The following is a 72,089-nucleotide window of genomic DNA, read 5'->3' as shown; positions in this document are numbered from 1 at the left end:
ATTGATGGGGGCCAGACTTCCCTTGCCCTGACTGGATGGCTGGGACAAGGCAGTGAGCATGGTGTTTGCCAGATGTTTAGCTATTTTTCTCCCAAAACATGGGAATGCATTTTGAGTCTTCTCTCCCATGTCCTGACCAACATATGTGTTCTTATGGGTCTCCTGGCTATGGGTTTGCAGTCAAGTGTGGGGTTTCCATCAATTTGGCCAGGGGTCCACCCACTCGAAACCTGAGACATTTTTGAAAGGGCTAGCTTGTATCGGTGATGATTGCAGTGTTACAGCACCCAGGGAGAGCTACCAACTTCAGATATTTCTGACAATCTGATGCATACTGGAATCTAGGGTGATATAGCTTGTGCGAATATCATCTCATTTTATTACAGAGAATGACCTGCAAGTGTCAAAGCCAGGGTGAAAAAACACAATTTCATCATTTTTCTGTAACAGATGACTCCAGAACTACAAGCAAATAACATCTATCATTCCAATACTGTTTGTGATAAAAGATTATCCCACGTTGGCCAACGCCAGTTGCATGGGCAAGGAATAGGCCAAAACGTTTACAATGTGAAGATCACATTGACTTCACACAGCTACAGTTTGGATCTTTTTTATCTATGTTACAATAGACCCACCTGCATATGCGAGGAACAGTTTTTATTGAAATCCATGTGCGAACATTGGGTGGTTATATCTTCTCAAATTCTAGAACTTTCCATCACAGACATATGGGGAGATTCTGTTTTTTTTAATGAAGGTTTGATATTTGCAGGTAAGGCAGGGCATCAGGTGTTTCCCTGGGAGGCTGAAGTGTAGTGTGCCAGTTTTGTTACTGGTGGGGGAGCTGGTTCTGTAGCAAGGCAGCAGTTTCAAAAGCACCAGCTGTAGAGTTCCTTGTATATCCAGCAGTTTTCAGGCAATAGTAAAACTCTCAAGACAACTCTGGTGATTAATGTAGCTGCTGGAGAAAGATTTGTCTAGTGGCAGTTTTGAGTCATCTAAGGTAGTGCAGAGGGTTAATATGCCTGGTGCAAATAACATGTACCATGAAGATCACAGAACAGTATTCTATGTGATTAGCTCAGTAGGTTGTGGCTTTTGTTACAGAGATCCTTTTGTTAGTTGCATTGTATAAGTTACAATTATAATCTAGCAAAGTGAACTATGAACTGCCATCAAAGAGTTGGATGCAAACAGCCTGGTGCAGTTAAGAAGGTTTTGCTTTTTGCCAATCTTTCATTATCCTAATGTTGCTAAAAAGGATTTGTTTGGGTAGAAATGCATACTTATTAGTGAAGTCAACCCTAGTCACTGTATTATGCTCTAAATCCTGAGTTGTGCATCTGTAGACTAAGCACTCTTAAAAAATGTTTACCAGTATGGATGACATGAGCATTCTACACCTTGTAGCCCCATTTGTCTCATGTAACCTTTTCTGTACACTGGTTTACAGACGTTTGATTCATTATCTCTGTATCTGTGTGTGACGTAAAGTACTCTGGCTCCCCACATTGGTATGAGAGGTGCTATAACACAAACGTAATACATGTGAGGGAGGGCTATGGAGAGATAAGAGGCACTGTTGGAGGGTGAAGGTGAGGGATCATCAAAGAGCCCCAACAAAGATTGTTGTATCCTGGTGCTCTGTAAGGTCATCCTTTACTATGCTTTGAAAGCTAACAGAATTGAACATATAATGCAAAATGTTTGTAGAATGTAGGATGCACCATTTTTGCCATTGAAACTCCCATGCAGTGGTCAGGATCACTCGCTGTGCATTACACAGGGCCTGGTCTGACAAGATTTGCCAGGGCTGCATTGGGATCCCAGTCTGGTCCTGTTTACAGGTCATTTGGGGTGAGAAACACAGAGAGGTGGTTAAGTTTTTCAGGGTGCCAGATAACATTGGGTCCAAATACTGTAGCTACCAACATCCCAACATCATCCTAATTAAAAGCTTTTTTTTTATTCTGCTTTGCACAGCCATGTTCTTCGTCCTTTCCTGTCCCAAGCTGATGTTCAATTGGTAGGAGAGTGGGAATGAGTGATGGAAGGATGAATAGTATTGTCTGTCAAATTGCTTTGTGTTTTTCATCTTCCTCTTGCAAGTCAGTGTCCACAAAACCACTTTTTGTAAAACCTTTTTCAGAGTCACCTAGAGTTATGGTCAACCCATTTTGTGGAGTGAAAAAGCTACAAACTCTATACATCTCTTTGGCAGGATGAATCAGGCAGACAAAATAGGATATTAATTTTGTGAATCCGGCTTTTGTGCAAAAAAACTACAGGTGTAAACCTTGTTGCCCATATATCTTTTCCCCATTTGTAGTCAAAAGTTTTTTTCAGTTCAACATGTAGGTCCTTTGAGAAATCTTGAACAATATATACAAATGACCCCTTGCTGAATTCAGAATTGTATCTACTTTTCTTCAGCCCATTTATTTCAGGGATTTCCCATGGGCTTCACTAAAGTTTCCGCCACAAATGATAAGAAGGCATAAAGCATGAAAATCAGAAATGTCTCTGTTCTTATGTGCAAAAATCCAAACTGTGACACACAAGTCCTTCATCTCGCACAGTAAGAGAAAGAAAGGGGCTGTGAGTGTATGACCTTGTACGGAGCCAGACACCATTTGGATGTGTTCCTAGCAGTGTGTCAGTGCCACAGTAATGAGTGAGATGCTGTTTCAATTTGTTGTTCTGACTAAGAAAAAATCCACACAGCATCTGGGTCCTTTCTGGAGCACAGAGCTGTGTGTCTGTGCCATTAATAGGAGGCAGATGCTGTTTGGATTTTTTTTCTTTGAAGAAGAAAAAAATCCCAAAAGCATCGTTTTTTGCTGGGGCGCCAGAAAGGAGTTAGACAGTTTGGATGGTTAATTAGCCAAAGAAAATACCCAAACAGTATTTGGGTCCATGCTATGGCACAAGCACACTGCTATCGCTAATTCTTCTGATGTGAGAGACGTTTTGTGAGAGGAAGGAGCTATGTGAAATGAACCAGAAAGTGGGAATTATAAGGGAAGGGTACAACAACTATCCTTCTTCCTCTACTTACAATCCCTATTTCTTGGGTCATTATTTCAGTCAGTGGACTACGCAGTGATGACGGAAGAGGGGTTGGTAGGAGCTGGGCTGCTTCTTCTGCCCTCTCCTGTGGCAGAAGGGAGCTGGGGGCAGTGATAGTTGCCTGTAGCCCCTCTTGTAGCCACAACCACCAGCTTAATACTGAGGGAGCATCTGAAAGGTTAGGGCTGGGTCCTTGGGATGCTTCACTGGGGATCTTGTCACTGCCCAGAAGGGAGCAGAGAGCTGCAAACTCCCACATCTAATTGGAGATTGTTTCTCACTGGGAGAAGGGCGAACAAAAAAAAGACTGATATTGCGGAAGGGGGAAGTTAAATACTGAGATATTTATACCTCATAAGGGTACATCCTTTTTTTAGGTATACATCCATCAATAAGGCAACAAATGGGTTAAAGAACATACTTTTTGTTCCCAGTTTCTTCCGAAGTTCTATATTCAAGTAGATTTTGGAGCAGTGTCCCTATGAAAGATGGCTCGCTCAGTTAAGCACTTGCTGCTGGGACACGCAGAGATCCGCTGACCATGGATGTCAATCTGGGAATGCTGGCTCAGCTTTCCCTCCTTCCAAGGTCAATACATTTCTTAGCTCGAAATTGGGAAATAGTAACACCTGCTATTTACAGTGCTTCGAGAGCAGAGAAAAATGAAGTGCAATGTAACAATAAAAACAGGTTGTTTCTATTCATTGTTGAAGTAGCATCACTGGTTTCTCTAGCGTGAGGCTCCCTATCCACCATTGAAGCCTGACTGTCACACTGAAATTGCAGGATTCGAGGCCTGTACCACATCAACACTAATCAAGGTTTTGTGCATCTAGTTTCCAAAGGGATGTACATGCCTACTGAGTATTTAGCTTACAACTGTGCGTGCTGCTGCAGTGGGCCCATACATTTCTTTAATTGGGTGTGGCACAGTAGGTGAGTATAAATTCTCATTTATCACCACCACTTTCAGATATTTTTTCAGGCCATCCTAACCCCTCTCCGCTGTACGCTCTCAATCTACCATGCGTTCCCAGATAAATACAGTGTGCCCTCATGATGTCTTGTCCTCATCTCCCAGAGTGGAGATGTCTTTGTACCACTCTCAGCTCGTGCATCAGACTGCGCCACAACAGGACATCATCTTGATCACTGACGTTTATCTGCCTGCACAGACCTCATTCTGCATCCCTGTCCTCCAGCATACGGACACCCCTTCTAGCTCAGCCTCGTCTGCGCTTTATAAAACCTCTAATAAATAAATAAAGTGGCCCATGCTGTGATTGTAAGGAGGGATGTATACAAGGGACCGGAGCGTGTACCCACTTTGGCTCAATTTTCATTGATTATTGCCTTGTACCTTAACGAGATCTGTGTCTTCAAGATATGTAGATGTGGAGTTAAGAATAGTAAATCTATTCTCACCTATGTATGCTTACCTTCGCAATATTTAGGCTACGGTATTTTGGTAGTACATTATTTTTGTGCTCAATAATATGACATACGACCATATCCAGGCAAAACCTAGAGTATTAGCCAGAGTTCGAGCTGTCATTAGTGCAGCTGGTATAGAGGCAGCAGACCCGGGGATCCGAAAACCCTACTTCATACCACTTAATACTGTCCTTTTACTACTCAAATGGGGGTGGAAAAAGCTAATTTTCTTTGCTAGCATAAGGGACCGTAGCAGCCTTTCCATGTTCCTGGCACTGATGCCTTCATAGGGTATGGGCCATATATATGACCATTGGATTCAGTAAAAGTAGTTGCAATTTACACACAAACTTTTAACAAATCCTATGCTATTTTGAGAATAGACCTACGTACTAATAGGTCAGGTTGCAAAACACTGAATCTTAGTGGGTCTCAATTCTACCCATCTCATGCATATTAAAGAATTAGGCTGCAAAGTGCAACCCACTATGATTCGATGTCATCACAAGGAAGTTGGCCTGCTGTGTTCATCAGACCATCATATCTGTGATTGCTTTTAATTGAAGTGGAGGTGTCGGAAGGAGAACTGGGCAGTAGTAAGTTCCAGAGGTGACATGGCAACCTTGATGACTATGAGACTACAGGGGCATGTCCCCCTCCTTCCATGTTGCACACTACTCTCCCAAAGTAGGTAATAAGGACCAAAAGTTGCAATTAATGGGCAAGTACACTCTACATTTGCTTGTTTTTGTGTTACATGTTGTTTGTCCTGTCAAGACTAGATAGGTTGACAAACCACCTCACCAGACATGACAGTGATCTCGGGACACCTTTTGCAATCGGGATGAAAGCCCTGGACACAAGGGGCCTTGTAGAACACGGCTGAAACATATCGACTAAATGAGTGCAGCTCCATTATATCCCTGAATCAATCCCCCACAGTTGTTTTTATCTATACATGAGCAACCAATACTCAAGAGATACCTGGGTTGTTCAAGGAAATTTTATTTTTTTAAGACCCTGGCAGAGGTAATATCCAAAGTGCTTCCTGTGATATGGTCGAGCCCATCCTGGTTTCTAGGTACCAGAATGAGACCAGATGATGAAACATGCCACTAATAGAGTGGGTGAGGGTCTAAAAGACTGAAGCAGGGTTTACATCCCTTTCTAATCTTGGGCATGGGATACCCATTTGTGCCACAATTTTAAATAGAGCAATCATACGTTTTTTTCAATTAAGGAAAACAGGATCCAAATAAAAAAGTGAAAAGTTTTACAAACATGTCTTGAGACTAGGTAGCGGTCCTTGGGACTACAGCTTTCTCCTAAAAAATGTTGTGTGTGTACTCACACCCCCCAATGTTGAAGTTTAGTAGAGATTAGATTAAGCATTAGCAGAAGACATCTTGTATTTAGCAACTATTGTGAACATTTCACGGAATCCATTTTGTATTCATGGCAGCCATTTTCTCTGCCACATGCTGCCATGTTCATCGCCATATGCTCTGTCCTACCTTCCTGTTAACTACTCTTGAAAATCTGTCTAGTGACAAGTTATATTTAGCATCTCCCACTTTCGCACATGCCCAGTAAGGTCTGCAGCTGTTAGTCCTTGAAATCTGTTAGCCCCTCCTACCTGTCAACTGTGCATTTCCATATGACCTTATATGTATAGAAGTCTTGCTTCTATAATTGTACCACCTCCTTTTAGCCCCTGCGTGGGTATAAAAGGACCATGCTCTCTCAGTTCAGTGTGCTACTTCAAACATTACCTAAGGGTGCTGTTTGAACTGTAGTACCACCTCATGAGGTTTAATAAACTTTGTCTTTTATTTCAGTTTCTGTGCCAACTTCTTCCTATATGGTCTGAGGACTTTGTGCAGAGAAGGGTTAACCCCTTGCACAAGTAGGCCTTGCTGAGGCTTACTTCAACAAATTGGCACCCGAACAGGGACTCATCGGCGACTCGGACGCCCGACGGATTGGTCGCGACGAAGGATTGGGATCTCGCTGCGGACGATCAATGCCTGAGGAGACCCGAGTCTTGGCAACCACTGCGTTTTTCCCTTCCTTCTGACTTGACCATCCAGGTGGCGCCGGTCCTCCACTGAGATCCTTTTTGCTCATTCGTCATGCAGTGACCATTTGGTCGATTTTAGAACTTGGCAGTTGGAACCTGGATGCCCTGTGATTGGTAAGAGCCATTTTATGGCACTTGATGTGGGTTTTGATGCCTTTGTTTGGTAATGAGGTGTAGCACCACTTACTGTGGCTCTCGTGTTTTGGGTGACTAGTCAATTTGTGTCCTTTGAATTGATATATAAATTGCAATTTATATAGGAAGGTAATGAGGAGAATTTTCTCCAATTTAATTTTGATTTGAACGGCACCTTAAGTGCTACTTTGATTATAATACTGCATATTCTGCACTATTTTTGGCATGCCTGTTTTTAGTGCACTTCGTAGGATGTGTTGCTTTTGTAATGGTACCAATTTGAAACTGGAAGAATCGCAACCGGCACCCCCAGAGGGGACGCCCAATAGAGATATGTATGTTAAATATGGTCTTTCTTCTCTAATGTACAGCACATTATGGAATAAATACACTCATTTCATTTGCGAAAGATTGAGTATGTGGAACAATGTATGTGTAAGCGAAGGTCTAGGCAAGATATGTTTGACTGTGTACGAATGTGGGACAAAGAAGTGCGTGGACGAGTGAAGCGTGAGCAAGCCTTCCTTGAGAAAGAGCAGTGGAAGAATGTAAATGTGAAAGCATTGGAAATGAGAAAGAAAGAAATAAATGACTTAAAGGCGATAGAAGAGAAAGAACGTAAATTACAGGTAACTGGCCAATACACTGTTAGGCAACCTCTCTGTCCTATCCTTAATAAACCGCACAATGATTTTTTATTACCAGATCGCCCTCCACCTCCGTATGTCGTTCCTTCTGCCCCTCATGAGTTAGCTGAGGTCTCCGGTTCGGAGCAACAGAAGATACAAGACAGTCGCTCTATGTTGCCTGCTGACCATGCGTCTGAGCTTAGATCTATTGCTCATAAAACAATTCGTAGCGATGTCTCTGCTTCTGAACTTTTAGATAACATGAAAGGGTGGACGGAAAAGCAGCAGCTATATTTTACTGAGGCATTTGGCACAGAAGTTATTGAACTATTCCGGAAATATTCTGATGAGTTAGAGCCCGAAGATGTAGCAGCTGATCATAAGCAAATGCGTGATGGTCTTTTTGTTTTCTCCCAGGTGGCTGATGCAATCAGGTGTTTGGTGAAATTATGTGTTGTAGCAGACCGTTTGCGAGAGGAGACGTAGTTGCATGGACATCTCAGACCGGCAGGGTGCAAGCTTCCATCTTTGGAACAGATAAGATTATGATAGTTCACGCGAAACCAATGCGGGAGGCCGCGCCTTTGTATGTTCCTCCTAAAGGATCGGGTACAAGTGATGATAAAACTTCTGTTGATGCTAAGGGTTATTTTATTTATAATTGGGTGTATACTCCTTGGAATAGGGCAGATGTAATGGCACTTAAAATAACATTACCTGACCCGCGGAAAAATACAGCCGCCTTTTATGAGGAAGTTGAGGGAGCAATTAGTTCTTGTACTATGACTTTGGACAACTTGATTCTTTTGTTTTGCCTGAAGGTGTGGCTCTCATACAATATGTCGATGATATTTTGTTGGCAGCTGATACCCCTGAGCAATGTGAAAAGTGCACTTTGTCCTTACTTTCTTTTCTTGCTTCACACCATCATAAAGTGTCACAAAAGAAATTGCAATATTGTAGACCAAAGGTAACCTATTTAGGTCACCTTTTGTCTAAGGAGGGACGTGCACTTACATCAGATCGTATTCAAGCAATTTTAGACACATCAGTACCCTCTACTCAGAAAGATGTTCATGCATTCCTTGGTCTTACTTCTTTTTGTAGGCAATGGATATTAGGGTTTTCACACATTGTCAAACCTTTGCTAGCACTTTTGACTAAAGATACTCCAATGCCCCTCCCATGGACAGATGAATGTGAGACTGCTTTCCGGCAGCAACGACAAGCCCTTTGTTCAGCACCAGTGTTAGGTACTCCAGATTACACAAAGCCTTTTGCACTTTACGTACATGAGAAAGATGGATGTGCATTGTCAGTTTTAGTACAGACACATGGCGATAAACAGCATCCCTGTGCATATTTTTCAGCAGTACTTGATCCTGTCACTCGAGCATTGCCTGGGTGTTTTCATTCAGTTGCGGCAACAGCTGTGTCAATACGTGAGAGTGAAGGGATAGTTTTGTCACAGAAGCTGTTGGTGTTAGTACCCCATGCAGTTGATGCTCTTTTAAATCAAACAAAGACGCAACATTTAACTAGCGCTCGCCTGACAGGATATGAATTGACATTGCTGGCTCCTCACATTACACTGAAGAGATGTGCAACACTAAATCCAGCCACTTTGTTGCCATATCCGGTGACTCGGCCTCAGTCACAAGAAACACATGATTGTATATTCCTTACCGAAGAACAGACAAAGGGTCGTATTGATTTACAAGATACGCCCCTTCTAGATGTAGACGGGGAATTGTGGGTTGATGGGTCTTGTTTGAAGTTGCCAGACGGTATGACCTCAGCTGCATATGCAATCACCACGATACACATGGTAGTGGAGACAGCTCGTATACCACAGAAGTCAGCTCAAGCAGCTGAACTAATAGCTTTGACACGAGCATGTGAGCTTAATACTGACTTATGTGTGAACATTTATAGAGACAGCCGCTATGCTTTTGGAGTGGCTCATGATTTTAGTTTGCTTTGGAAGGAGAGAGGCTTTCTCACATCCCACGGGGTGGAGATAATGCACGGAGAATTAGTGCATAACCTCTTGACTGCATTGACATATCCAAAGAAAATAGCTATTGTGAAATGTAGTGCACACAAGAGAGTGACTGATAAGATAGGGCAAGGTAATGCCCTTGCGGACCACGTAGCACGTGAGACTGCGATGCAAGGAAGTACAACTTCTATGTATGTAGTGAAGTCACAAGCTGAACGTTGGCATAATGCTAGACAAGACGTATTAGATATACAGAAATCTGCTTCTGTGAAAGAACGTGAGCAATGGTCTGAAGAAGGAGAATTGGATGATGAGGGCTGTTGGCGGAATAAGCAGATGTATAAATGGAAATTGCCTATAGCTTTTGTACAACCTATGGTTCAGATGGCACATGGGCTGGCACACGTTGGAGCTTCAACAATAACGAAGTTGCTTACGCAAGTTTGGGAGCATCCAGAAATTTCCAGTACAGCTAAGAGAGTAGTACAGTCTTGTTTGATCTGTTTACAATACAATCCTGGAAAAGGGACACAAACTCTTGCGGGAGGGTTTGCTACACCAACTGCACCTTTTGAAGTTCTACAAATGGATTATATTCAGCTTGAACGCTGCAACAATTTAAAGTATGTCTTGGTGGAATGTGCCTTCAGTAAATGGATAGAGGCATACCCCACAAAGGATAATACTGCCATTACCACAGCGAAGGTGCTTTTGAAAGAATTTTTCCCTAGGTTTGGTGTTTGCAGACTTGTATGGAATGATAACGGACCTCATTTTGTTGGGGAAGTTATTAAGTATGTCCTGAAAGGATTAGGGATAAAACAGAAGTTCCATGCGGTTTTCCACCCACAATCAGCAGGGTTGGTGGAAAGGTATAATGCTACTTTGAAGCTGAAGTTAGCGAAGATACAGGCTTCCACATCTTTAACTTGGCCGGATGCATTACCGTTGGCATTATTGTCTATTAGGTCAGTGCCACACTCTCGAATAGGCTTTACCCCACACGAAATAGTGTTTGGAAGGCCAATGAACATTTGGGGAGTTCCTAAGCCAAATTCTGTATATGATGTACCTTGTGTCCTGATTAATGATTATTTGGCACAGTTAACCGACAATTTGGTTTTTAATTCATCAACAGGTTCGAGAAGCACTTCCTGACAGATCTACAGGTGAAGGCCTTGAACTCCGACCTGGTGACCAGGTGATGATTAAGTCCTTTGAAAGATCAAGCAGCTTGGAACCAAGGTGGCGAGGCCCAGAGCAGTTGCTCCTTGCGACAAGGACAGCATTGTGAGTGACGAACCGAAAGAATTGGGTCCATAGTACTCACTGCAAGAGAGTGCTACCTACCTTGGTGGAGCCTGCTGTGCTGACCGATCATCGAGAGATCTTGACTACGGAGAAAGGCCGTGCTATATCACCTGACGATTCTGCGGAGTTCTTCCCGGACCATACGATTTCTGGAGTGTCGCGATATAATTTGAGACCGAGGAAAAAATCTGAAAAAATTCTAGATAAAACTGGTTGAGCTACCGCCCTGGGTTAGTGAAACGGAGAGCCAATGTGGCAAGGGGGGGGGGATCAGCCATGCATTAGAGTAGTGACACCCGTCTTGGCCCGTGGTGAAGAAATCAGCGGCTGCCCAGGGATAAGAGCTCCAATGATTGTTTTTAATTAATTTCTGGAAGGGTTGATTATCACTGTTGCTAAAATTATTAACAAAGTGATCATTAGTACTATGGAGTTTGTTGTTGTTTTGGTGGTTATAGCAATAATCACCTGGTTTGTTGAAAAGAAGGCTCCTGCTCGTGAGTTTTTTGTTGCCACTACTCCAGTACCAGAGGATCACTATTACTTTACGCTTCCCTATCATGAGCAGAAGCACCGTCAATCATACTTCAATAATACTTTCATTCAGATGTTGCATCATACTCATAATGCTACAAATACTACTAACTTTTGGGTATGTGGAATGATACCTGCGCATCAAAAGAAAGGAGGAACATCTTTCATTCCTCTTCCTTTTTCACACAATGGTTCTTGTCAAGCTTGGTACACGCTTTTGTTTGCATCTGGAAAACGTACAGAGGGCTGACTTTTTTTTCGCCTTAATAAAGTATGCTACCAAGACAAAGATGGGTATACCCAAGCCTAAGGAACTAAATGGGAATGGGAAGAGTATCAACCGGACACATTTTCAATACCATATGTTTTCACAAATATAAGAGACTCTGACAAGAAAGAACAATTTGTGATTTCTGTTACAAAAAAACGAAAGCAGATTTATGTATATGTAGCACTGGGCGAATTTCAGTGGGGATAAGCGATTGTACCTTGATTTTAATTATTGAGGGTGTAAATAATAGTAGTTTTACAGCTTTCCATAATACATATTTTGTTTGTGGTAACTATGGATATTACCAACTACCTGTTGGGTGGTCAGGTGTGTGTAATGATTGCAAAATTTTTCACATGCTGTATCTGTATTCAGTGTGGTCCAATGTTCTGCTCCATGTGTATTGCTGCTTGTATGTCTACTTAAAGAAATATTACAGAAATGAAAGCACAGCACATGTTAGATAAGGAAATAGCTGAAATGATGAGCATGAATATACAAGATGAATATTTAGATTATCCCAGAAAGACAAATGTCTTCAGCTAATACTGAAAGGGTTGTCTGTTGAAGTTTAGTAGCGATTAGATTAAGCATTAGCAGAAGACATCTTGTATTTAGCAACTATTGTGAACATTTCGCGGAATCCATTTTGTATTCATGGCAGCCATTTTCTCTGCCACATGCTGCCATGTGCTCGCCATGTGCTCTGTCCTACCTTCCTGTTAACTACTCTTGAAAATCTGTCTAGTGACAAGTTATATTTAGCATCTCCCACTTCCGCACATGCCCAGTAAGGTCTGCAGCTGTTAGTCCTTGAAAACTGTTAGCACCTCCTACCTGTCGACTGTGCATTTCCATATGATCTTATATGTATAGAAGTCTTGCTTCTATAATTGTACCACCTCCTTTTAGCCCCTGCGTGGGTATAAAAGGACCATGCTCTCTCAGTTCAGTGTGCTACTTCAAACATTACCGAAGGGTGCTGTTTGAACTGTAGTACCACCTCATGAGGTTTAATAAACTTTGTCTTTAATTCAGTTTCTGTGCCAACTTCTTCCTATATGGTCTGAGGACTTTGTGCAGAGAAGGGTGAACCCCTTGCACTAGTAGGCCTTGCTGAGGCTTACTTCAACACCAATGGTGAATCAGTAGCATGTTACTGAATTGCAATTTGGATTTTGCACTTACCAAAAGGTAATTTTGCTGTAGCAAAGCCTCAGATTTTGCAAATTAGATCCTTTGCGACCGCAAAGTCGCTTAGTACATCTGACCCTAAGATACTTTTAATGTAACTTTATAAGAAATTTTTTTCCCAAATATGCTCAGCAACCAGGAATATATTTTTCCTATCTAGGGCTCATTGGTATGATGCAGCCGTCCTGCTTGTTGAATTCTGCAGCTGACAAAAGGCAATGAAAAAGCAAAAATCGTAGATACATGGCCACAGACTAGGACACTGTGCTGGGGTTTTTCTTTGCGTAATTCGAATGAAAGTGATGGTGTGTTTAAAAAGTGTGGTCATCCGTTGGCAAAGACTGTACGCTGCTGTCTCTTCACAACATCACAAGTAATACACTATCACAAAAAAGGAAAGGGATAGATTTTATATAAAAATATAAAGAAATATTTATTGTCAGCAAAAGTGGAGCAAATTTTGCACTTTCTACCTTAAGAGAGAAATAGAGGGGCGAGTGGGATTATACTTGTCAGAAGAAGAGCAGAAAACAGTCATGGGGAGGCAGACAAAGGGAAGAAAGAGAAAGGGTGGGTTAATGGGAAAAGAGAGTGAAAGTGAGAGAGGAGAGAGAGAGAGAGACTGTAAAAAGAGGGTGTGAAAAGACTGGAGAGATGTAGAGAAAAGAGACAAATACACAATGGAAGGGCAATAGAATCAGCAGAAACTGCCAAACCTTGTCATCAATGTAATATGTGCTCCAACGGAGGCTTTACGGGGCTATAACACATAAAACTGTACAAAGAATATTTACATCATTGTGTACAACAGCTTCAATATAAACCAGGATGTCGAAGAAAACAATAATGTACAAATATTGAAACCATCAGAGTGGAGGACAGTGGTGCACACGAGAAGGCTTGAATCACAGACATATGAGCTGAGAAGGTCCGTAGGCTCAGCACATGTCCATCAGACCAAGGCTGTTGAGCTAAGCTGGAATTCATGAGAGAAATCCACATTTTTGGTCAAATAAATGCAGTTTGAGTCTTGTAAAAATAAATATTCTCACCAGATACGATTAATTAGGGTTCACAGCAACGCACTGCAAATAAAGCTTTACCCCATTCTCCCATAAAAGAATGTCTGTGATTTGGTACCCCTACAGATGTGTCACACACCTAGGGAACTCAGGTCCCTTCATGTCAAAATGCCACTCCAAAGGATTCAACATCTCAAAACTATCATAGCAAGACAACATAAAAAGCCAGTATCTGCTCATTTCCCCAAACATTTCTTGTGGTGACTAGTCTGAAGAGAGGCAGCAGCTATCGCATGACTTCATGCCTGTGGTCCCAGGACAATCTGGCCATGTGAGAGAGTAAACTCTCTTTTGTACTCTGGACTAGTGAGTCCTGGTGTATTCCTTGGCAGTGGGATGAGGCCCTGCTAAACAAGACCAGGTTGTCGAACCATGGTGGTAATCAGACATCTCCCACCAAGGGGCTGCAAGCAATGGCTCTGGCCATTGGGGTGTTATGTTCCTTTTGGATTTGGAGCGCCTAGTAATTGTCTCTGATCCTGACCAGGACAATCTCTCAGGAGACCTGACTCACTCCTGCCTCCAAATTTTGGGATTCCCATTTGGACCTGGGTTTATGCTTTACTAACCACGCCACAAGTGTTGTAATGTTTTCCAAACTCCGATAAAAACTTTGACTTTGGGTGTCTTTACGAAATGGAGACAGGTGGAATGTGATAAGGGATAAGAGGAATCGAGGAATCTGGGAAATGGGACTGAGCAAAAGGGAAGATCGGACTAGCAAGACCAGGACGGATTTATGTCGTCACAAGCTGGTTACTTATGAAAGGTGTAAGGGGAGGAGAGAGAAGATGCTGCTTAGATGCAGCATAGTAAGGATGAAATAAAGCAATGGGGCGGACAGAAGGTTACACAGGATGTTATACAAAGTGGGTAGGTGTGCCTGGCACAGAGGGACCATTGTGCTTTGGAGAGATGGTGAAGCTGGCGAAGAAGAATGATGGAGACAAAATATCATGCTCTGTGGCAGCCAGGATGGAGAGGGTGTCGGGATAGACAGAATAGGGAGGTTCGGTGGATGGAGATGGGCAGGAAATAGTGCTAGGGCTTCTGTATTTTGATGAAGTCATTGCTCATCCTCCGTTGGTGAGTGGCCATGAAGATGTCATTCTCCCGTGGGCAGTCGTGATGGCAGGAGCACGTCTTTATAAACATCATCTTCCTTTTGAAGACCTCACCCTCAGGGCACTTGAACTCAACATCAATGGTGGAGGTGGCGTGGGGCGTGCAGCAGCGTCCATCAGCACAGCTTCCACAGAACTTGGGTCGGTATAGTCTCGTGCTGGTGCAGCCTGTGAACTCGAAGCGGAAGTCCTTGGTGGGACGCGGGGTGCGGATACACTTTTTACCTTTCTGTTAATAAATGGAAAAAAGAGAAAATGTAAATAATGTGATCCCTTTCAATCAAAGGCATACGCTTTTTCTGTGGCTATTACCCAGTTCAATGCAGCTTGAGAACCACAGATATTGTTTAAAATAGTGCAATTATCAATTCAATCTTAGAGACAATTAAGAAAATCTCAAGGGAGACAAGGGCCCCACTGGAAAATCTACTGGAACGTCTGTCACCCTTTGGAAATTTCAACGTAGGTCCGGGACAACAATGGAAAGTCTACAAGAGAGGGTGAATCCCCTAGGAGAAATTTATAAGGAAGTCTGTGACCTTACTGGACAAATTCAATGAAGTTTGCACTTGGAAATCTACAAGGAAGGCAGTGACGTCACTCCGAAATGTTCAATTAAGTCTTCTACCCCAGTGAAAAATCAACAAGGGAGGCTATGGCCTAATTTTGAAATATTCAAGGAAATCTAAAACATCACTGGGCAATCTAAAAAGAAGGTTGTGACCCCCCACTAGGACTTCTAAAAGGAAGTCTGTGAACTCACAGCACATTCTACAATGAATTCAGCAACACCACAGGGACATCTACAAGGAAGTATGGGACCCCATTCGATAATCTATAAGGGTGTTGGCGGTCCCACTCTGAAATCTATAAAGAAGTCTGGGAAGCTGTTGAGAGCATTACATAATTCAAGCTTTTAGGGTTGGATCAAGGTGATGTTTGAAGACCCATCTAGCAAAAGATTGCGTTCAAATTTTTTTTTTTACTCTGCACGATTCTAAATGTAGCAGGATTTGTAGAATAAGTCTCATGGCAATCATAAATGGAAATGCTAAACAATGTGCAGACAATATTGAGAACTTTAATAGTGATCATGTTTACTTGATTTCTAAAATGTCAGTAATGAAGATCCCACTTGGGCACTCTGGGTGTCCTTAACAGGGCCGGACTGGTTGTAGCGGGCATTGGGCATTTTCCCGGGAGGCTGGATGGGTGAGAGCTGTTTTTGCGACTGAGACCGGTTTTGCAGAGGTGCCCATTGGCCCTCAGTAACAAAGTTGAGGTGCTCATCAACCCCCAGTAATACAAGCAGAAGCAGCCTTGCACTTGGACCAACCCCCGTCCCAGGGGCTGGTCTGACAAAATTGCGAGGGCTGCTATGGGTTCCCAGTTCGGCCCTGGTTTTTAACCATGTGAAACTGTGTCCAACCCCAATCACTCATTGACTTTATGCTTTTCTTGGACCCTTTACAGTGCTCGGCTGCCTTTTGGCTGGGTCTCACAATAGAAATACCATATTCATACATGCATACCTATATACATACAGAAATGCTGTGCTATAAATGAGATTAAGTGTTAATAATAACTGACCAATAAATTAATGCTGAAATCCAACAATGGAAATGTATTTATTTCGTATATTGTCCTTAATCGTGTACCCATGTGAAATTTTATAGTGGTCTGTTTTCAAAATATCATGGTAACTGTTTAAGACTCTTATTTGAAAATATGGCTATTTATCACTCTCGTTTGCTATGGGGTTGGTGGTTGAAATGAAATTCCAAGCTGTGGCACTTGTTTTAATTAGTTTTATTGGTATCTATAAATATATTTTGTGTGCTTTCATGGTTGTGTTTTAAGAACTTTGTTCAACAAAAAAATGGATGGTCGGGGAAGAATGACATACACGGAGTACCAGCACTTTTTTATTTGGATAGAGAGAGTACCTGCACTTCTCAAGAAAAACGTAATACTTTTAATTGGAGAGTACAGGCACTTCTCATAAATAAGCAGGTACTCTGTTACAGAGTACCTGCACCTCTATTTAGGTCGAGCACTGCAGCGCGCAAGCGGTGCTTTTCGACGTGTTGGTACTATCTGGGCTTTTAACAACGCCCACCTCACGCCCATCACTACCACTCGTTCGTGGGCTTGCCCTTTAAAAAATCCTTTGATGACATTGGTAAATGGTTTACCTTTGTCCCTCCTTGGGGAGGTTTTGCGACCGCCTTGGCCATCGCCCCTGTTACATCGCTAATTGCACTTTTAACGATTAGTTTATCTGCGAGCGAACTTTTTTTCCCTTTTGTGTGTCTCTTCACGCTGATGCTCATGGCGGCCATGGCGCTGTGAATCGGCTCCCTTTTGTGAAACTGTTTAACTTTGAATTTTCAATTTATGTGGCAAGAAAAGTCCAGTTAGGAATTTACAACACTAATAGCTCTAACTCGAGCAGATGCGAGACCCGTTGCATTGCAAATGCTTGTTTTCCATTTCAAGCACTGCTTTGGTGAATAATTCAAGGGAAGGTGCAGCCCCAGAGTTTTATAGATGACATAAGAAAAATAAAAAACAACTGGGGGGTAGGGGCAAAGAAAAAATCGAGTGAAAAAAAAAAACAGAAAAGAAACAAAAAGAGGACAAAAACACCACGCAGGGACGGGTAAATAAATAAGGATATGGGAGAAGGAGTAGAAAAAATGCACAAGTAAAAAAACATCTCTTGCGGTAAATAAATGAAACAGTGAGGGACGACGGTGACTCCCCATACAACACAAAAAGTAGCACTGGATCAAAATTAGGTTAATAATTCTAGATTAAGACATGAACAATTAAATCATACGAATCCGAAAGTAATTATTGGTCCCAGCATTATCACATGGAAATATTCTAAAAACAACCGATGCTCATTAAGCAATGTCGACGATATATCCAGAAACTAATTCACTACTTGTTGGTGCTAACCTGTCTTGCCATCACAAGAGGGCGCTGCAAAGACTGACAGTCACTGCAGACACTGATGAAAGGGTTTAATTAAGCCTTTTCTTATGCTTTCCAAATGTCGCATTCCACTGACAACAATAATGTAACAACGGCGTTTTATATGAGCGTTTTAAAAAAGAGAGAAACCTCAAAACTGCAACATGGCCTGTCTGAAAGTCTGGCGTGACATAATATCGCTTTTCACAAAATGAAAAACGTGACCTGTTTGCCCCAATAAATTCTGTCCTAGATGTTGGTTGGACAATCTCCAGAGGTGGACTGTGTGTTGTCCGTAAAATAGGACACGTCTCCAGAGGAGAGAGACCATGATGTCTGCGTTAGAGGATCCGAACTCTGGAGCACAGACCATGATGTATGAGGGCGCTGTTGCAAACCAGACGGAGTTTTTAACACACCAACCGGTTGTGACGCCGCCTTCATTTTGCGTTGCACTCCGATGTAGTAATCCGTTGAGCTACAAAGAACCATTCACTGGGAGTTTCAAAACCTCACTCTTCATTGATATTCATGTGGAAGGGGTACTTTAGCGACCCTCTGTGAATGGGTCCTTCCCTAAGGGGATGGGGGCCTTCACATGAACGGAATATGAGCATTTTATTAAAGCATCCAATGTTCCATAAAAAAAACAAGGGCTACTTTAAAAAATAGTGCCGGCATTCAGTGAATGACATAGAGGGAGATTATGCAGCGGTTCCCGGAGCACACTGCCTGCCCCTCCAATGATAAACGTACACATTCACAAGGTGGCAGCTTCCTCTTAGCAGATGAAATAGGACCCCCTTCAGGGAGCTGATATATCAATGAGTTGCATCCATTATTACGATAGAAAACCGTGGATGCATCCCACTGTGGTTTGGTAGGAGGGAGGGGCGGTGCCAATTTCATGACTCCTCCTCCTACAGAAATACAATCATTCGAAAAGAGAATTATGCAAGTCGGAAAGTCAATTCTGACTCGAAATGTGTCCTTCAGATAACGAAAATTGCCCTTCTGTGAGTGCACAGACTGTAATTTAGACAGCTGCAGGCTTGCAACTGCAAAAGGGCTCAGTTCACAGGGCCACATGTCCCACTTTACTCCCATCATCTGATGACACGACGTATTCAGCAAGTCACGATCCCCTACGTACATCACATGGGCAACCAAGGGGCAGGCCAATACCTTGAGGCCATTAAGTTCACACAGGTCATTACATAGGTGGTCACACTCATTCACAAATGGGTACCATGTTTCTCTTCTTTTTATTGGGCGACCTCAATAATACACCCAGAGCCTGCCATCCTCCTGCTTTGAATCATTTATTATCGTGTGCACCAGCAATTTATTTATTGTACGTGCAGTGGCAGCCGGTAAAGTTAATGGGGGCGGTGGGGAAGGACACCTGTGGTGCTCACACACATACTCACTCACCCACCCACACGTACGCTGACTCACCCCCACCCACCCTTTCATTGACAAACGTGCACACGTACACTCACCCAAACACAAGCAGAGACCCGTTCAAAGCAAACAAAAATACACACATTCATACATACACATACACTCAACATTAAGCACGCATTGGCAAAGCCAATAGGATTCGTCTCTACAAAATCTGTTGTTTTTGTCACTGCTTTTTAGACATGTTACGTAACAGCTCTAGCTGCTGTGAAGCATGTCTTAAAGTTAAAAAAAGCAGTATGACGCAATCCATTTCACAGACATGTTGCACAGTGGCGCTAGCAGCTGTAAATCATGGCTTAAAGTTTTTTTAAATAAGAGCAATGCACGGACAGCGTTGACTGCATCATACTGTTTCTTTTAACTTTAAGAATGCTGCATATCAGCTAGTGCTGCTATGTAACATGTCTGAAAACACTGACAAAACCAATAGATTTTGCTGGGGCAAAACCTATTAGATTTGCCAATGCTTGTTGTTTTTTGCTGTTTTAGGTAGTGCAAATTCCATCCAAAGATTTTGGAGCACTTTACATGAGCACAGGTTACATTACACAAGGTCACATTCATTTATAGTTATAGGCACGAGGAGATTAAGGCCCCCATTATGAGTTTGGGGGGGGGGGGCAAAGGCTGCCTGCCAAACTCATTCTGCCATCAGGTTGCTTGTGCCGCTTGAACAACGCCGGCTCTATAAAGAGTTCACCGCTGGCCCTGCGGTGAACAAGGCTTTAACAGGAAGCCGGCTCCTAATGGAGCCAGCGCCAAAGCGGCAGTACTTGGTCCAAACTCCACACCAGGCAAGGTGGGTAAAGCAAGAGTGGAAGTGAAAGTGGATGATGTGGAGATGACGTGCTGGCCAATCAGAAGCACGAAAAATAGGGCAACGTTGGAATAAACCAATGGTAAGTTCAGGTAAGTAAGGGGGGGTTCTAAGACCCTTTTAAGATTTCTTCTTTTACTTACAAAATACTTTACAAGCACTGTGCAGGACAAACCTAAAAAGCAGACATCTAAAATACTAGACTGAGCATGTAAAGAGGAGCATGTGTAGCAATGCAACATATTGGCAACTAAGGTAGTGGAGGGTAATGGGTAGGTGGTCTATAAATAAGCACTGGGTTGAGAGATCAGCACCAGATCACATCCACCTGGGCTGGTCACGACAGACTTGATGGACATCCCTAGTAACACAGTCACCCGAGTGTAGGGGGCATGAGCAGTTGCATATCTAATGATCACTGATTTAAATTAGTAAAAGGCTTCCACTCCAGTCCACCCCACCTGGAGCACAGCCCCTCACTGTGAGGACAGAAGATAAGATGTGAAAAATGAGGGAATAGAAAGCTCGCCAGCAAGGAAAGTGGAGGAGGCACGTTTGGGCTAATGAAGTGTCAGATTAATGGAATAGGATGCAAAGAAATACACTGAAGGCAACATATCTCCAAAAAAATCAAACAATCGGAACCAGTGTGTTGCATATTTTCAACTGCATTCACAGTTATACATGGTACAATAAATAGCCCACCTTCCCTCTCAGAAGTCACCCCACTTATATTTAGTATGTCACTGTTTCACTGCCTTCAAACTATTCTGAGGTTCACACTCGTTTGGTATGGTTTGCACTACTTAAATACTATGTGCATGCATGTATTACACATTCCAACAAGAAGACTATTTTAAAGCTACCGTAGAATGTAGATTTATGTTTTTTATACTTTTAACAAAAATTACTTTGCCATTGTGGGCCGATTTGATTATGAGAGGCACATTGTATGTGATGGGTGAGTTTGTCCTAAGAATCTACAAGCTTTAGAAACTCGCTCACAAAGCAGATCATGTGAGCTAGTGCAATAACTGTTAGAGGAAAAAAGCTTGCAGCGCCATCTAGCAGAATTAAAGTTAGAGAAGCGACCAAACTGCAAAAGACTTGTATTATTGACGTAAAATCACCCAAGTAAAACACTGCTTATGCAAAAACCAACACATTACCTACACCTCTCCATTCCAATAATGTAATTATTTGATGGAGCTTTACCACAATACAGTAAAATTAATTTGCTGTGAATGGAGTTACACCTCAACAGCAGGTGCCTGTGTAAGTGGCTGAAAGCTTTCTAACCGTCCAGTTTTTTTAGTTAGTCCTTCCACTTGCTCACAAGACATATTGCACAGGGTAAATATAAATATCAATGAAAGCTGTGTATTAGTAACTTAGATTTCTCTAACAATCCACAATTTCCTTATGCTAATATCAAGCAGTGCAGCATTCAGACCTATAGAAGTGCCCAGGACATTGTTTCCTCGATAAAAGATATTACCTTAAATTGATTCTCTAAAGTGTTGCCGCAGGGTCGCACCAGGCAGAGGCGGGTCTCCTTCTCCAAACGGCAGTACCGGTTGGCGTTGGTAATACGGGTCGAGACACCCATGCCACAGCTCTTGGAGCATTTGCTCCACTCTGTGGTCTGCACAATGCAGTTTCCTTGCAGGCTGCTCATCTTAGGCCTATGCGCGGGCACCGGCCTGTAGACTAGAACATGACAAGAGCAGAAGGAAAAGGATTAAATGAAATGCCTCCTGCAACTTCCAGATCTGTTTACAAGATCTTAAAAAGGAACCCAGTCAACTAGGCATGCAACTAGAAGATGTTTTCACCTTAGGGTGCAAAAAGAGTCAGAAAGGACCAGCCCCCGGATAAATAGACAAAATCCTTGAAAAAACGCTAGGGGTGGAGAAAAAGCATTCCAGCCAGACGTGTATTTATCACCCACCCATCCTTATTGGTCTCTGCCCAGACTTAAAACTATCCTTGCTATTTTAAAAGCATTCTTGATAGTTTTCAGGCTAATTCACCTTAGTATCAAATCCCACACACATTATTCAGAGATCAATGGCCCAGCGTCAAGGAGCTGCATGCAAACTGCAAGCCACTGGTAAGTACTCAGGCACATCCCATTCCATCATCTTTTGGCCACCATGGCACCTCCGACAATAATCAACCATGTGAAAATCAGTTGAGATCCTGCTTCAATAGGAAAAGTGCAGCCTGAACTGCCAGGCCAGGTCCCCACTGAACCAAAACACAAGAAACCCCAGACCGGTTTCAGGCTATTTGTCCATCATCAGTAGGGCATAGATTGGCTTCAGTGGCAAAGTGAGCAAATGACCCATGGCTTTGTATACCCATCACACTTATGGCATCGCAATGAATAATGCAAAAGAGTGATGAATGTAATGCTTTAGTTAATCTCAGCCTCTAGTAATTACTTGGGCCACATCCCAATCCTACTGGAGCAGGATCAAGACTGATTTGCATATAGCCACGTTTAATCATAGTGGCTTACTGGTCATAAAATGATAGACTGGGGTGTGGCTGAGAAATTACCAGTGGCTGAGATCAATTCAAGCAACCCATATGTCACTTTTTTGTATTCTCCATGTTTTAAATCATGACTCCCCAAAGTGGACTCTTAGCATATAATGCCTGCCAGTATGGACAACATGTGACTCCTACACCTTGTAACCCACATTGTCTTATGTAATGTTCCACATACATTGATTTACACAGTTGTATGATTTATTGTCTCTGTATAATGTGTGTGTGTGATGTAAAGTGCTTTGACACTCTACATTGGGATGAGTAGCACTATTAAGAATTAAATATAAATTGATAAGTGCAATTTAAATTGTTATTTGTGTAATAACTCATATAGCTACATTCACATTCTTGCAGTGCATGCATATCTCTTAAATACAGGGGTTGACAAAAAAGTAAAAAAAGCCTCCAAATGATAGTTTGTCCATTGTACTTATGAATTGATAATCAGTTATGTGCCTTTCTTTCCCTCAATTGCATTGGCATCTAGGTGTTAGGCTCCAGATAGCTTCCAGCCAGTGTGATATTGAATCAAAAGAGGGGCTGATGGCAGTTTTTATTAGGCCTTTGTTTTAGGCCCAGCTGGAAGTAAAAAATAAGACAGCCAACTCACCGTCCGTAGATTGCTGTACCAAACGGAAAGCAGATAGATGTAGGTCTAGCTGAATGTGCCCCAGTGCTGGCAAGTTACACCAGCACAAGCTAAGCATATTTCTCTGGGGCCAGTCCCAGTCTGATTTAATAATAGCTGCTGGATCCGGAACTGCCAATACCAGATTGGAGATAGCTTTAAATTTGCTAGTCTAATTCTGAAATTATTCAGAAGCCTAGTTCCCCAACAGTATGCTGACAGTTTCAGGTTCTTTGCAAGCAAGCATGTAACACACCAGCTACAGGGTGTCCTCACCTGCTATCTTCTGTTCTTTTACCTTCTGTTAGGCCTATTAGACTACACATTAGATCTTTTTAAGGCCTCTCACCCACTCTAGTAGTGGCGTGCTCCATCATCAAGAATAAAAATACCTTAAGCAACCCAGGTATCCCCTTTATTGGTGGTTGCTCAGTTATGGTTAAAATACTACACAGTGGGTAATTATGGGGAATAATGACCCTACTATCCTATTTATATGTTGACATGTTTCAGCCCATAGGATTTGGCCCCTTCAGGACAGAAAATGTGCCCCCAATCTTCTGTACTTTTGATTATGTCTAAATTTAGGGGCGGAAGACAGACACACAATCAAAATTTAAGAGCATGCAAAAAAAAGAGACATACTATCATGCTGTTTCAAAGAGAACTACACCTCTCTTTTTACCTGTAGTGACAACAAGGCATATCATTAGAGGCACTTTTTTCTATTGTTGGATTTCAACTCCCAATATAATCATGCAGTACAACCGTGACCTCATGTTGTTATATCTTTTCTGTGACATTGCAAACTCAAGCAATTGATGTAAAGTCGGTGTGTCTAGCCATGGACGCTGAGACAAAACACATGCACGTTTGAAACACAGGCAGTGCCCGATATTCAATGGTAACAATCGTTAATGCATCGATTATTTCATGTAACTGTTGTTCTTACCCTAAGCTGACGATTTATTCAGTGGCATGGTAGAAGGAGGTGGCATTCCCCTGTATCACACACCAGGTTTGGGGGAAAATAATCACCATCATGCCAGTAAGAAAGTCGGCAAAACCATTTTGTACTGTTGTCCAACCCAAAAAGCTCCCTGCACTTATCACCTGTGTTTTCCACCACGCATGTATTTTGTTTGTCAAAGTGTCCATTGCTAGATGCATCAATTTTACATCAATTGCTTGAGTTTGTAATGTCACAGAAAAGATAAAATAATATAAGGCCAAGGCTGCTCTGCAGAATTATAGAGGAAGGTGAAATTCAATGATTAAAAAAGAGCACCTCTAATGATATGTCTTGTTCCTATAGGAAAAGAGAGAGCAGTAGTTCTCCTTGAAATAGCAAGATAGTATGCCTGGTCTTTTTGTATGCTCTTATATGTTGCTTTTGTGTCTGTTTTCTGCCCATAAATTTAGATTTAATCAAAAGGTGGGAAAATCCGGGCATGCTTTTTGTCCGGAAGAAAGCCCACGGACCACTTAAGGCCAATTTCTATGGGCTGAAAAATGTCGACAAATGAATAGGGTAGATGAGGTAATTACTTCCCAACAGTACCCACTGTATAACATTTTTAACAATAGCTGAGCAACCACCAATAAAGGGGATACCTGGATTGCAAGGTAATTTTACTCTTTGTAGATGCAAATCAATGTTCATAGTGCTCCCTGGAATACGATCAGGCCTATCCAGGTTTTTAGGGACCAGGATGAGACCTAATGATGAAGTATGCCAATACAAGAGTGGGTGGGGGTTCTTAAAAAGAAATACTTGTATTTCTAGAGCACACGGTTACTAGTCAAATAGGCCTAACAGAAGATAACTGGTGAGGATACCTTTTTGTGTAGTTATTGGATAGTGTTGGAAGAAAGAATTCTTTACCCTTAAAGCAGTTTCTCACCCTTCCTGTAGGAGACCGAATGCCCGGCCTTCCTGCATGCATTTTGGTAACACATTAGCTAAGAGGAGTAGGCTGAAGGATGAGGATGGGTATCAAGAACAAGCATTGCAAAATCCAACAGGTCTCACCTTTATGACCAATTGGCTTTGCAAATGGTTTTCAGCCAGGCAGTGTGGTAGAAGTTTTTTGTTTTAAAAAAAAAAAAGCCTTTGACAGAGTTATCCTCTTCATTTTGTAGACACACAAAACATGCAAATGTGCACCTACAAATTGACGAGGGAAGGAACAACGGAGAGAGAGAAGACGATTACAGGTGAGAGAAGCACATGAGGGAGACAGCTCAAAAACACATTAATTCTCATGGAGGACTTAAGACAAAAGGAAAAGTAGTGCTTAAAAAACAAGTATTGAAATCAGAGATGCCAGCCAATCAAAGAAATGCTAAAGAGGCAATGCTCCATGGGAGGGACAAACATAAAAGATTGCCAAGCTGGGATACAAATAAGACGCAGGCAAATCAGGGTGACAATGCTAACCAACAAGCAGACTCCAAGCCCCTCTAGGTTCGTGGTAAGCCACAGTATTTTTCGCAACAGACGTCAAGTGTACTGTCTAGCAGCAAGCTTCACCTAAAAAGCATCAACAAACATGGCCGGCAAAATGTCTGCTATGGGTGTCAATCATGAGGACGTTCCACTAGGTAATACTTGACTCATCCCGCCCTAGTCCCTCACCTGCCAGGCCCCTGTTGAACGGGTTGTGGATGTCTTCTGGCTCACAGGTCCATTCTTCACAGCACTTGTCAGCGATTTTCACTCGACGGGGGGAAGGGCAATCAGGAGAGGGCAGGCGCAGGTCGTCAGTGCAGAGCGGCACGCAGCCGACGGCGCCGTCCAGGCACGTGCACTGGTACTTGCAGCTGGGTTGGAAGGTCTCACCGCTGCGGTAGATCACACCACCCAGGTCGCAGGTGGCACCTTCGTGGGCTGCAGAGAGGGAGAACAGGGAGTCAGGTGGGCAGGTGGACACGCACAGTGACGCGACACAACTTTTCTACTTCTCACTCAGCCCTACACCCTATCAGATGGCCGCTGTGCAGCACGGAAGGGAGTGGACGCCACATGCATCAGTACAGACACATAGCATCGTGATAATGGACTGAAAACAAGGGTGCTGAATCTAGGGGTACAGAAGGAGCTGCAGCAATGGAGGGTGTTAAGAAAGATAATGGAAAGCGATGAGGCTTTTTAGTCAGTTTTCTTTTCACAGCAGCATTAGCTGTTTGTTTAAAACCAGTGCAAGGTCAATGGTAACTAACATAAGCCCAGAATTTTTTTTTGAACAAACCACTGTACATTTGTTTTTCGTGTATATCGAAGTTTACATTGAACTACTTTTCTGCAAAAAGGTTTAGACTATCTCATCCACTTCCCCCCCCCCCCCACAAATACACACTACCAACTTGATTTTTTCATTCATTTGCTACACTTACTCGTTCAGTAACACCAGCAGCTTTTAGAACCCTGTAATTTTAATGAGCTGGTGCCCATGAGCAGCATTCCCACTCACAAAATTGTTTCAACACCACTGACCGCAAATATCAGTTTTGAAAGTTCCGTACCGACAGGAGCCCGGCCCTGGCACACAAATATCAATTGGAAACATTCTGTACCCCTAGATGTGAAGCACTGGCCCAAATATATCAGCAGCTTTAAATATTCTTTAAGAATACCATGGGGGGAGGGAGGGAAGGGTGCTTCCCTAGCTATTGAGGCTCGGTATACCGCAGACGGAACTCACTCCATCACCCAACACCCTCAACTGAGCCTTCTTTGGTCTCTCGCCTGTGTGCCTAGCCTTCTCACCATTGAGTCTTCTCCATCATGCTAGTGGTTCTGTCACATATGCCTTATTTGCCCCACTTCAATGCCCTCTCACCTCTCATTTTATTCTCCTGTCATCTGCACCTTTCTCCCCCATTATCCAGCCTTGCCACTTACGCCCCAGGCCCTCCCGCCAATGTCTTCCTGGTAGCTCACCGAGGCTGCTCTTTAGTCTCAGCTCGCTGTGCGACATGCTACTGTTCGCTCTCCTATGTCCCTCGCAGTCACCGGCTCTCCACTGCCTGTTCACCTATGTCCTTCTCTGTGACAGGATCTTCACTGCCTGTATTCTCCCCACTCACCTACTCTCCACTGCCTGTTCAACTATGTCCTCTTGCAGCTTTTCTATGTTCGATTTCCAGCTTGAGTAAGCCAAAACCTGCTCACCGATGACCCCTTCATGCTTTTCAACACATAGGTGACCCCCCTAACCTTTCACCCATTGTCACAACCTACTATTATTAGGGCACACTTGATTATGACCCAGCCTTAAAGGTCTGCACTAACATACAGCACGTTCACCACCAAAAGGATTTGCTGACTAATGAGGCCTAGCTCGCTAACAGTGTCTCACATGTACGTGCGAGGCAGTAGCCAGAAAATTAAAATAGTTCCCACTTTGAACCGAAGCACTGATGCCATCAAGCAAGAGAAGCAAGTGAACAGAACCCTCCCTAGAACAGCGTCCTTGCCTTTTTCATTCATGCAGCTATCAATTCGTTCTTTCACCGTTCCATTCACCTGCTGATATCCACTATTTCACCTTTACATTCTATCCTACAATCATTCTTTCATCCATCATTCAATCTTTCCCTATTCCATCCATTCATTCACCCATCCATCCAACCTGCCATCAATACAATCTGCCATCCATCCACTCTGCCAACCTTCGATCCATCCGCTCTGCCACTCATCTATCCACCCACTCTGCCATCCTGTCATCCATCCAACCTGCCATTCTTCCATCCACCCTGATATTTATCCACTCTGCAATCCATCCATCTAGACATTCTGCCATCCATCCATCCACACTACCATACATCCATCCATCCACACTACCATCCATGCACCCACTCTGCTATCCATCAATTCATCCACTCTGCCACCCATCAATCCACTTAGCCATCCATCCAAACATTCTGTCATCAATCCATTGCTCTGTCATTCACCCATCCACTCTGCCATCCATCCATCCACTCTGCCACCCACTCGTCCACCCACTTTTCCATCCATGCACTCTACCATCCATCCATCATCCAGCCAGCCACTCCACCATCCATCCACTCTGCCACCCAGTCACTCATCTTTTTTCCCACTCATCCATCCATCCATCCCTTCACTCTCTCATCCTTTCACCTGTTTATCTACCTGTCCATACAGTCATCCATCCATTCCTTTACTCTGCCATCCTCTCACTTGTCCATCCACCTATCCATTCACTTGTCCTTACACCTCTACATTCACACAACCATTAACCCACCCCGTTACTTTGCCACCCTTTCCACCTGTCCATCCACCTATCATTCACTCATCCTTTCACTCATTCATTCACATTCTCGTTCATCCACCCATTATTCATTTTTTTCACCCTTCCATCCAATATTCCTTCTTTTTTCCCTGTTCTATGTACCCTGTGTTGGTTTCGCTGGCTCCTGCTTGCTCTTCTGCTGCATTTCAGGGTCAATGATGAGCTTTAGTCTGTGAGTTACAGAAAGAGGAGGTCTAAAAATGAACACCCCCGCTGTAGCTGCTAAAGCAAGGGGTTCACAACGCCACTGTGTACGTACCTCTGACCCTTCTCCCTCAATCCTCCACCGCCAGCCCACTCACTTGCGCCCACTTGTCCTCTTACCTACACAGATGCCACTGGTGCTCTCAGCGTCCGAGGAGTCGCAGTACAAGCCCTTGTGATGGTCACACGGGGCCTGGCGGGAGCAGCGGTCTCCGAGCTGCCCAGCACACACCTTGCAGCAGCCGCACGCATCTGGCACCAGGCTTGTGCCCGCCGGGCAACGGGGAGGCCGGGCCGGGCACTTGCATGGGTAGGAGCACCCTTGGGCTTCCACCTGGAGGGGGCAAAGAAAGGCAAGGCAAGATAAATGTGGGCACCGCCTGACCACGACCCCAGCACTGATAAACAGAGAGCATCATCATACTCAATGAAAGTCCAGTACAGAAGTGGAGCATGGCATCCCTCGTGAGGTGACCTTCTCTGGGCCGCTATACTTCCAGGCTATGTAGTTGGAGTATGTGTGTTACAAATCCATAAGAATAACAAACATTTGCAATGCAATAGGTCTCACATTTACTTGAGTTGGAGCTATTGGCATTGTAAATGCACACCTGGACTTTTTAGCCACATTAATTGGTCAGCCCTGCCGCATATTTTGGTCCTTTCTGCCACATAATTCCAGTAACCCTGAATATAACTTAGGAGCTAGTAGGCCTACTGGAATATTTTTTTAAACAAGGCCCTTAAAATGCAGACTACTCCTAGGTGCAAAACATGTTTACTTGGCAGTTGGTACAATCGACATTGCCCACGGGGCAATGAATAAATAATTGTACTCTAAGAATACATGCTTAATGCATCACTGTCCCTTTTCTGTAGCCTGGGAAGGCGAGTCGAATAAAATGGCCATGATTTTTCACACGTTTGAGGAGAGCCACCTCACATGATATTAATGATCCTCAGTCAGTCTTGAACTGAAATATTAGTTATGAAATATTGACTATTGTGCAGCATAATCAACTGTAAGCTGTCCTCGAGGTTAGTTTTATAAATACATGCACACACAGCTCAAGTTTCACAGACTCAAAAGTGTGTAGTTCATCTAGTCAGGTTTCTTCTTTGTATTCACAGCTTGTTTCATGTAATAAAAATAAAGCTACAACTCCCAGAATGAAAAGCTGAAACATAAACTAAATGAGCGAATCAGGCATCGAACTAGGGAGCTGGACAACTCTACAAACACTACTCAAAGGGCTAGTTTCCAGCTTGTATCACATTATAAAAATAAAACTACAAGTCCTAGAATGAATATGTGTGTTGCAAAGAATGTGTATTAAGCAGATCAGAGTGCATTTAATGAAAAATGTCAAAATAAATCTAGCAATTAATGTTCTTTCTGGAGAGAGAACATACTTTGTCTAGTGGAAGCTTGGAGTCATCATAAGGTAGCGCGCACGGTTAATATGCCTGCTGCAAAGAACGTGTACTAAGCAGATTAGGGTGCGTATAAAGTAAAAAAGATACCACTGATCGAGTTCGTGCTCTGAGTGCTGTGAGCGCCATGACAGCCAAGAGAACGTACTTTTGTCTAGTGGAAGCTTGGTCTCATCATAAGGTAGCGCACAGGGTTAATGTGCCTGCTGCAAAGAACATGTACTAGGCAAATCACAAAGTGCATGTAATGTAAAAATGTCAAAATAACTCTGGCAATTTATGTGCTTTCTAGAGAGAGAAGGTACTTTTGTCTAATGGAAGTCTGGAGTAATAAGATAGCGCACAGGGTTAATGTGCCTGCTGGAAAGAATGTGTACTAGGCAAATCACAAAGTGCATGTAATGTAAAAATGTCTTAATAACTCTGGTGATTTATGTTATTTCAGGAGAGAGAACATACTTTTTCTGGTGGAAGCTTGGAGTCATCATAAGGTAGCGCACAGGGTTAGTATGCCTGATGCAAAGAACGTGTACTAAGTAGATCAGAGTGCACATAATGTAAAAATGATACCAATCAAGTTTGTGCTAGGAGCACTGTGAGCACCATGGCAGCCAAGGGAACATACTTTTGTCAATGGAAGCTTGAAGTCATACTAAGGTAGCACACAGGGTTACTGTGCCTGCTGCAAAGAATGTGTACTAGGCAAATCACAAAGTGCATGCAATTTCAAAATGTCAAAATAACTCCGCCAATATTCTGTTCTTTTTTGGAGCAAGATTATACTTTTGTCTAGTGGAAGCTTGGAGTCATCATAAGGTAGCGCGCAGGGTTAATATGCTTTTTGCAAAGAACGTGTACTAAGCAGATCAGAGTGTATATAATGTAAAAATTACACAGCTGATTGAGTTCGCGCTCTGAGCGCCATGGAAGCCAAGAGAACGTACTTTTGCCTAGTGGAGGCTTGGAGTCATCCTAAGGTAGCGCACAGGGTTAATGTGCCTGCTGCAAAGAACGTGTGCTAGGCAAATCACAAAGTGCATGTAATGTAAAAATGGCAAAATAACTCTGACGATTTATGTTCTTTCTGGAGAGAGAACGTACTTTTGTCTAGTGGAAGCTTGCACTCATCATAATGTAGGGCACAGGGTTAATATGCCTGCCGCAAAGAAGGTGTGCTAATCAGATCAGAGTGCATTTAATGTAAAAACGATACCGCCGATCAAGTTCGCGCTCTGAGCTCTATGAGCGCCATGGCAGCCACAAAGCGCAGACAAAAGAAAAAAGTAGTTCACCCATGCTGAAGTATATAGCCTATCGTGCAATTATACCTGTAACAGGATCGGTGTTGAAGGCGGTAACCAAACTGCCCCAAGGTGGTTTTTGAAAGGCATTTCCACTAACGAATGAAAGTGATGGGGGTGAGGTGGGAGTGGTTAAAAGCACACAATACTTACAACAGGTCAAATCGCATGCACGCACGACCTAAGAAAACCACGTAGCAATACCCTACCTGTGTGTCTTCTCGCACTGGTTTTATACCTATACTGACATTTGGTTTGTTCATCAAAAACACTTTAATTTAGCATTTCACAACTCTTTTTTTCTGCCATCATTTTAAATCAAATAAACTTCATGTCTGTTCGTTTAATTTCTTAGTTTTCTGAGGTCATGGTTGCCCTGTTGCTTTTGATTAGAGCTCCTGGTTTCATGGTATATTTTTAAACATTTCTGTCTGCATTTATCCATATTTATTTTTTGGCCATCCTATTAGTATTTATCCATATTTATTTTGTGTTCAGAGAATAAATGAGTCGTAAAATCGTATCTTTCTACATTTAACTTTTAGACGTGCACTTATGCATGGATCCATGTTGCGTTTTAGCAAACTAAGCTGCCATATATAACAAAACACTACACTCAAAGATAAATACTAGTGTTGAACTATTTGACTGTATTTAAGGAAATATCATCCTGTTTTTAACTCCCCATGTTGTTTATCTGTTCAGGTTGTGCTTGGAATTCATGAAAGACATCATAGAAGCACAATTTACAATAGTTTTCCATTTCTAACAATAAATACAGACAGGAAACACATTGTTTTCTATCTATACCTTCAAAAATCAGTACAAATGGAAAACTGGGAGCCTCTCTTTTGATGCCTACTGAATGCCCTTTTAATTGCCTTTTCTGGGCCGTCTTTGTGTCAAAGCTGTTGCTTGATTGGTGCGTTTTCTTCCTCTGCAGAGCTAAAGTCCTCTGTTCTGGCTGTGGTTGCTTTTTTCGCACTGAATATCTCTGCATAGTCGTTAGCCAAGTTGGAAACCTCATTGTTCTAGTCTCTTCCGGGACATGTTTCCTTTTTTTTTATCCAAGTTTGCATATGTGTTTTCAGTTGTTCTGTTTCATTTCCCAAAACAAACTGTGCTCTAGAGCATTCCTCAATGATTGGTTGTATGATACCTGATAAACATTCATTGAGAATGTCATAGTCTAGCTCCTTGAACTGATGTAACCACTCCCCAGAGCACTGAGCATCTGCATACCAATCCACTGAGGTTTTCTGTGGCCAACCCTTAACTCTTAAATCTAAGAAAGGAAATGACTAGCCACAAATTGCGTAACAAATGTATTACATATGTAACAAAATGTAGAGCGCCAAATAAAATAACATACCATCACCATAGACATGAAGTCCTATCTAAGTCCCACTCACGAATCCCCAAATCATCAATAACTCATACACAGGTGCTTGTTGAACAGGTCCGGATTAGCAAAGTGACAGTAGTCCTTTACTTTGTTAATTGTGGCCTCACTTTTCTAAAACACTGAAGAACTAAAGGTGCTCTAAAGACATGTCTGCTCATCCATTCACAGATTGGCAGCACAGTTCCCAAGTGTGACGCGACCATCCGGTGCAGCTTTAGAACTCTCAGCGTTCAATATGGATGCTTCAAACAATTTAGGTAAAAGGTTTATCAGATTTTCTTTTCAGAAATCCAACCCTCAATCAAGATAGGTACTTGGGTTAGCAAGAAGGTATCTGCTGAGAAGGCTGGTTAACATAAATTGTAAAAAGGAGATAACATATGCAACAGAGCCCAAGGTGAAAACATTACCAGAGCTTTAAGGTTTCTCAGTTTCATGTTCAGGCTACCCAGGAAAGGGAGATAAGGAAATTTAAGGGAGGAGGTTTAATACATAGGCCTTGCTGCATACCTCAGAACTAAAAGACTGGATTGAATAACAGCTTGGTCAAAATGTGTGCTCCTGGGAAAATCAATGTATGTGTATGCACTGCACAAGAAGTATGGCACAAATGATAGAGTAGGAAGGTAAAATGGAGCAACAAAATGTAATGCTAAAATCAGAGTAGGGCCAAGAGAGGAAAATGAGGAGAATGATATAAAATAGAAGCAGATGTGTGGCAAAGAAGTCAGAGAGAGGTGGAGCAAGAAAGAGAGTGAGAATTTTAAAGCCTGGTAAGGGAAACAGGAGAAAGAGCAATGAGAGTAAGGATCAGCTTTAAGCAGAGCGCCAAGAGAGGGAAAAGGGTAGTTGTAGAGAGGGAGGGGTAAGGAATTTAAAGATATCAAGAGAACAGAGATGGAGGAGTAATAGACAAAGAGAAGGAACAGAATAATCTTCTATAGATTCAGAGCACACCCATTGGTAGCTTGGGAAATGGCATAGAGGTTCGGAGGTGTGCTGACATTCTCCTCTGGTAAGGGTGCATGGGCCACGATGTCAGGGAAGCCATGCATGGCAATGGGCCTTAACAGAGTAAAGAGGATCACGTTGGACCTTCCAACTTTATAAACATGGGTCCCTTGACCCTCACATAACACCTTACAGTAAAACTTACACAACAGGGGGAAAAGGAGTTTTTTCAATCAATTGTTTAATATATTTGTTTTATGAAGTAAAGAGAACAGGTTAAGATGGTATAACTTACGCATACAGTAGTGTAATAGAATAAACACAAATACTTCAAACAATACCTAGAATGTGTAATAATACTTAAATATGAAAAAAAGTTTACAGTTTCTTTGTAAATGTCTCTAGAGACTGTTGCTCTCACATGTGTAGAGAAAGAGAACCACACATGAGCACTGCTGATGCAGACAAGCATTGGCAAAGCTAATAGGACTTGCCTATGCAAGAGTTATTGGCTTTGCCAATATGTTATAGCCATGTTGTACACCAGCGTGGCTGCTGTTAAGCATGGCTAAAAGTTAGTGATGGAGAGGAGAGTGGCGTTGAGTGACGTAAAGTGGAGTAGAGTGGAGCGTTATGGTGTGGAATAAAGTGTGTAACATGCCTCAAAAGAAAGAGAGAAGGCCCACTCTGGTCAATACATGGCTTAAGAGGAAAACGTGCAGGAGCATAAACAATACAAAATAAATACAGGCCTAAACCAGGGTACCATGTTACAAAGGAATACAGGGGCAGAAAGTAGAGCGAAGGAACAGGCCAGGTGCAGGGCAAGGAAGTTGCAGTCGGTCCTCGCATACCACTGATAATTTAGAAGGCCGCACACACGAGAGCCTAAGCCACGTCCCGGTAGGAGTGTTAGGAGGAGGGGTACATCATGAGAAACGGGATCTTTGTAAGTGTCAAGGCTAGCCATAAAACTACAAAGTATGAGAACAGTGTAGGGAGGAAACACAGATGTAATTCCAGGGCGAGATCAGAGGATGCACACGTATGTCATATGTGCTACAGCTGCATTTTTAGCGACAAATAGTCAGATGTGTTTTGAAGAATTATTGCTTATACCAAGCATGATAGATAACATTATATTGAGCTACAGTGTTAAGTAGAAATGCAATGAGAGCATGTACGAATTAAGCCGATAAAAGACGTTGCTTGTAAAAGTTGAGTTGAGTGTGGTTTCAGTTACAGAACTGTGATATCCTCCCGGCCCTATTATTCTTTTATAAACTACTAAATTGATGGCAGAGTCGTGTCACTTCTTTATTCCTGAAAATTTGACTACAAGTGTCGTAAAGTAGAGGCACGTTGATTGTTGTGGAGTGGCATAGAGAAGAGGGAGGGATGTGGGGTGGCGTAGAGTGAAGTGTTGTGAAGTAGAATGGAATGTCATAGAGTAGAGTGTTGCAGAGTGGAGTGTCAACGAGTGGAGTGTCTAGGAGTACCTTTGAGTAGAGTGGAGTAGAGTAGAGTGTTGTGGAGTAAAGTGGTGTAGAGTGGAGTAGAGTGGAGGGGCATAGAGTGGAGGGGTATAGGATGGAGGGGCATAAAATGGAGTAGAGTGGAGTAGAGTGTCAGAATGGAGTAACATAGAGTGTTGTAAAGTGAGGTGGCATAGAGTGGAGTCGTGAAGATTGGAGTAGTGGAGTCGATTGGAGTGGAGTAGATTGCAGTGGCATAGAGTGGAGAAAAGTGGCATGGAGTGGCATAGAGGCAGTTGTGTAAAGTATCATAGAATGTCGTAGAGTAGAGTGGCATAGAGTGGAGTAGAATGTCATATAACAAAGTGGCGTAGAGTGGAGTAGAGTGGCACATAGCTTTGTAGAGTGGAGTGAAAAAGAGGGAAGTTTCGTAGTGTGGAGTAACAGTGTTAAGTCATAGAGTGGAGTGTCGTAGAGTAGAAGGTCATAGAATGGAGTATTGTAAAGTCCCATGGAGTAGAGTGGCATAGAGTGGTGTTGAGAGGAGTAGAGTGACGTAGAGTGGAGTAGAGTAGGATGGCATAGAGTGAAGTACAGAGGCATAGAGTGGAGTAAAGTAGGGTGGCACAGAGTTGAGTACTGTGGTGTAGAGGGGTGTGTCATAGGGTGGAGGGGCGTAGAGTGGAGGGGTGTAGAGTGGAGGGGCATAGAGTGGAATGGAGTTCATAGAGTGGAGTGTGTAGAGGAGTGGCATTAAGTGGAGTGGGAAATAGTGGAGTGTTGTGGAGTGTCATAGACTAGAGTGTCGCAGAGAGGAGTGGCGTAGAATGGAATGGAGTTCATAGAGTGGAGTGTGTAGAGGAGTGGCATAAAGTGGAGTGGGGAAATAGTAGAGTGTCGCGGAGTGTCACAGAGTGGAGTGTCGCAGAGAGGAATGGTGTAGAGTGGAGTGGCGTACAGTGGAGGAGAGTGGAGTGGAGTAACAAAGCATAGCGTTGACTGGAGTAAAGTGTCATAGAGTGGAGTGGCGTAACACAGAGTGTCATAGAGTGGAGTGGCATAGAGTGGTGTGAAGTATTGTAAAGTGGCCTAGAGTGTTGTAGTGTGAAGTGTCATAGAGTGCCGTACAGTGTCATGCACAGTTGGAGATGACAGTGTCGTGGAGTGGCATAGAGTGGAATCACATGGAGTGGGGTGGCGCAGAATGGCCTAGAGTGAAATTGTGTAGAGAGGAGTGGTGTAGAGCAGAGTAGAGTGTCATAGAGTAGGGTAGCATTTAGTGTCATAGAGTGGAGTGGAACAGCATACAGAGGAGTAGTGTCATGGAGTGGGAAAAAGTGGAGTGTCGTAGAGTGGAGGAAAATGTCATAGAGTGGAGTGGCACAGAGTTGAGTAGACTATCGTACAGTGAAACAGCAATAAGTTTCATAGAGTGGAGTGTCATAGAGTGGTGTAGAGAAGTTTGGCATAGAGTGGAGTGGGATAGTGTGGAGTAGAGTGGTGTAAGGTGGAGTAGAGAAGCATAGAGTGGCATAGAGTGGAGTAGAGTAGAGCAGCATGGGGTGGTGTAGAATGGAGCAGTACAGAATGTAGTGGTGTAGACAGGAATGGCATAGATGTCGTGAACTGAAGTGGCATAGAGTAGAGTGGCACAGAGTGGAGTACAGTGCCGCAGAGTGGAGTAGAGTGATGTGGAGATGAGTGGGACAGAGTAGAGTAGAGTGGCGTTGGGTGGCATAAAGTGGAGTGGCTTAGATGTCATGAAGTGGAGTGGCATAGAGTGGAGTGGTGCAATGTTGCAAAGTGTTGCGTAATAGAGGGGGTGTAGAGTGGAGTGTACGTGGTGTGGCAGTGCACTGCCATTACAGACTACACATTTTCAATTAAAATGACCATTACATTGCACAGAAATATAGTTTTATTGATAAAACAATACAGCACACAAATACAACAAATGATAATGTGTGGAAATGACATCACCTAGTGTATTGATTTGTTTTGATCATATTAAAATATTTGTTTCCACCACACTTCAGAATTACAAAAAAGTACTTCATTTGTGCTTTCCTTATTCTGATGTATTCTGAAATTTGTGCACAGTTTATTTACAAACATTTACATTTTGTTGTGTGCTAGAAAAAAGCCTTTCCTTACACACCCCCAAATTTCTCAGATAAATCCTGCCACTTTGAAGTCAGAGTAAGAAAAGTAAATACCAACATCCCTTGAAGACAGAACCTGTCTTTGAATGCACAACAAATGTGACAAGTCAAGAACAAAATATAAAGGCCTGTTTACAGAAAGTGAGCACTTGTGAAAGAATACACAGGCTATGCTCCACAGGAGGGACATAGACATACCCAAAGCAAATAAAGCCAGCAAATAGAAAGCAAGCAAATGTGAGTTACAGGCCACAAAGCCAAAGGTAAGCAATGGGCGAAATGCATTCTTATGTCAGCTTTCAGTATGTCCCCAAGCAGTCTTTAGTAACCAGACAGCTACACTTTCTGTAGACTTCGACCTAAAAATGACCAGTCATGGTGATCTGCAGCAATTGACTGGATGTCACATGGCAAATCTACCAGCTCACATGGTGCCACCGTGTGTCACACAATATAGCCACTCTTCACACATTTACCCGGTGAAGTGGCAATACCACACTGCGAGCTGAAATGTGAGCTGGAGATCCCTAAGTTTTTCAGTTTGTGTGTGCTCACACTCTTTTAATCCCCCATCTTTCCTCCCACGACATGGCAGGTGGCCTCAGACACATTTGTTTGTGTTTGGGGAAGGTGGGAGAGGCTGATAAGGCCATGCACGATGGGCTCTGAGCCCTGCCCTCGACACGGCTGGTCAGATGTTGCTAGGCTTAAAAAACGCTACCAATATGGCCTTGCCACCTATTCAGGCCCCAACTCCACTCTCAGTCAATAAAAAGTGCTTTAAGGTTGGGAGTTCTGGCATGGGTCAATTGGACACACCTTTATTTTGCTCCCTCTGCTTCCCTCAACAGCATCAGCATGTGAAGAACAAACCTCCATGCCCTGCTGCTCTTACACCAGGACTTTGGGGCTATCAACAGTCCAAGGACCCTTGAGCACAGATCATCTGGTTTGGTTGAGGCCAAGTTATGCTGCCCTCGGACACTGCATACTGGGAGCCAATGAAGCCTAATCAGCAGTGTTGGAAAAGGGTGGGAGCTAGGTTCCCAGTTTGTCACTTGCCAATCAAGCACTGCACATTCAATGCAGATACTCTGTCTGATCATCCTGAAGGCTCAAGTGCAGGCCATTGGTGTTATCCCATGTGGACTCTATGAAATCTGCAATAATTACTTTGTGAAAAGTGGCAGGAAGCAGCTGACGTTTAAAGGCATCCTTGACCTCTCTCCCTACAAAGCTTTTCTACTTATTTCAGAGTCCCTTAGGACTCCAAGATTCTTACATTTGTATTAGCAGACTAGGAGGCCCAAAGCAATATGGCGGACCTAATTCTATTAAAGTAGAAGGGATGACATGGGCCGATCAGTAGCCCCTTCATCTTTGTCACAATAAGTGTCATCTGTTTATCTCTTCCAGTCACCAAACAACAGTAATACATGCTGTGTCCATTTTTTCCTGGAAGCTACTTACTCTTGGATAAATTTGCACGCCATCGGATTATAAATTAGCATCTACCGCAAACATGCAGGTCCATGAGTGGCTTCAAGTAAATGGCAAAAAGTGGTGGACAAAAGAAAGAGGCCTGGGGCGCTCCAGAGTACACCTTACGGAGCAGTACACAAATGGCCCCCATTACCTCCTCAACCCCACCCGGCCCCAGACCTTACATGTGTCACACATCAACCATTTAAGGACTAGGTCAAGGACGGCCCACACCGTTATCCATCCCTCCACAAAGCGGGGCAGGGGGGGGGTCATAGTCAGTGACGCTTTTGTAACAACTAAAACATATTAAAATAAAGTGAAATAAGAAAATATGACACGTTATTCATTACTGAAAGGGTCAAAACAAAGTGGCTTTGTAATGGAAGGCAGAAGCAAGGGAAAAAGTACACCACTGTTGCTTAGAAATATCACTTATTTATTTTATTTTTCTTGTCCTTGGTTTGGAACGCATTAGAGTACTTTTACAAGCAGCACATGCTCACATTAGGTCTACATGTTTTCACACTAGAGATGTAAATCCCATATTTTGCCTTTGCTCAAGCCTTGAGGTACAAACAGGCAAGCCAGTTAGACCCTTTTTTGGAAATATGTGTGTTTGTACAAACAAGGCTTGTATTGAGGTGTTATGGATGGGAGAATATGTAATTCAACAGTAAGCGTGACAAATTTTTAGATCTGGCTTAAGAGTGCAGCTGTCTGCAATTCCTACTGTTAACTAGTCTTTAGAATATACACAGAGTGGTCTTTGGCTCAACTCCGAGGGGTATTACTCTCTCCCATCATGGTATTGCTTATGTGGTGTATCAGTACGCCTTCCAGGAAGTACTTCCATTAAACTGCATAAGGCACTATTTTACATCTAAAAAGTACACGCAATCATTACTCTGCTTGTCACTTTAAGTTCGTTATCTCCTATTTGTATTCTGTACGAAAACAAAAAATGTCACCTTCTGTATCCCAGCACTACGCAAAGCCAATAGGTCAGGCTTTACTGTGATACACTGCATTTGTGACTGTTTATGCACTGGCACATTAAAGTCAGACCTACTGGCATTGCCAGTGCTAGTTTACTCTGGTATTTGCAAAATAGAAATTGGAATTAAACTGCTGTGCAACTTGTTTACAGCAGTGATTGCATATTACTTTGACCAAACTGAGTCTGTGATTATCCATGTTGACATAGCAGAAAATTTAGTAAAAGCAATAGATCGTGTTGCGGTTGTATAGCTTGTCCTCAAATTGAGGCGTTGTTGTGTTAAACAATTTTAGAGATTCTGTGTTCCAAAGCCGGCAAAGCCTTCTGTTATGAATTTTGTGACTTGTACGTAAAATTATAAATGGTTGCAGTTTAGTTTGATAGAGGCAATAAACTACTGTACTGAATATATAGTTGGGTGTGGATGGCATTTCATCTAATTCAGTGTATGATTTTGTCACCAAAATCCCTTTTTCAACAATGGCGATTTTAACTTACTTGATCATGTATTATTCACAGACTCTTAAGAATAATGGTTTTAATCACTCAAAACAGCAAAGCTTTAAATTGAATTGAACTATGTGTTCCTCCGTAGAGAATTTGAGAGTATTGTGTTCCAAACTCATTTTTTGGCTGTGCTTTTTTTTGTTAGAAACTGGCAACTTGGCTGCTTGGCAAGAATCCCTGCTCGAGGGTTAGCAATCATAGGAAACATGCCGAACATCTAGTGCCGTATATGTGTTCAACACATGACATAGTGACAGAAACCAGTGTAAAAATGTGTTAGGACCATGTGCTTGGGGAGTGGTAAAAACACAACACGACACTTTCAATGAAGCAAAAAAGTGCCCATATTTACAGTGTTAAACACAACATGACAAACGTCACAGCGCCGCGAGAATTTGGCTGAAATGTTACCATCGGTTGAAAGTGCCACACTTGACAGGAGGTGAGGTTCCTTGGCAGCTATTAATACCCACGCTTTAGCAGCATGCATTCCATGTGGACATGTGAGGAGAGCAAGCAGCGGGAAGCATGCTGACGGAATGCCTGAGGTGCCTAAGAATGCATGGGTTATAAAACAATCTCCAAAAATCTGACGGTTAATAAAAACACTGAATGTCACCCTGGAGACAACATATTGTACAGTATACAGTACGTATATGCGAGAGTCAAGTTAATGGGCCTCAACTTTATGCAGGTATTTTTTTTTTGTAATCAAGCTTTTAAGACTAAAGTCTGAGTCAATATTATTAGAGTAAACCAGACAGAGAGGATGATTTAGAGCCTGGTGGTAAACCTGCTGACCAGCCATTTTAGCATAGGGTATCGGCTCTGCCCCCGCTCTTTTACCACAGGAGTGCCTGCCACATGTAGAGATCTCGGCCTGGCAGGCGAGGACCTTTGTCCCTTCAGAATTGTTGCAGCGTCGCCATTGAAGGCACTGATCCTTTACCAAGCGAGCGCAATGATTGATGTGCCCTCACCATAAATCCTGTTATTTTCTGATCACAAACTTTCTGATCACAAACTCTCAAAGTGGGAGTTGTTTTCAGAAAGCAAAAAACACACAGACCCTGATGCTGGGGGAAGTTTTCTCATTGCAGGTGCAGGTCAATATGCAGATTCCCCACCCAGGACTGACATGTCCCGCTCTGATCTTTCCTGTTGGGGGAAGCCCATGATGGTCACCGTGCCCTGAATGGGGCAGGGGAAGGCAGCCCTGTTGTGGATGGGCTGCCAGGTCAAGGGTTCATACCAGAGGATCCTTGTAAACCTCTGCACCTCCTTCGACTTTAAACAGAGCTTGGGAACCACCCTGCAAAACTTGAAATGAATCAGGGAGTCCTGAGACAGTGAGAGGCTTTGGGCATGTGAGCACTTATGAAAGAAATTGTGAGGCAGTATGCCTGCGGAGGCATGCAGGTTTAAAGTTAGACTGAGTAATGGAGAAAGATTCAAGCAAAATATAGAAAGATTGGCTAAGAGCCCATCGCCATTCGCTGGTGGGCGTCTGTCGCTCCACCGTGGAGGGGTGGGGGCCTGAGATGGGTTATGACCGGAAGTGGTCATGGGTATGCGACAGAGGGGTGGGGTTAAAGTAGTATGCTTTAAAAGTGGGCGACCACCTGGTAGCCCCCCTTTGTCCCCTGATGTACTGCAACAGGGAGGTCGCTTACTGAATTAGTACCCAGGTCACAGGCTGACACACAAGCAGGGATTAAGTGTCAGGACGTGGTACTTGGTCTGCATTCACTGAGCTTGTTAGTCAGAAGATCCAAAACTGATGCTGGGCGTAAGGGCATAGGGGTACAGCTAGATGAAGCACCACTCAGCTATGGCTGTCCAGTTTCTCTGGCCAGAGATTACCTGTGAGTCAGACCACGGGAGGGACACCCCAATTTACTGGTACATGCAAATTCACATGGATCTGCCAGAAGGCCCTAGGAGTGTTGGGGGTACCCACAGTAGGTTTTACTTCACACTGTTTTAGGATTGGTGCAGCTACAACCAACAATGGGGTTGGCCTGCTCAGTATGGACCTCCAACTCAGTACCAGGCGCCTTTTATCCAGCACCCTGCACAATGGTCATTCCCTGAACCACCACCGGCTTTTTTAGACAGAGGCCACGAGAGGGGAAAAGGGAAAAGGAAAGAGGTACATTGGCGCCCAAGAGAGGATGCCCCAGAGAATTTGACACCAAGTGAGACCCTCCCAGGATATAAATTTGAGTAACCGGATACTGAGTGAGCTTGAAACCAAAGCATTAAATAAAGGTCTAAACTTTGTACCTACACTTAAAATTGATCTATTTAAAACTAGAACAGAACTAGCAGGTCTGTTCCGCAAAATCCGCCTGAAGACCTTCTTCCTAGGCGAGAATTTTGAGGCACCAGAACAAAATACAGGACTACGTCCTAAATCCATCTTCTGTCCGACAGCAGGACAAATGCCTCCTGAGGTTCTGGCATTTGAGAAGTCAGTGTCTCTAAAACTAAGTGGACTCACTGAGACATCAAACAAAGTATACCATAACATGAGCAAAGGTGAGCTCATGGCTTTGAAACGTCTGACATCGGACCCTACTATTATCATTAAACCAGCCGACAAAGGCGGAGCAACGGTAATTTTACTGCAAAAAATGTACAGAGACGAATGCGAGCGCTTGCTGGGTAACACCCAACATTACAAACGTTTGTCCCGAGACCCCACTCCTGACATTCAAGAGGAAATTTCCTTCCTGGTGACAAAAGGTATGGAGAACGACTGGCTCACTGAGCATGAAGCAGCTTTCCTGGTACAAGCAAACCCAAGGATTCCTTATTTCTACATTCTTCCCAAGGTGCATAAAGAAAAGATCCCCCCTCCAGGCAGACCAGTAGTATCGGGATCGGCTCAGTATTAGAGCCTCTCTCTCAGTTTGTGGATTTCTTCCTACAGCCATTAGTGAAAAGAATTCCAACCTACCTCAAGGACACCACCGATGTTCTGTTACTACTCAAGTCTGTGTCCTTTGATAAAACCAAAGAACTCTTGATCACATTAGACGTGGAATCCTTATATACTAATATCCCCCAGGAGGCCACGCTGGAGGCGATCAACAATCTGCTCGAAGTCAATAGAGGAGATTCACGTACGCCTCCTGAATTTATACTGGATCTGGCGCATTTGGCACTCAGGAGGAACTACTTTAAATTTGAAGAAAGTTTCTTCTTACAAACACAAGGAACATCGATGGGCAGCACTTTTGCCCCCAGTCTGGCATGCCTCTATGTCGACAACTTTGAGAGACAGGTGGTTCTTCATGAAGATAACCCGTTCCTACAGCAGATCAAACTCTGGAAGCGATATATAGATGACATCCTATTGGTCTGGACAGGAACTAAAGAAGAGGCTCTCTCCTTGTCTAATTGGCTTAATGTGGCCAATCCCTTCCTGAACTTCACTATGACAATAGGTGACAACCAGCTACCGTTCTTAGACCTACTCATTTAGGAAAATGACGGAGTCCTGGCCACAGAGTTATACTACAAACCAACGGACCACAACAACTTGCTACAGTTTCAGAGTTTTCATCCGCGGGCCTTGAAGGAGAACCTCCCTGTGGGACAATTTCTACAACTTCGACGGAACTGCTCCACACTAATAGACTACCGCAAGCATGCTGACAAACTAGCCACTAAGCTACAAGCAAAGGACTATCCAACACATCTGGTCAGCAGAGCCCGCAAAAGAGCACGCAATAACAATAGGGACCAGTTACTGCAACCACAGGCAACGAAACCAGACATGGAACAAATAGTGTGTGTTACGACCTTTAGCACGCTATACAACAGGATCCAGAAGATCATTAAAGAGGATTGGAAGATCCTCACGTCTGGTGGCTTACCTTTCCAGTAGCCATTACATGCCTACAAGAGAGCCACAAATATACGGGATATGGTGGTCCACACAAGACCGAAAGAGAAATCCCACTCCAGACAAACTACACTCTGGCACTTACCACCACCAACAGGCCACCACCCCTGTGGCAATTGCAGTGTTTGTCGTCTGACTAAAAAATCCACAACGATAAACTTAGACCTAAAGACCCCATGGGTACTAAAATCTCTTACTAACTGCAATAGCAAGAACGTGATTTACCTGATTAAATGTCCCTGCCAACTCAAATACGTGGGTATGACCACCAGGAAGGTCAGCACAAGGATCTGTGAGCATAGGAGCACGATCCGTTGTAAACGTGACGCTACCAAGCTGACCAACCATTTCCTTCTGAACAATCATTCCCCAGATTACCTATCCAGGACTGTTTTAGAGCAACTGCCTCCTACGACTCTCAACATGACACAGAAACTGTTCCTGTATGAACAGCGCTGGGTGTGGAGATTACACACAGTCACTGTTGGTCTGAACGAGGAGATTCCCTGGTTCTCACTCTACAAATGAGTTCTTTGCCCTTTTGCCACTCTGACCCCTCCCGGTCATCCTTTTGTGTCCTTGTACCCCTTCTTTTCTGCTTCCCGTTATCTTACCCACTGGTCTGTTTTCTGCCATCTCTCCTCTCTTCTCTCCATCTCATTCTGTCCTCTTTAACCCGCTCTCATGTTTGGTTATGTCTAAGTCATGTTTCTGTATTTATTAACTCTCTTGTACTATATTGTACTATGTCCCTTTTTCATTTCTCTCTTGCCTCCTCTCTTTCACCTTCCTTTGTCCTTTTCTTTTTTCTTCTTATACCCTCCTCCCCTGTCTATCACTCAGCTGGTTCTTTCCCTCCCCCCCCCCCATGTGCTTTCCCTTCTGTCTCTTGTGTCCTTTCCTCATCCTTCTCTTTGCTGGCTTTCCCTAATCCTCTCCCCTTTCTTTATCTTTTTCCTTCTTTTCCCCCCTTTCTTTCCCCTGTAATATCTCCCGCCACCCTCCCCTCCCTCCCCCCTCTCACTCCCCCGGTTTTCCTCTTTTTATTCCCCTTATTCTCTTCTACTCTGTCTCCCTTCACGAACAGGGCCGCTAGGAACTACATTTCCCAGCGGCTGCGGGAAGCCCGCGATGCCTCTGCGCTCCAGCTTGCAGGACCCGGACCCGTTTCAATCCAGAGCCGGCTGCGCTGGCTTAGAATTGCGAGACACGCTTCCGGTCCCCACATCAGCTTGATGATTGTACCGCGGGTCGCAGCGGTGATTACGCACCTCCCCTTGACCGTTTCATTCAAGCGGTCCAAGGAGAGGACGGCATAGGCGCACAGCGAGCGCCCCCTTTGAAGCAGTGAGTGATTGATCGGCTCCCAGGATACACAGATAAGATACTTCTCCTATTACTTTCCTGCACTTACTCCTGCGCTATATATATATATATATATATATATTGTACTTATGATTACAAGTGCTTTTTTGGGGGTTTTTCCATTTTACTTTTTTCATGCTGATATCTTCTAACCAGCCCCCCTTACTAGATAATGCAGGTACCCTGCTGGACCTCCCCTCTGTGTAATTTCCTCCACAGATGCTACCATTTTAATGGGTTACCTTCCCACTATATATGTGTACCCCCTCACCTTTCTTCTGTGTTTCTTTTCTTTTATCTGAACCTTAGTGTCTGACAATAAGGGGACACTCCCCCTCCTGGATACCAGAGGCCATTAACCTCTAGGGATAGGGTAAGATTTTCCACTTCCCTCCTGTAGTGGTTTTACCTACTATATGTATATACTTACTCTGTGCATGGGTATTGCTTACAAGGAGTGTATCTATTCTGTGCATGAGTATATTTCCTTGTCATGTGTGTGGTTGGTTTGCTGTGCAGTGTTGTGTTCCACTGTTGCCTTCATTGTCTGTCTGTTGTTTTATACCCTACAGGCCACCTCAAGGTAGTTCCTTGGGTAAGGTAGACCGTTTACTTTATTCCTTATACTTGTTACCAACTGAGTAGTGTCTTCTCAACTCTTAATATGAGTCTTAGGGATCCGATGCCCTGATGAATGCCCAGAGACCTTCCTTGGCTCACTACTGAGGGCAGAAACATGTTGGCTATCACTCTTTAGATAGGTGACCCTGTGAGTCTTTGTTCTCACAGAGGAGTCCCATTCTATGCTTTTAACCAAACCACACCAAACAGACACCATCATTAAATTGTAACTTTACACAGGTGGCTGTTTAGGTGTTTTTATTTTCCCTCGATTAGCTGGATCCCGATCTTTCCAGACCTAGAATTTATTTACGCAGTCCTTCCTGTTCTTTTAACAGTGAGGTTGAGTCCACCCAGGTGGCACTGCCCTACCTGGGTGGGGCTAGGTGGTCAAATGATGAAGCATGACACTATATAGTGTGTGAGACCACCTAGTCCGTAAAGGAAATTCCCCCATTTCCTCTTAATGCTCACCAATCTCATACTGACCTTTTTCCTCTAACAGTGGACCACGAGGAACCAAGGGCACAATTGGTTCCCTTGTCGTCCATCCCTTGGTTTATAAGAGAACCCCGTACTCCTTAGTGTGATTTTTGGTTATATACATATAGGGAGCTGAGTACGGTTGTGTTCCTACTAATTTCCCTTGTCTCCCTCATACTCTCTCCATGTGTTTTGGCAGCTACAACAGCGTCAGGAAAGGGAATATCTCAAGAGGGAATTAAGGCTATTGGAAGATGGAAGTCCAGTTGCTTTGAATGCTACATCCAACCTCATTTGCCATAGGGTGAGAGTGGGTAGAGCTCTCCCCCCGCCCTCTCAACACCCCCCTTTTCTCACCAGGACAGTCAGTTGCAGCCTCTGTTTGTTTCATTACAGGGAAGCCATCAAAGTGTGTTGGCTTGGGGATTCAGTAGTCAGCAGTGCAGGAGGGAGATTACATAACATCTGCCGGGAGATGAGTCCAGAAACAGAGCACCATTGGTAGGGTGCGGCTGGTTTGCAGTTAATAAACTTGCCAGTCCTGTTGAGTGAGGCTCTTGAGCTTGGCTGGCATCCTAAGCCGGACATTCTACTTGTTCATGTCGGGGGGGAATAACATGATCTCAGTGGGGAGGTGGGGAGTCCATGAAGGGATCACATTGATGTTTGCTAAAGTGCGACATTTGCTCTCGGGCACCCTTTTGTTGTGGTCGGAGGTCATCCCTCCAGGATGCTGGTGATGCTAACACAGAGAGTATTAACAAGTCAGTAAAAAAGCTAAACCATTCAGTGAAGGCTATTCTAAGAGACACAATTAGGCACAGGCTACTACACATGGGTAATTTTGAATTCTTTGACAAAGAAGGCATTTGCCTGTCAGGGCTGGGCTTAAGGCTTTCCTAGAAACAAGCTTTGGGGCAAATGAAGAAAAAAAGGAAATCTTGGTGGGGGAGGGCGGATTTGCCACTGACCTCTCCACTCTGTGGCCCATTGTAGCCGAATAACGGCACTGATTCTTGAGGGCACTAAGTTGCCCAGTTGGCTACCTCTTTCGGGAGAAGCCTTGCAGGGGTGAGGCTGGTTGGAAGGGGGGCTGACCTGCTGGTGGCCCTACACTTCTAGCCCTACCTCGGTGATTATGTGGGACGTGACCAAGAGTCACGGGATGCCCCAGCAGGGACCAATGCGCTATGCAGTCTCAGGAGCTGTCAGAAAGGTTTGATGTGTCACTTTCTCTCATATAGTCTTTCTGCGCTATGCTGCCCCCAAATGGGGATGTAAATAGGATATGTGCAATTCCGTGTTCATGTTTGCTGTGTATTTTGCTACATTTTCTATTGTGTAATGTTGTTGGTTGCAGTGGTTGTTATACCACCTTGTTTCACTTGAAGTAAAATTTGCTACGTCCTAACCCAAGAAGTTGATTCTGGTGCCTTTGTGGGGGGAGAGAGGCCTGCGCAGTTTGTAAGGATGGTTGACCCCAGACCCATATCACGAGTGAGCGCACTATGGCTAGCGCAGTCTTCCGTCAGTCTACTGCACACAGTGACAATTGAAATGAAGGCATATACACTGCGGATTTAATGTTTTACACAATGCAATAAAACCAACACGTTTCATAAACACATGAAAAAAGCATTTCCACATATATCTTTAGAACCACCTAGGTAGACACCTCTAAACACTGATTTGCACAAATTAGGACAAACGATCCATTTGAATACCCAAACATAAAAAATATAACACCACAGTTGAGAAGATGTCCTTTGGCTTCAACAACATCTTACAGCTGAGGGGCCATCGATTTAACTACAACTTTTCATGTCTAAACAAGGCTTCCTGTCCAATTTAGATTTTACTGACTGCACCTAAGAATGGATTTCTTGAGCTCTTATCACACCAGGACAGAGGGAAGGGATTGGTTCACTAGTTGAGACAAATGGTACAATTGTGTCAAGTTGGGGAACACTCTTCAGACGCTGGAGAAGGCAATTTATGACTGAATCCACACATCTCAAATAGTGATGGACTAAGGAAATCGTCATGTAATAAAAGCCAGTGCTAGTTCCCGTCCTTTATTTGTGGTAGATGTAGTTGATGGACACCATCGCTCATTTTAAGCATCTGGAACTCATTTTTCACCATCAGACCTGACCAAGTGTTATAGAGATAACAGCGCTAAATGGAGAAATATGGAAGTGAACGGAAAATGCTAACACAGTGAGAAAGAAGGGGTGAAAAGGAACATTGAGAGTGACAGAGACAAGAGCAGCAGGCTGACGCAAGAAAGAGGCATGAGATGGAGCCGCGCACTGGCGGCCTTGGCGGATGGTAGCTTTGCCATCCTGCGGCAAGGCGGCGCGCTTGGAAGAAAACCTTTAGGCCCCTACGCTTATGTTTTTTGCCACTTGCGCAGTTGGTTCTCAAGCACTGTTGGCTGACAAGGTGTAAGTGAAGATACCGACTGTATGAAACGTCACTGAGAGGTCCAACAAATATTGAACCCTGTACCCCAGAAAAAGGACAAGCACATCAAGCAAAATCACAGCAGCCGTCTCATCGCTGCAGTCTGGAGAGTGACAACAGGGTTGAATAAAAGCATTGGGTGTGCACGACAAGTGAATCTGCAACAGAGCAAGCCCCAAGCTCATAGTTACAGGTAAAAAACAATCCGAGCAGGGAAACAAGCAGAAAGTGCAGCTCTGTGAGATAAAGTGATGTGGAGAAAGTAGGCGGCAGGCTGGAAACAGTGCAGTGAGCAGAGCACTGAGGGGCAACAGAACGAGGATCAGTGGAGCAGCTAAGGGTGGAGCAAGGAAAAGTAAGGGACGGAGGGGAGGGCAGGGGAAGCATCAGTGTCAGAGAAAAAGAGGATGGTGATGAATCCCTGAGCAGGGAGAGGGTCAAGGATGGAGCAAAGTGTTTTGCAAGTGATAAAGACAAGACAATGGAGACTAAATATAGATAATGCCAATGTTGAAGCCCTGAACTGTAACCCAAAAGGGGATAAAGCCCAGGTTGTCTTTAATTACCAGCCACGCCTGGAGAAAGTTCAAAGTGTTGTTTGGATGCTGCTGACGCCCAGGGAAACTTTAGACTAATGTGTATGGTTAGAAAAGTGCAGGTTCACAGAGTGGTATTGTGGGAAGTGTTGGTTGTTGTCAGTGCTTTAAATGGAAATAAAGAAGTGCGGGTACTCACTATCTAGAGTATCTGCACCTGGGAAGTGTTGGCACTAGCCTATTAAATGTATTGCTGCAGTGCTGAGAAGTGCGGGTACGCCCCCTTTCAAATTACTGAAGTGCAGGGACTCAGTACCGGGCAGTACCTGCCCAAATAAAGCACAAGTTGTTGTGCTTGAGGCTCAGGGGGGTTCCCCGGACTTGCCAGACTGAACTTGTTCCAGGGCTTCAGCAAGAGGGAAAGTAAAGAGATGCAGGAGAAGCAGATTTGCTGCACCTTCTGTACTAGTGTGAAGAATGAGCTTTGTGACCTTAGGAATGACCTCTGTGACCTTGTGGTCTCTGTTAAAGGGACATTTCTAGCCTTGTGGTGGTTTTGGTTGCATTTAAAGGGTTCTCCTCACCTAAAATGTTGGCATCTGAGGAAAGGACTTGTGGTTTTTTTTTAGGCGTTACCCAGTGCTTTAAGTGGGGCCTCTGGGGTCTCGGACCCGGCAGCAATTAGAAACTGACTTTGAAACGGGTCCCTATTAGGTTCTATATGGATCTCCTTAACTGTGCCGACAAAATAGTGATTCATTCCTCAGAAATGGCTGTAAAACCTGCAAAGCGTTTAATGTGAGCGATGAAGTCCCTATTTACATGTCACCTTTTACGTCATCTTATATTCCCTGAGAGTACTATCTTTTTTCAGGATGCTGTGTTTTTGTAGTGTTTTTCGTGCAACACATGACTCTTGCATAGCCTTGGGGCATTTGAGTGAGTTCAAATTCTGGGTGCGTGTTCATGAAGGGGCACGATTAAGAACTCTTGAGGAAATGCGCGTACCTCACAGTGTCTGTCAACGAATCACAAAGATGTGCAGACTACCCGCACATCCAATCATGGGACTCTCTGTAGACCGCACAGAGTAACAGCTGATTATGTGATGATGGTAATTATGGGAAATGTGAGCTGGGCAGAGGGAAGGTTTCAGAAAGATGCGGGGAGAAAAGAAGCGCGAGTGGCTAAGAAATTGGTGTGAAGGGGTGAACGGGAGTGCCCAAGACGTCCTGAAGGCCGCTACCCCTTCCAGAGACCTTAGTAATGCTTGTCTTTTCAAAACTGAAGCATTGTTAATTCTAGATATTCATAACAAAATCAATATTATTCGCTTAGCCGATGGCGAAGACAATACATTTGGTTTGTTTTCGGTGGATTCATTGGTTGTGTGGTGTCTCACGTTTGGAAGCAGTAGCAAAAAACTCGTAGTGAGGCACACAAACACTGCGAAAAAGTGTATTTTAGTTAATGTTTCAAACCACAAAATTACATAGACCACGCCTCTTCAAAAGATCCCTAATGATGCTCTTTTAGCAACGATCTTGTTTTGAGAGCCGTCTGCCTCCCGCCCTTTTTATCCCACCTAAAACGCTGAGAACATCCAGAGCCACTAGAATTATGCGACTGTGGAGCCATGGCAATTTCTGCATAATTATAGAGTTGCCCCATTTGCCACCTAAACCATCATCTGCACCATATTCTGCAGATTTTAACCAAAACAATGTTCTAGCTCAAACAGTTCAAATGTTAGAAAAAACCCTCAGAAACATATGTTGCCATGCAGTGGAAGGCCCTTTGCAAAGGTTGACTTGTCACCTTTCTGTAGCTTATTGCTATATTCAAGTGTTAAACCGACAACAGATGCTCAGACAGTGTTAAGTTTCAAAATGACAAAATAATGAGGTAATATTATCACAAAACATGCCGCATATTTTGCCTTTTCTTCCCGCATAATTTACTTAACCCTGCCGCATAATTTGGCTCTCATCTGCAGCATAATTCCAGTGGCCCTGAGTATATCCCTCAAATAAACGGATCAGATGTCTGAGATATATATATATATATATAGATATATATAGATATACAGGGAGTGCAGAATTATTAGGTAAATGAGTATTTTGACCACATCATCCTCTTTATGCATGTTGTCTTACTCCAAGCTGTATAGGCTCGAAAGCCTACTACCAATTAAGCATATTAGGTGATGTGCATCTCTGTAATGAGAAGGGGTGTGGTCTAATGACATCAACACCCTATATCAGGTGTGCATAATTATTAGGCAACTTCCTTTCCTTTGGCAAAATGGGTCAAAAGAAGGACTTGACAGGCTCAGAAAAGTCAAAAATAGTGAGATATCTTGCAGAGGGATGCAGCACTCTTAAAATTGCAAAGCTTCTGAAGCGTGATCATCGAACAATCAAGCGTTTCATTCAAAATAGTCAACAGGGTCGCAAGAAGCGTGTGGAAAAACCAAGGCGCAAAATAACTGCCCATGAACTGAGAAAAGTCAAGCGTGCAGCTGCCACAATGCCACTTGCCACCAGTTTGGCCATATTTCAGAGCTGCAACATCACTGGAGTGCCCAAAAGCACAAGGTGTGCAATACTCAGAGACATGGCCAAGGTAAGAAAGGCTGAAAGACGACCACCACTGAACAAGACACACAAGCTGAAACGTCAAGACTGGGCCAAGAAATATCTCAAGACTGATTTTTCTAAGGTTTTATGGACTGATGAAATGAGAGTGAGTCTTGATGGGCCAGATGGATGGGCCCGTGGCTGGATTGGTAAAGGGCAGAGAGCTCCAGTCCGACTCAGACGCCAGCAAGGTGGAGGTGGAGTACTGGTTTGGGCTGGTATCATCAAAGATGAGCTTGTGGGGCCTTTTCGGGTTGAGGATGGAGTCAAGCTCAACTCCCAGTCCTACTGCCAGTTCCTGGAAGACACCTTCTTCAAGCAGTGGTACAGGAAGAAGTCTGCATCCTTCAAGAAAAACATGATTTTCATGCAGAACAATGCTCCATCACACGCGTCCAAGTACTCCACAGCGTGGCTGGCAAGAAAGGGTATAAAAGAAGGAAATCTAATGACATGGCCTCCTTGTTCACCTGATCTGAACCCCATTGAGAACCTGTGGTCCATCATCAAATGTGAGATTTACAAGGAGGGAAAACAGTACACCTCTCTGAACAGTGTCTGGGAGGCTGTGGTTGCTGCTGCACGCAATGTTGATGGTGAACAGATCAAAACACTGACAGAATCCATGGATGGCAGGCTTTTGAGTGTCCTTGCAAAGAAAGGTGGCTATATTGGTCACTGATTTGTTTTTGTTTTGTTTTTGAATGTCAGAAATGTATATTTGTGAATGTTGAGATGTTATATTGGTTTCACTGGTAATAATAAATAATTGAAATGGGTATATATTTGTTTTTTGTTAAGTTGCCTAATAATTATGCACAGTAATAGTCACCTGCACACACAGATATCCCCCTACCATAGCTAAAACTAAAAACAAACTAAAAACTACTTCCAAAAATATTCAGCTTTGATATTAATGAGTTTTTTGGGTTCATTGAGAACATGGTTGTTGTTCAATAATAAAATTAATCCTCAAAAATACAACTTGCCTAATAATTCCGCACTCCCTGTATACACGTTACACACGTTCCTGGTAGATCTGTTTTTGCTCTATCCTGAAGGTGGCAGTCTTTGCTCAGTGAAGCACCAACGACCACAGAAAGAAGTATTATTATGCGCTGCACTTGAACAGGTACAAATGCCCCTCGGAAGCTTATCATGCAAAGCATAAAATTAGTATCACTATAAAGACATAAGGCTACCCCACACACCAGGAGGTAGACTAACACAGTGCAGCCGAGCTTAGGGTTCTGCAGTTCCCTTCTGTGAACTGGAATTGCAGTGTCTGCTCCCACATGCACTGTGCGATCTTGTGCAAATGCCTCAATGTTTAACTGGCACAACACAAATGCTTCAATTTTCTTACAATAATGGCATTACTCCTAGTCCTACTCCCTCGCCTTCCTTTTAACCAATGAGGCCTCCTGCCTCCCCCCTAGACCCTCCCTTCCCCTTTCAAAAACCCCCCCCACCCTTATCCCCTCCTGTACAAAAACCAAGCCCAAGCCGCAACTCGGACAGTCCGTACCGGGAGGGTGGGAGGGAACGGAAAAGGAAGGCGAGGGAGTAGGACTAGGAGTAATGCCATTATCGTAAGAAAATGGAAGCATTACCTCCCGTCCCTCCCTCGCCTTCCTTTTAACCAATGAGACATAGCAAGAAAAACACACAGGAGACGGACATCGAGTTGCAAGACCCTTAGTTAATATCCTGCACCAAGAACATCCCAAACATTATCTCATAGAGGATAAGACCCGGTGACCAAACACCGACTCCAAACCACCCAAGTCCGATAGCCTATAATGACGCACAAACGCCGAAGGAGAAGCCCAAGTGGCGGCCCTGCAAATCTCCACCACTGAAGTCCCCTGAAGCTCTGCCACCGTCGCCGCCATGCCTCTGGAAGACCTCCCCTGAATCCCTAGAGGAGGAACCACCTCTTTCAAGGAATAGGCCAACAGAATCAAAGATCGAACCCACCGACTCAAGGAAGCCGTGGAAGGTTTCTTCACCTTAGCGCGCCGGACCAAAAGTAACAAACAGTGAATCCCCTGTACGAAAAGGAGCCACCACCCGCAGATACTCCAACAAAACCCTACGTACATCCAACAAATGCAAACGGACCTCCTCCCCAGATGAGGGATCCGGACAAAATGAAGGAAGGATGACCGCCTGCCTGGAATGGAACGAAGAATTGACTTTTGGAATAAAGGAAGGCACCGGAACCAGAACCACCCTATCGGGAAAAATCTTACAAAAAAGGAAAGGAACATGCCAATGCCCCCAATTCCCCCAACCGACGAGCCGAAGTAATGGCGACCAAAAAGAACGTCTTCAAAGATAGACGTCGCAAATCATAGTCCCCCAATGGGTCAAAAGGGGCCCCCGTCAACACATCCAAAACCAAGGACAGATCCCATGAGGGAAAAGAACGTACCGGGCGAGGAAATAAATTAATAAGCCCCTGAAAAAATCCAGGCATCAATCGCCCTTCAACTTGAAGATTACGCCATGGTCCCTAAATGCCTGAATAGCCGCCCACTGTACCCGAAGAGAAGCCACTGACAACCCTAAACGAGCACCGTCCTGCAGGAACTGCATCACCTCAAAGAGAGAAGCGCAGGAAGGATCCAACTCACGACTTAAGCACCAAGACGAAAACACCTTCCACTGTCTACCATAAGAAAGCAAAGTTGAACGTCTCCATGAAGCCAGCAAGGTAGAACTCAAAGCCACTGGCACCTAACAGAAACGCCCTGAATAGTTGAAACGGAGGGAACGCATATAAAAGGCCCTGCGGCCAAGGACATGACATCCCGTCCACCTCCCATGCTTGGGGACACCGAAACCGGGAGCAGAAGCACTCCACTATCGCATTCTCTACTGACGCAAACACATCCAGCACTGGAAGACCCCAAAGCCGAACCAGATGCCGAAACAGAGACCTCCGGAGAGAGAAAAGTTGAGAGGATGGAATCACTCTGCTCAGTAGATCCGCCCGAACATTTACCACTCTCGCCGAATGACATAAGCCTCGGCCACTAAGTCGTCTGTGCGAACCAGAACCGCCAACCCCCTCAGGGAATCCTGGAAATGGACCCGAGCCAGGAATATAGCCCGCAATTCTCGCCAATTAGATGACCGACTCGCCTCCCGAGGGGACCAAAACCCCCGAATCTGAGCTATCCCCATCCATGCCCCCCAACCGGAGAGGCTGGCATCCGTCGTCACCACCACGGGTCTCAGAGGTGACAAAGACACCCCTACCCTCAGGTGGTCTGCATCCAACCACCATTGCAACTCTCTGTGAATCAATCCGGACCCTGGAACCCCGTCCTTCAGAGAACCGGACCCTGGATCCCACCTACTCAAGAACCACGTCATCAAGCACAGGGGATGGAAACGTGCCCAAGAACCCAAAATATCACTGACGCCAAATGTGCAGTCGCAACCATAGAAGAGCTCGGGGAGCAGACAGTAACCATACCTTCTTTACCAAAGCCTGGAGAGCATCCAACCTCTTTTCGGACACAGTCACCAACCCTGGAATAGGCTGAAACCGAGCCCCTAGAAAAACCAGATCCTGGGACGGCACAAAGTCTGATTACACCCAATTGATCAAAAACCCGTGTTATTGCAGGACCCCCAGAACTTGGGCCACCTGCCTCTGCAAAAGGTCTCGTGAATGGCCATGAATCAAAATGTCGACTAGATAAGGGTGCAGAAACACCCCTTCTGAATGAAGCAAAGCCACTAGAGGAGCCAGCATATTCCTGAAAATTCGGGGAGAAGATTTCAGACCGAAAGGCAGAACGCAAAACTGGAAATGATCCTGCCCCACAGCAAACCTCAGGAACTTTTGAGAGGACCATGCCCCCGGTACGTGTGGGTAAGCATCCGGCAGATCCAGTGACACCAGAAAATCCCCTTGCCTGACCAATGGAAAAATAGTCCGAATGGACAGCATGCGGAAATGCACTGTCCTGATCCAGGTATTCACCTCCTTCAGATTGAGCACTGGTTGAAAATCCCCCTGAAACTTTCCGCACAAGAAACAAGACCGCATAAGTGCCCTGACCTCGGTCGTCTAGCGGAACATGGGAAATGGCCCCCATGACCAGTAAGTCCCGCACTCCGTCCAATAATGCTCCACTCCAAGACCCCTCTGAAGGCAGAGGTGTGGGATGCACCCCGGAATCTGGAGGAACCGCCACAAAATCTATGACATAACCATTGGTCACCATGTCTAGTACCCAATGATCGGTTACACTGTCCTCCCAAGCTGAAAGAAAGTGACACAGTCATCCCCCAACCGGCCCTCTGCCAGGCCCACAGCGAATGCCAGGACCCCTTCTTGAAACCACCCCGGGTCTCAGGAGTAGACTTCTTAGGTGAAAAACGCGGATGAAAACGCCGTCTCCTAAACGAAAAGGATTTAGCAACCCTAGTAGGAGAAGATCTGGAATGCTTCTTCCACCCTTTACCCGAAGAAGAAACCCCTTTATAAGGTAAGGCATGCTTCCGCTCCTTAAACGCCTTGGAAAGTATGGATGGTAATAGTTCTCCAAACAAGTTACAACCCTCAAACGGCAGTCTCAACAAGGCCGCCGTTTCCCCTGGATCAGCCTTCCATGAACGCAACCAGAGGGACCTACGAGCCCCAATCAAAGACCCAGATGCCAGAGCCGAAGTACGGACTATATCTGAAGACACATCCGCCAATAATCTGGCCAGCTGTTCCATACCAGCCAGGAGCTCCGAACACTCCGCCCCTTCCTGTACAGCCACCGCCAGTTTAACAAAGCCTTGAACCAATGATTGTGACGCATAAGCAGAATAAATCCCTGCCTTCAGCGCCAGATTCTCCGCCGCAAAAGCCCTCTTAAGACCTGAATCCACTTTACGGTCTGTGGCATACGTAGGCACACAATCCTCCGGATTGACTGCCGTTTTGCCAATTAGAGTAGCCAGAATAGAGTCCAGGCGTATTGAAGGAGGAAAAACCCCCTCACCCTCAAGTAAGTAAAGTTTCTGAAGGAATCGTGGAACCTGAGCCTTCTCCACATCCTTCCACTCACGAAACACCATATCCTTCACAGGTCCCTGGAAAGGCATGGCAAACATAAAAGGCGTCTGATATTTGAGGAAATAAATGAGACTCTGAGTTTGTAGGTTGAAACACAGGGAAACCTAAACTGTCCCGAACATGTGTCATCACTTCCCACATTACCTCTTCTGGAAACCTATTTCCCCCCAGATGACGTTGATGGGGCCTCATCCTCACTCTCCGATGAGGATTTCCTTGCCGCTACCGATGAGTGCGCACGCTTAGACTGATCAGTCCTGGCCACGCCAGCTTGCAGTGCCCTGGTCACAGCCATTTCACCCATATCCTGCACTTCCTCACTAGACATGAGGGGAGTACCCCTGCCAGGTACCTGTGGGTTCTCAGGAAGAGCAATGCTACCCTCCCCTCCCACCTCCGAGGAGGAAGAAGAGACAACCACGTCTCTTTGCTGGAGCTTTAGGCATGGTAACCAAAATAACACTGCCTTTCATTCCAAAACACTACCCTACATATAGGACCCTGGTCCACCCTAACAGGGCTCCACCAAACCCTAAAAAGGTCACAATCCTTGTAAAAATCCAAAAAACCACGGGCAGAACGCCCGTCCTACCTGACCAGCATCCAAAAATTGAAGTTCCTCGGTCCTCGCGGCTCCGCGGCGCGGAAACCCGGAAACTAACGCCCCAGCCACAGAGGGCCGGCTGACCCCGTCAGCCGGCCCCCAGTACACGCCTCTCGAGCAGCCATGCCGTTCGCTCAAGACGTGACCCAGCCGTAGCACTCCTCGCGGAGCACCGCGTCCCGAGGAGTGCCTCCATCGACGACCTCCAGGCCCCGCCGTGCAGGTAAGAAAGGGAAAGAAAACCGTCTAGCGTGGGCTAGACAAAAGAACAGGAGGGGATAAGGGTGGGGGGGGTTTTTGAAAGGGGAAGGGAGGGTCTAGGGGGGAGGCAGGAGGCCTCATTGGTTAAAAGGAAGGCGAGGGAGGGACGGGAGGTAATGATAGATAAAGCGGCTTCACAACATCTTGCCACAATAGAAAGCCTCCAAAAGCCTATGTGGGTAGGATGCGAAGCTCACCCCTATCTTTGTGGCTTATTTTCCTGTCCGATAGAAGTCACCACAAGCCACAACTTCCTAGCTTCGACCTTTCGGAAAAGAAATAAATACATGTACAGGGTGCAGGAACATTAGGCACCCCCAGGAGGCAGTGCAGCTGGAAATGAACACCTGACAAAGAATACTAGAATGACAGTCAGAAAATACTTACTTGGGTTGCCTTAGCCATCAAAGTGCACAATAAAAACGTACAAAAATAGAACGTCAGAAATAATGTTTTAGTTTTAGGCACATTTTTAGTCACATAAAATACTAGAATAAAAATATGGGGCTGATTTAGAGTTTGGGGGAGAAGATGCTGTTGCAACGGCGAAGGAGTGCCCTCTGTGTCCAGCTCCTGGTCCGCATGCTCATTTTATAGGTGGGCGCATTTGCCAAGTTTATGTCAACGTAGTAAAACCTATTCCAGCTGCGTACGCCTGTATCCAACGTCGTACGGTGTAGGAGCCATCATAGGCAGACCACCGACTGCCTGCCCTAATCCTCGTGGTGAGAGACAGTAGAAAAAAGAACAAATTACCCCACACCATGGGACAAAACTCAAATGGTGTGGAGCCAATTTTTGTTTTTTTTCCAAAATCAAACTCCCGCTTTGGGAGTTTCTTTTCGAAAATTAAAAAAACTTTGGAAAGGTTTGATGCCAATGTATAGCGATATCTGCAGGATCAGAGAACATCTCTAAATTGGCAGGCATAGTAAAGGCAGGGTGGTGGACGTACAGCCCTCCACCACAACCGGTCTGCCTTTACTCCGTCCACCAGACGTTAAATCAGACACTGCAAAACGCTACACCTTTGGCTGCTGCTAATATTGTTACTGCTTCCACTACTACTGTTTCTACTGTTGCTCCTACTGCTATTACTGCCGCCTCCACGGCCGTAGGATGGCCCAACCTGCTTGTAATCTGCGCTCAGTCAGCACCGCCGCAGCTGGGAATGGCCGCACTCCTGATAATTCGCCTTTTCATACTGGTGGAAGCTCACTGTCCGCGCACACACTCACGCTTGGGGATACATTCCCAAAGAGGATAAAGACGCTAGCAGTTACTGAAAAACAAAACGCGAAAATAAACAAATAAATAAACAAACAAACAGATTTCCACAAAATTGGGACTCACATGACCCTTGGACTACAAGCCTACCTGGTTAACACTCCAACAATAAAACTATCCTCCCTTCACATCCCCTACGCTCGCCCCTCTGTGAGTGTGATGCTCCCACGCACCCTGGCGTCAAGGCTGGAGCGCACTCTCCACTCTCACCCACGACACCAAAGTACAGCACCATCCGACAACACTTCAACCAGCACCCTCCAGCCAGCCATCCACTACAGGAGACACAACTTACTCGACCAACCGTAGAGCGCTTCGTAGGCCTCCGCGGGAGGAGGTGCAATAGGGATGCTGCAATACAATACTACTCCTACCACCACCACCGCTCCTACCCCTAATACCATCACTGGTGCTATTACTACTGATGTCTTCTGCCAAGGGTATCACTACTGCCACTACTATTACTGCCAACACTATTACTATTACTACTACTATTACTGCCAAAGCTAATACTACTGCCACTACTATTACTGCCAAGACTATTACTGCTGCCACAACGATTACTGCCAAGGGTATTACTACAGCCACTACTGTTACTGCCAACACTATTACTATTGCCACTATTACTGCCAAGACGTATTCTACTGCTACTACTATTACTGCCAAGTCTAATACTATTACTACTGCCACTACTATTACTCCCAAGACTATTACTACGCCACTACTATTACTGCCACTGTTGTTGCTACTACTACCACTGCTGCTACTTCTATACAGTTACTAGTACTACTGTTACTTCTGCCGCTGCTATTGCCACGAATGCTACTTTTACTGCTGCTGTAATTACTACTGCTGCTAATATTCCTGTTGCTAGAACTACACTCGCTGATATTGCTACTTCTACTATTGTTACTACTGCTGTGAGAGGTGCTGTTACACACAACTTTTACTGCTGTAACTACTGCTATTGGTGCCACTACTAATGCTCGTCGCCGTAACACTGTCACTAAGAATATTACCACAAGTCCTGCAGCATCTTCCGTTTCTGCAGTAAGCGCTGCTGCCGCTCCTGTCACTATTACTCCTGCATTATTGACACACCTGCGCTGCTGATAAACACAGGTGTTTGCAGCAGGCGCACTAACTTACTGAGCTATCTCGCCAGATGAATAACCCCTTCTGATATCACGGGGTGCGGCTGTAGCTTCAGTGTGTGCCGCTAGACAGCTCCTGCGGCGCCATAGCGCCTAGTAAGACTTCCCCTCCCGGGGTACTCACCCGGACGGACATCAGAGACAGCAGCAGCACGAGCCCCCACATCTCGCGAGGGCACGGGCGCGTGCTGGGGTCGCGCGGGTGCCTCGTGCGCCGGTGGCTTGTCGGGTGTGCTGGCTCGGGGGGCGCGCGCAGCCTCCTTTAAGCGGCCTCGGGCGCAGGGGGAGTGCCCGACGCACCAGCGCCCGCCCCCGCGGCCCAAGGCAGGCACATTCCGGGCCGGGAGCCCAGGCTCCTGCGGGCCGCGGTCAAGGGGCGGGGGCGCTGCACGTGCCAGATTTAGGAGGAGATTCCCGGCCGGTGCATTATTTTTATTTCCACTCTTCTCTCGTGGTTTCTTCATCCTGGCTATCCCTCTTAATCCCCGTCCTCCTTCTTTCCTTTCTCGTTTCCGTTCGCTCTGCGTGCTTCTCCACAGCACCGCATTCCTCCCCTCACAATCACATCAATAACACTTGGAGGTTTCAGTCACAAGTCTGCCGCCGACACTTAGGGCCAGATGTAGGAAAGGTTTTTCACGTCGCAAATAGCGAATTTCGCTGTTTGCGACATGCAAAATCCACATCGCGATGCCCAATTCCCGTTTTGCGAGTCGGTAACCTGCTTACTGACTCGCAAAACGGGACTGCGAGTCGCAATTAGGAACGGGTGTTCCCCTTCCTAATTGTGAGTTGCAGCGCGATGCTGCATTGCTTTGTGAACACGGTCGCAAAGCAATCGCAGTTACCACCAGTGTCACACTGGTGGCAACCCATTCGGCAAAAGGGAAGGGGTCCCATGGGGACCCCTTCCCCTTTGTGAATGGCCTGGATTTTTTTTTTGCAGACCAGGCAGTGGTCCTATGGACCACTGCCTGCTCTGAAAAAATGAAACTGAAACCTTTCATTTTTTCATTTTGTAATGCATCTTGTTTTCCTTTAAGGAAAACGGGCTGCATTACAAAAAAAACAACTGCTTGATTTAAAAGCAGTCACAGACATGGTGGTCTGCTGTCTCCAGCAGGCCACCATCCCTGTGAGTGCTGCGAGTTGCAAGGGGTACGCAAATTGAGACCCACCTCATTAATATTAATGAGGTGGGCCTTTGCGACCCCCCCTTGCAAGTCGCAGATGGTATCAGGGACACCATCCTGCATCCTGAATTGCGACTCGCAAATTGCGAGTCGCAATTCAGGACATTCGTACATCTGGCCCTTAGTGACACTGGGGAGTGGTGGAGGGGCACAGCGCCAAGACACCCTTAGTTCGGTAGAGAGCGCTATTTAAATGGTTAGTCCTCTAGATGCATCTTGTATGCTCCAACCACCCCATCTTTCTCCTCCCGACTGGTGGAGAGTGAAGAATGGGTGATTGGGTGAGCAGGGTGACTTTGTGGGTGCTGGGAGGGTGAGGAAATACAAACAATGGTTGTACAGTTCAATCTGCAGACTCGAAATGTTGCAGTGCCCTGGACGCTTTTTGATACAGGGAGGAGAAAAGATAGAAGGGACTCTGGAAGTCATTAATACAATGCACAGATACAGTGAGATAAGATAGAAATACCCAGGAGCGTTCTTTATTCTGCTAGGTGAAACAATGAGATAGGATGGAACTATCAAGAAGGGTTCTTTATTTTATCTCAATGAACGAGTCAACTTCCACATACCAAATTGACAGCTCCGCTCTGCCAACCTCGCCCTCGCTACAGTCTCCCGCATCCAACGCACCACCTCCGGCGGCAGATCCTTCTCCCACCTCGCCGCCAAGTCCTGGAACTCCCTCACCAACCTACACAAGACCCAGGACCTCCTAACCTTCAGAAAGCACCTAAAAACATGGCTTTTCGAGCAGTAACCGGCCACCCCTCCCCTCCCAGCTCCTTGAGACCCTAACGGGTGAGTAGCGCGCTTAAGAAATTATTTGATTGATTGATTGATTCTGTGCTGTGACACAGTGAAATAGGATAGACATCTCCAGAAAGGTTCTTCATTCAGTGCAGCGACAGTAACAAGGGAAATGTCGAGAAGGCCTCTCTATTCAGAGCAATGAAACAGTAAGATGATAGAAATACCCAGAAGGGTTCTTTTTCCGTGCAGTGAGATAGGACAGATATATCCAGAAGGGATCTTTATTCTGAGCAATGGTACAGTGTGACATGATAGAAGGGGCAGCTGCTGTCAGGGCAATGTGGCGGAGCAGGGGCACACAACAAAAAGACAAGTAAAACAGGATGAAAAAAAAACGTACTCCTGTCGCCCGCCGCCTCACCGCTCTTCTGGCACTACTCACTGCAGGCGCAGGCACAGGCACAGGCTCCGACCGTGCCCTGCGGCCAATCCTAATGCTGCTCTCATGCTGCTGGCAGAATGAGAGCAGTAAAAGGATTGGCCTGAGCACCCTGACTTTGCACTCCCAGGCAGACTGACAACCCGGCAAAACAGCTCAGGCTGGTGAGAGCTCAGTGGACATGTGGGTTTGGCCGCCCTGGGCCAAACATACATGCGCACTAAGGGGAGCGCATAACATCATCCCCCAGGTCCCCTCCCCCGAAAAATAAAATGAGAATAAACAAGGTTCATTATTGCTTTACTCTTCAAGTTTTGCAGGTGCTACTGCTGCGGGGGCGGCACTACTCCTGCTGCTTCAAGATAGAAATATCCAGAAGGGTTCTTTATTCTGTGCAGTGATGCAGTGAGATAGGATAGATATAACCAGAAGGGTTCTTTATTCCGTGCAGTGATTCAGTGAGATAGGACAGATATATCCACAAGGATTCTTTTTTCCATGCAATGATACAATATGATAGGATACAAATATCCAGATGGGTTCTCTATTCCATGATTCCATCCTCGCGGCGCCACCAGATCCTCTGTGCCTGCCCTCTGCTCTGTTGTTGTGCTGACTGTCCCCCAGAGTGTCTGCCTTTTTCCCCTGTGTGTGATCGCGTCCCCTTTTGCTTTTTTGTATCCCAGAGTGCCTGCTTTCCCCGTGTGACCGCGCTCCCCTTGCCTTCTGTATCCCTGAGTGCCTGCTTTCCCCGTTGTGATCGCGCTCCCCTTGCTTTTTGTATCCCTGTCTGCCTGCTGCCCCTCGTGCCCCGCCGCCCCCCCCCGTCCTTCCGCCGCTTTTTGTCGTTCTTCTCTCGCTTCTCTGGCTTTTTGTACCCCTTCTAGGTACTTTTCCGCTTTTTTGGGCCTCCTCGCCTCCCCGAGGCCCTTCTCCGCTTTTCCCGCTCTTTTTTCCCCCCTACCCGCCCTCCTCCCGCCTCCCAGCTGTCCCCGCCTCCCCGGCTACCCCTTATATGGCGGCCGCTGCGAGGCAGTGGTAGCGACCCTTGACCCCAGGGTAGGTCGCTCCACTGCCCTCGCGGCGCCACCAGATCCTCTGTGCCTGCCCTCTGCTCTGTTGTTGTGCTGACTGTCCCCCAGAGTGTCTGCCTTTTTCCCCTGTGTGTGATCGCGTCCCCTTTTGCTTTTTTGTATCCCAGAGTGCCTGCTTTCCCCGTGTGACCGCGCTCCCCTTGCCTTCTGTATCCCTGAGTGCCTGCTTTCCCCGTTGTGATCGCGCTCCCCTTGCTTTTTGTATCCCTGCCTGCCTGCTGCCCCTCGTGCCCCCGCCGTCCCCCCCGTCCTTCCGCCGCTTTTTGTCGTTCTTCTCTCGCTTCTCCGGCTTTTTGTACCCCTTCTAGGTACTTTTCCGCTTTTTTGGGCCTCCTCGCCTCCCCGAGGCCCTTCGCCACTTTTCCCGCTCTTTTTTCCCCCCTACCCGCCCTCCTTCCGCCTCCCAGCTGTCCCCGCCTCCCCGGCTACCCCTTATATGGCGGCCGCTGCGAGGCAGTGGTAGCGACCCTTGACCCCAGGGTAGGTCGCTCCCCTGCCCTCGCGGCGCCACCAGATCCTCTGTGCCTGCCCTCTGCTCTGTTGTTGTGCTGACTGTCCCCCAGAGTGTCTGCCTTTTTCCCCTGTGTGTGATCGCGTCCCCTTTTGCTTTTTTGTATCCCAGAGTGCCTGCTTTCCCCGTGTGACCGCGCTCCCCTTGCCTTCTGTATCCCTGAGTGCCTGCTTTCCCCGTTGTGATCGCGCTCCCCTTGCTTTTTGTATCCCTGTCTGCCTGCTGCCCCTCGTGCCCCCGGCGTCCCCCCCGTCCTTCCGCCGCTTTTTGTCGTTCTTCTCTCGCTTCTCCGGCTTTTTGTACCCCTTCTAGGTACTTTTCCGCTTTTTTGGGCCTCCTCGCCTCCCTGAGGCCCTTCGCCGCTTTTCCCGCTCTTTTTTCCCCCCTACCCACCCGCCTCCCAGCTGTCCCCGCCTCCCCGGCTACCCCTTATATGGCGGCCGCTGCGAGGCCGCGCAGCGGACGTGCCTTAGGCGCGCCAAAGGCGCGCCTAAGTCAAGCCTGTCTGCACCCGTCCGCGCCTGGACCGCGCCCAGTGCCCGAACCCCTGGCCCCCGCGCCCCCCCTCCTGACCTACGACTCCGCCTTCCTCGCCAACCTCAACCCCGGCCGCACGCCGGGCTGCTACAGCGCCACCCCGAAACGTACCCTCGGACCCTTCACCTGCAGCAACTGCCGCCTCACCTGCCTCCGGACCCACTCCGCTCCCGCCTAGAACTACTCCCCCGGAAATAACCTCCACTGCATCCTGGTCAACACCTGATCCATCCACAGGCACGCCATCGAACTGTGGAACCTCATAAACTCTACGAACCCGGACATCGCCTTCCTCACCGAGACCTGGATGAACCCCACCTCGGCACCCGACATCGCCATAGCCATCCCAGACGGCTACAAAATCATCCGGAAAGACCGCACCAACCGCATCGGAGGAGGCATCGCCATCGCACACAAAAACTCCATCCGCATCTCGACCGACACCGACAACTCACTCCCCGATGCCGAACACCTCTACTTCACGATCCACAGCGACCCCAAAACCACCCTCAGAGGCACCCTCATGTACAGACCACCAGGACCTCGCACCAAGTTCAGCGAAGACATCGCAGACTTCGTCAACTCTCACGCACTCTCATCCACCAACTACATCCTCTTAGGAGACCTCAACTTTCACCTGGAGAACCTCACCAACCTGGGACTGAATCAGCTAGTCAACACCCCCACCCACTACGCCGGACACACGCTCGACCCCATCTTCTCCTCCAGCAAACACATCACCTTCAGCTACACCACCGAACTCACCTGGTCGGACCACAGCTGCGTCGACTTCATCTTCAAGAAGACCACCATGCTCCACCACACCCAGCAACCACCAAGAAGACACTGGAATCGTATCACCACAGAACAGCTCGTATCAACCCTCTCCCAGAACCAACCCACCAGCACCACCGACCCCAACGTAGCCGCCAACAACCTCACAAACTGGATCTCCGACTGCGCCAACCTCCTGGCCCCCTGAAGACTCAAGCCAGCACCAACAACCACAAGAAAAACTCCTGGTTCACCCCGACCTCAAGAACTCCAAGAAAGAATGCCGCGCCCGCGAGAAGACGTGGAGCCTTAACCGGACCGAAGAGAACATGTCAGCTCTCAAGGACGCCACCCGCCAACACCACCAACACCTCCGCGCCGCACGAAAAACAGCCTACCGGAGCAGACTTGACAACAACGCCCACAAAAGCAAGGAACTATTTGGCATCGTCAAAGAGCTCTCCAACCCGGAAGCAGAAAACATCTCCATCCCTCCCTCACAGGACCTCTGCGACTCCCTCGCAACCCTCTTCCACCACAAGATCACCGACATATACAACAGCTTCCCGACCGCCGACACGAGCCCCCCCCCGGAACCCGCCACCGACACCACCACCATCCTCACCTGGAACCCTACCACCACCGAGGAGACCACCCGCGTAATGAACTCGATCCACTCCGGATCCCCATCGGACCCCTGCCCGCACCACATCTACAACAAGGCCGACGACATCATCGCACCTCCGAGACGTCATCAACGCCTCCCTCACCGCCGCCACCTTCCCGGAAAGCTGGAAACACGCAGAGCTCAACGCCCTCTTAAAGAAACCTACAGCAGACCCCACCGAACTCAAGAACTTCCGGCCCATCTCTCTCCTGCCGTTCCCCGCCAAAGTGATTGAGAAAATCATCAACGCTCAACTCACCAACGCCCTGGAAAACAACGACTCCCTCAACCCCACCCAGTTCGGTTTCAGGGCCAACCACAGCACCGAAACCGCCCTCATCGCAGCCACGGACGACATCAGAGCCCTGACCGACAAGGGAGAGACCGTGGCCCTCATACTCCTGGACCTCTCTGCAGCCTTCGACACGGTCTGCCATCGCACCCTGATACGCCGCCTCAGTAACGCCGGCATCAGAGGCAAGGCCCTGGAATTGATCATCTCCTTCCTCTCCGGAAGGACTCAGAGAGTCCGCCTGCCCCCCTTCAGATCCACAGCCACGGAGATCATGAGCGGCGTACCTCAAGGATCCTCCCTCAGCCCCACTCTCTTCAACGTCTACATGACCCCCCTGGCGAACATCGCACGCAAACATGGACTCAACCTTATATCATACGCCGACGACACCCAGCTCATCTTATCCCTCACTAACAACCCCACATCAGCCAGGACCAAACTACATAAAGGAATGAAGGAAGTGGCGAACTGGATGACAGACAGCCGTCTGAAACTGAACACAGACAAGACGGAGGTCCTCATCCTCGGCCCCACTCCCACCGCATGGGACGACTCCTGGTGGCCCCCTGCCCTAGGCAGCACTCCCCAACCCACCGACCACGCGCGCAACCTCGGCTTCATCCTGGACTCCTCCCTCACCATGACCAGACAGGTGAACTCGGTGACCTCGGCATGCTTCAACACCCTCCGCATGCTCCGCAAGATCTTCCGCTGGATCCCCACCGACACCAGGAAGACCGTCACCCACGCCCTCGTCACCAGCCGCTTGGACTACGGGAACACCCTGTACGCCGGCATCGCCACCAAGCTGCAGAGCAAACTCCAATGGATCCAGAACGCTGCCGCAAGACTCATCCTGGACATCCCTCGCCACCACCACATCTCCGGACACCTGAAAAAACTCCATTGGCTACCCGTCAACAAGCGGATCACCTTCCGACTACTCACCCACGCACACAAAGCCCTTCACAACCTTGGACCCAAACTCATCAACAACTGCGTCTCCTTCTACACCCCTCCGCGCACTCTGCGCTCCACCGGACAGGCCCTGGCAGCCGTACCCCGCATCCGCAAAGCCACCGCCGGAGGAAGATCCTTCTCTTTCCTGGCAGCGAAGACCTGGAACTCTCTGCCCAGCCACCTTCGCGCCATACCTGACCACCTCTCCTTCAGAAGGCAGCTCAAGACCTGGCTCTTCGAGCACTGACCCCCCCCCCCAGCGCCTTGAGACCCTTGATGGGTGAGTAGCGCGCTTTATAAATGCGATTGATTGATTGATTGATTGATTGATGATGCAGTGAGGTACAATAAAAATATCCAGAAGGATTCTTTGTTCCGTGCAGTGATGCAGTGAAATAGGGTAGCTATATCCAGACGGGTTCTTTATTCCATGCAATGATACTGTATGACAGGATAAAAATATCCTGATGGTTTCTTTATTCCGTGCAATGATACAGTGAGGAACAATAGAAATATCCAGAAGGGTTCTGTATTCCGTGTAGTGATGCAGTGAGAAAAAAATGGAATAATCCAGAAGGGTTCTATTTTCTGCAGTGATGCAGTGAGACAGGAGAGAAATAGCCAGGAGCGAGCGGCTTGTGAAAAACTTGAGAGAGTATGGCGCGGTCACTACCTAGAAGACGATAACATTTGTTACAAAAGGGCCCTCAGGGTGTATCATAAGAATTTTATTAAAGTACGTATCTCTTTCTATACTCAGCGTATTATAGATGCTGACAATGCCAGCAAGGAATTTTTTTGAGATTGTCTCTAGCATTGTTGACCCTGAAGTGATAGCCCCCTTGTAATGGTTGAACAAGACATGTTTAACAGGTTAAGTTACTTCTTTGAGGACAAGATTCTTAAAATCCAGCCCAATATTGAAAGTCACTATATGCCAGTTCCCAGCACAATGTCTGGTGACTTTGTAGGGCCATCAGCAGATACAAAAGTGACACAATTTGTTCCTCCTACAGTACGGTAGAGGAGCTGAAGATGCAGTTGTTTGGGTGCAAATCAGGGTTACCGGAGCATCCATTTCCCCCCTACATATTTTGGCAGCTGTTTTGGACAATATCACCCCAATATATCACGAACTGTTACTTTAGTCGGAGATCATACCTAAGGCCTGGAAAAAAACACAAATGTTGTCCCTGTAGGGAGCTGGCCTGGTGTGTGGTGAGCACCTTTGGTGCTATCACCTTATACAGGTCCAGGTATCCCCTATTAGTGAGTTGTTGACAGTGTCTAGGAGGCCACGGCTCTCTAGAGGTAGCTGTGGACGAGCTGCCAAGACTTATCTAGGAGACATGCAAAGCTTATGCAATACCACTATAGTCACACCGCACTTACACACATGAAAGAACCACACAGTGTTACAAAAATAAAGGTACTTTATGATAGTAACACAAATACCCAAATACTGTACAGGCATTAATCTACTAGCAGGTGAGTAAACACACTATTATATACACCTTAGTAATCAGGAATGGGCATAGAAGGCAATAGAAAACAGTGAAATAATAGTAAACAATAGAGAACCTAGGGGGAGACCAAACCTTATACAAAAAAAATTGAATGCGAGAGGTGGACCCCCACTCAGGTAAGTGGAATCTGTAGAGAGGAGCTGGAGGAACTAGGAATCCCAAAAGGTGAGTACCAGAATGCCCCCCAGTGACGAGAAGAGAAGAGGTAAATACCTGTTTTTTCCCATACCCACAGAAAAACTTTGTAAAAGGACTGTGCAAGACCCAAGCAAGACTGGAAGAAACAGAAGATGGATCCTGACAGAAGAGGACCTGCAAATGAAGGGGACCACGTTCAGATCCAGTTAGAGTGTCCAGTTGGGGCAGGAGCCACTAACTACCCTTCTGGAGATGCAGGACAGGCCAACAGTGTAGACCAGGAGTTTGCTATGCAGCACAGCAGCAGGAGAAGAGTTCCTGGAGTGATGCAGTCAATGTCCCACATCAGAAGAAGAGTTGCAGTCTGTCAGTGGTGTGGAAAAACCACCAACAAGCCTTGGCAAAGACAAAAGTTCCAGAAGAAGAGTTGCAGAGATGCTGGGGACCAGGAAGGTCCAGGGATAGTCAACCCAAAGATGGGAGTCCTAGGCAACACTCAGCAGTGAGGAGAGCCAGGAGTCGTGGATGCAGCCCTAACAGGAAATTTACAGGCAGCAGGCTCAGGAGTCGCAGGGAGGCCCACTCTGCACACCTGGAAAGGAGTCCCACACTGCTGGAGCAGCAGGCAGGAGACTGTGCTTTGCAGGGAAGAGTGCTGGAGGCCGGGGCTACACGGAGCCTGCAGATCCCTTGGAAAAAGAGCCACCAAGCCTTAGTAGCTGCAAGAGTCACGGTGCACAGGGGTACTGTCCTGCAAGAGAGGCAAAGACTCACCACCTCCCAAGTTGGACAGCTGGTAGAGAGGACTGAGGGGACCACTCAAGACCATCACCTGTGTTGCAGGATCCACGCCGAGTTGCAGGAGAAAGGATCCACATGGTGGGTCATCTTTGCAGTTGGTGCCTGCAGATGCAGGGGAGTGACTACTTTACTCCAAGGGAGATTCCTTCTTGCTTCTGATGCAGACTGAAGACTTGCTGCCCTCGGAGGATGCACAGCCAGGGAAATGTTGCAGTGGCTGAAAGGAGCCGGAGAAACAATGTTGCAGGGCGAAATCGTCACTTGACCTGCAGATTGTAGGTTCCTTTGAAGTTCCCGGGGCCAGAGGTCGAAGTAAACATTGCAGAGGAGTCCTGCTGGAATCTTGCCTGTCGAATCTGAGGACCCATCTGAGTGGGAGACCCTATATAGCCCTGGAAGGGGGATTGGTTGCCTAGCACGGTAACCACCTATCAGCAAGGGGCTGTGACGTCACCTTCCTGACCACTCAGATGCTCCCATCGGCCTCTGCCCACCTTGGATTCAAGATGGCAGAATCAAGTGGCCACCTGGAGGAGCTCTGGGCACCACCCCTGGGGTAGTGATGGACAACGGAGTGGTAAGTCCCCTTTCCATTGTCTAGTTTCACGCCAGAGCAGGGACCAGAGGTCCCTGGACTGATACAAACTGGTTTATGAAAGGAGGGCACCAAATGTGCCCTTCAAAGCATACCAGTGGTTTGAGCAGGATATCCCTCCCAAGCCATGTAACACCCATTTCTGAAGGGCGAGGGTGTTGCCTCCCTCTCCCAAACGAAATCCTTTGTTCTGCCTTTCTGGGCTTCAGCTGGTCAAGCAGCAGGAGGGCATAAACCTGTCTGCAGGATGGCGGCAGCGTGGGCTGCCTGGGAAAACCCTACAAACTGGTCGGAGTAAAGCAGGGGGTCCTCTAAGGAGCCCTCAGAGTGCATAGAATCATATAACCAAAACTGGCAACAGTACTGGGGTAAGATTGTGACATGTTTGATAACAAACATCCCCAGGTTCGGAGTTACTGTTGTGTAGCTGGACAAAGGTAGTGACCTATGTCGAGAGCACAGGTAAAATGGCTTTCCCGCACTCACGAAGTCCAGGAAAATTGAGCTGGAGTTTGTGGTGGCACCTCTGTTCATGCAGGGGTGCCCTCACACACAGGTACTTGCACCCTGCCCTCTGAGCTAGGAGGGCCTACCATAGGGGTGACTTACAGTGACCTGGTGCAGTGACCTGTAGTGAAAGGGTGCATGCACCTTTTCACGAAGGCTGCAATAGCAGGCCTGCAGACACTTTTTGCATGGGGTCCCATGGGTGGCATAATATATGCTGCAGCCCATGGGGAACCCAAGGTGCCCCAGTGCCCTGGGTACCTAGGTACCATGTACTAGGGATTTACAGGGGGGCATCAGTATGCCTATTATGTGGTGCACACAGTCAGG

General features: G+C 45.8%; 1 protein-coding gene across 1 annotated transcript; it reads right to left on the bottom strand.

Annotated features, from left to right (window-relative positions):
* Positions 1-13,073: 13,073 nt before the first annotated feature.
* Positions 13,074-61,218, bottom strand: LOC138284900 (CCN family member 2-like). The gene is made up of 5 exons (XM_069224156.1): positions 61,094-61,218; positions 28,958-29,171; positions 25,957-26,208; positions 21,630-21,841; positions 13,074-15,097 (listed from the first exon to the last, which is right to left on the bottom strand). The coding sequence occupies exons 1-5, from the start codon at positions 61,133-61,135 to the stop codon at positions 14,786-14,788; spliced, it is 1,032 nt and encodes a 343-aa protein (XP_069080257.1). The 5' UTR covers positions 61,136-61,218; the 3' UTR covers positions 13,074-14,785.
* Between the last annotated feature and the right edge of the window lie 10,871 nt (positions 61,219-72,089).

The sequence above is a fragment of the Pleurodeles waltl genome, chromosome 3_1 (genome assembly GCF_031143425.1).
Source record: "Pleurodeles waltl isolate 20211129_DDA chromosome 3_1, aPleWal1.hap1.20221129, whole genome shotgun sequence".
Classification (NCBI taxonomy): domain Eukaryota; kingdom Metazoa; phylum Chordata; class Amphibia; order Caudata; family Salamandridae; genus Pleurodeles; species Pleurodeles waltl.
Note: the sequence above shows the minus strand (reverse complement) of the source record. Positions and strands in the feature narration are given on the sequence as shown.

Bases quoted from the DNA above. Each gene is read 5' to 3' on its own strand.
- LOC138284900 (XM_069224156.1), bottom strand. From the start codon at position 61,135: ATGTGGGGGCTCGTGCTGCTGCTGTCTCTGATGTCCGTCCGG. The intron at 26,209-28,957 runs GTAAGAGGACAA...CCCTCTCTGCAG, and splicing joins CACCAGTGGCATCTGTGTAG to CCCACGAAGGTGCCACCTGC. The intron at 15,098-21,629 runs GTAATATCTTTT...ATTTATTAACAG, and splicing joins CTTTAGAGAATCAATTTAAG to AAAGGTAAAAAGTGTATCCG.